Genomic DNA, 72089 nt, shown 5'->3' on the forward strand with positions numbered 1-72089 from the left:
CCGGGAGGATCCCACATGCCGTGGAGCGGCTGGGCCCGCGAGCCATGGCCACTGAGCCTGCACATCCGCAACCTGTGCTCCGCAACGGGAGAGGCCACAATAGTGAGAGGCCCGCGTAACGCAAAAAAAAAAAAAAAAAAAAAAAAACCAGATCTCATCCTGGTTCTTTGAATTATCTCCATTTATACAGAAATACTTCCCAAAATGATTTCTAGAAGTATTGGCTGGTCAGACTCCACTTTCTCCCATCTGGACTCTTCCAGAACCACCTTGACCTAGGCTGATGTAACTGCCCTGACACTTCCTAACTTTGCAAATTTTGGCAAATAACTACTTCAGCCCAGAGTCTCTATCAGTAAAATGGGAATGAGAGGTTGTGAGGATTAAGTGAAGTGGTTAGGGAAAAAACCTCGCCTCTAATTTCTACCCCTCAGAACTTGGTGTCTTTGCTGCTGTCCCAAAATATGTTATGCTTTATTACTTCTTCTCTTCAAGCATAATCTCATGGCCAGTGTGGCTGAATTATTTTCTACGTTCTAAAACTCTTCCCTAGATTGCCAAGACCGTGAACCCATCTTACTGCTCTCTTCTGTCTTCAGCTCCATCTTTTTCTACTTTATCTTCTGTGCTGGTGTCATTTTACTGACACCTAAGTTGTCCCATGACCATTTAGGGCTAAAAAAGGTGGACGAGGAGATTGAGTAGAGCACAGACACTCTGGTCCAGGGGGTCTGTGTTTGAGTCCCAGTTTACCTGCTTCATGGTCTTGGTTAAGTGCTGAGTCATTTTAAGTCTTGATTTCCATCCCTGCCAGATGGGGATGACCAATCATAATACCTACTTACAGGGCTAGTGTGAATAGTGAATAATTACTGCAAAAAGTGCTTTGAAGCATGTCTGGCTCATATTAAGAGCTTAATAATAATACTATCAATAGTAATGGGGGTGGAGATTCCTAGAAAAAAATCACTGCTCTTCTGGAAGCTAGGTCAAGCATTGGTGATGAGGAGACCCAGAAACGTCTCTGTAACTAGCAGAATACTGGCTACTGTGATGATTCAGTTCCCTCGATGGAAGAGAGGGCATTTTCTCTATTATTCCAAGGACAGTCACTGATGCCCCCTCCTTTGGCTCTAGGGGTTTACTTCTAAAGGGTGTGCTTGAAAATGACTGAAGCTGCCAGTACAGCTAGAAATATAGTCTCTTTCAGAGAGTAAGATAAAAGCAAAAAGAAGAAAACTTGCCCCTAAAATCTCCCACTCTCAGAAATGCACCAAGAGCCCTGATGTCTGACAACCTGGTTTCACACCCAAAGCAAAGTGCTTCTGCCTCTGCTGCTAAGAAGCGACAGGGATAACGTGAAAACAAAATACCAACTTCCAGGCCTAAGATCAGCACTCATTATTGTAATTCTGAAACCAGGGGGAGAACCAGAACCCAGGCTGAATCACCACCCGATCTCCTTAATAAATGTGGACAGGGAAATATCAAGAAAGGTGCTGGCTAATAGGCCTGAACAGATATTCCCACACCAAATCCATCCCAATCAGGTGGATTTATTTGGAAAGGACAGTCAGGCAATAATGGGAAGCAATTATTAAATGCACTGCAGCGAACTTCTGGAGACAGGGAAGAGCCCGTGGCTGGCATTTCACATCATTCCCTGAAAGGCCTTTGATCACCTAGCCACTCTGTCCCTCCCTCTCATTCAGCAATAATTTAGAATGAAGGCAGCATTGTTCAGGTGGAGCTCTCAGGCCTAACAAGTCCTCTCCTCCCCTTCTGTAACAAACTAGTTAATAGAACCTGTGTCAGCACTTTTGTCAATTTCCCCTGCCCCATGACCCTTATTTTATTTCAAAGTTAATTTAGAAAAACTTCCTCTGCCAATAAGCCCATCCATTCAAGGAATCCATCTCTCTTTGGCAACTCCATTATAAGAAGCTGTTTAGGGGTCCATGACATGGAATTAGACTCCTTGATTTGAACTCTGAACCCCACACATATTAGCTGGACAATATGACTTAAACTTTCTGTGCTCAGGGTACCCATCTGTGAAATAAGGATAATGTATCAATAGTACAAGTTTCATTGGGGGTGTTGTACAAACAATTCACAAAAGGCAAGCTAATTAAGCTAATGCCTTTTGCATAAGTGCTCAGGAAATTTTAGCAATCATTGAAATCATCGTCATCACCATCATAAAAATTACCATTATCCTTTGTATTTGAGACACCCTAGCTCTCTGAATTTGGGAGCAGATATTATTTAAGATCTCCTTAGAAAGACTTATAACATGGGATGGTAGCTAAGCATTAGATTGGATTTAAGACACTGGATCCTTTGTAAACTGCACAAATAAATAGTTATTACAAAGGAACTCAAGGACCATTTTTTCCAGCTGTGGAACAAGGACAAAGAATTAGGTCCACTGAATCATGTTTCAAGGCCTCACATCTCTTCCTTCGTCTTCTCTGCATTCAAGCACTCATTTTCTGACTAGGGTGAAGAATATGGTCTGTGCATGTGATCTGGGACCAGTGTGGTCCACTTCAACTAAATTATGACTATGCCTTAACTATGGGAGCAGTCAAGACATAAACCCCGCCAAGCTAATCAGACCCTTCCACCAGCACCCCAAGAAGCAAGCGCCTTGGTTTCACTCTCCTACTCAGATTTTTTTCTTCCTGTCCTTTATGGTCATGCTACTAACTGGCTTCCCCAAGATGCCACATAGGACACCTGAGTTATTTTGCAAGAGGAGTGTTACATCAATCAGAAAAAGAGGGATCCACTTCAACAATAAATACAAAGCAAAAGAAGAAAAAGCTGTCTCAAAAATCAGTTCTATTTTATGAATGTACGGTGACTTTCAAAGGTTAACAAATCTTATTACCTGTGTCTAGTTATTCCTTCTGCCAAGTTAAAGCCCATGAGGAGCTTTGAACCATAATGAACAAAATGCCTCAAGACCTAAAAGATACCACCAAACACCATCTTCATGGAATCAGCCTTGCCCAGAAGAAAGCTCAACCCACGTCTTTACCAAACTTAATCAAAGTTATGCAAATAACCCAATCTCGGTAGCTTAGTGCCAGGGAACTTCCGCTTACCAAAATCCATACGGGCCCAGATTCCATAACATGATTAAGACCTGCTTTTCAGTAGATAATACATGGTTTTACTTCATTAATGAAATAGCCCTGTGTTGATCTAAACAATAAAGAGAGAAATTAACTTGGTCTGGGTGGCTGTTTGAGCCTGAATTTGGAAAAGCTGTGTCTCTTAATTTCACCCTGACTTTAAAATATGGCACACCTGGACAATCTGGTTCTCTCCAGGGAACGTACTAACTCGGATTGTTTTATGCATTTGAGGTCTACCATATGGAACAACGGTGTCATTAAAATGGGCATTAAAAAGATTTGTTCACTCAGCTAGATTTAGACAGATAATAATACTTGCCACTTATATAGTACCTTTCGCCTGTCCATCTCAAAGTAAGCAATTTGTAAACACATATTGTTACGAACTCTTTATAAAACAAGACTGTGTTAGCTTTTTTCTCTGTAGAAAACAGTTCCAACATGCCATACACGAAGTCCGCACCAAGATAAAACGGTACAAAAGCAGTCCAAGAATGTTAACTACATATTATGTTAAACAGTAACTACAATCTGTCCACCCCTGGCAGACAAAGAGGCTCTGCATATATGACAAGAATTTGTTTTCTTTTGTCTCACCTTGGATCCACAAAAACGAATTTTCATGAAAATTGTAAACACTGTTACTTAAATTAGTTGTGAGTGAAACTGGCCGAAACCTCATCACTACTTTCACTTTAGTAATTCAGTGTTCTGATGATAAGAATTATTAAGATTCCTATGAAATTTCTATTTGGATTTTCATAATTGTCATACTATTTGTATATCTAGCTCTTTAGATTTATTTCTCAAAAGGTCAGAACTCAGAGGTGTAGAGGACTGTTCATTGTGCCTTCTACACCATTAACATTCCTCCTAGCTTTAAATATTTGTAAAACTTATTTGTAAACTTATATGTATCTTTCCCCCCCATCCCCAGTCTCTCTGATCATACAGTGCCCACCTTCTCTTTATTTGCCACATTTATTTGTGATTTCTTTGCTTGTGTGGCACAAAAGACTTCTCAGGAATAAATATTATATACCCAAGAAAAAACTCTGAGCTTCAGACAGTTCCTTTATCAAATAATATGTCACTATAGATTACAAAACATAGATTAAAAATCTATCCTGTATAGGGACTTCCCTGGTGGTGCCATGGTTAAGAATCTGCCTGCCAATGCAGGGGACACACGGGTTCGCTCCCTGGCCCGGGAAGATCCCACATGACGCGGAGCAACTAAGCCCACGAGCCTCAACTACTGAGCCCGCAAGCCACAACTACTGAAGCCCGTGCACCTAGAGCCCATGCTCCACAACAAGAGAAGCCACTGCAATGAGAAGCCCACACTGAAATGAAGAGTAGCCCCCACTCACCACAACTAGAAAAGCACACATGCAGCAATGAAGACCCAGCGCAGCCAAAAATAAATAAAATTTTTTTAAAAAATCTATCATATATATATATGTACCTCAGTTCACAAGAATTTGTCAAATGGGGTAGGATAAAGATTGTTGTGCATGGGCCAACGGTATGAGTAGAAACTTGTATTCAAGTGAACATTCCATAAGATATAAATGGATACAATAAGGCAGCCAATTATATACCATACCAGGCAACAGGAAAAGAGCCCCGTGAATGTAGTCTAGATAATGTATGTTTAATGTAAGAATCTTGTATTAACAGTTTCCAGATGATCAAATTTTAAAGCATCTTGACATATATACACTACCAAATGTAAAATAGACAGCTAGTAGGAAGCAGCTGCATAGCACAGGGAGATCAGCTCGGTGCTTTGTGACCACCTAGAGGGGTAGGATAGGGAGGGTGGGAGGGAGACGCAAAAGGGAGGAGATATGGGGATATATGTGTACATATAGCTGATTCACTTTGTTATACAGCAGAAACTAACACAACATTGTAAAGCAATTATACTCCAATAAAGATGTAAAATTAATTAATTAATTAATGAAAAAGCATCAACTTTTAAAGAGGTTACTTATCATTCACAGAGTTCCCATAATACTAGAAAAGAGATTGAAAACTTAAATGATAACAGGGACTAATTAGTCACCATTAATGAATGACATGCAGGTGTACGGTAACAGGGAGGAGTGCATCATAACAATAGTTTGCTGTGATGTGTATCCTAACAGAAATTCTTTCTTTAAACATATCAACATATGTTTATACATGCATAGATAAGTTTAGAAGTAAATGCATGGTAATTAAATGCATACACACACTCACACATACATATACATGCCATAATTTGTAAAACCAACATGGGTGAACCCTGTTGCAGTGGAAAACACACATGCCCATTTGAAGAGCGTGGCTACTCCTCAGTACTAGGTAATTATGTCCATGCGAGAATGAAGGCCCAGTGGACAGATATTCTGACCTCCCAACAGGAACTGCAAATTGGAACTTTTTAAATGTGAAAGCGTTTAATTTTTAAATGTTGGCTCCAATTTTTTAAAAATACTATACCTGTCAATCCAAAGCACTTCAGTGATTTAATTCCCAGCACTCACAGAAATATTTATAAGGTAAATTAAATTCACTATTCAGAAATAGTTATGTTTCATCAACAAAATGAAAACACAATTTGCAGAATGGGAGAAAATATTTGCTAACCATATATCACATAAGGATTAGTAACCAAAGTATATAAAGAATCATACAACTCAATAACAAAAAATAAAAGACCCAGTTAAAAACTGGACAAAGGACCTGAATAGACATTTCACCAAAAAAGACATAGAGGTGGCCAACAGACATGAAAAGGTGCTCAACATCATGAATCATCAGGGAAATGCAAACCAAAACTACAATGAGATATCACCTCACACCTGTTAGGACATCTATTATTTAAAAAAAAAAAAAGATAACTGTTGGCAAGGATGTGGAGAAAAGAGGTCCCTGATACACCGTTGGGAATGTAAATTGGTCCCAGCCATTATGAAAAACAGCATGGAGGTTTCTCAAAAAATTAAAAATAAAACTACCATATGATCCAGCAATTCCACTACTGGGTTTTTATCCAAAGGAATTGAAATCAGAATTTCAAAGGAAAATACCTGCACTCCCATGTTCATTGAAACATTACAAGTATCTCCCGATTTTTGAAAGTTCCCTTTATACCACTTTGCTTTTACAAAAGACCTACATTAGTACCTACTTTCACTAACTAAAAGAAATCCAAAGAGGATTTTCATTTTTATGAAAAAAGACAAAACGTCAAAATAGCATTCAGTGTTGGTTTTGCAGAGATGTTAAAGAGACAGTGGGCACACAGAGCAGTGAGAGTGGGCCGGTCAAGGTCCTTCCCCAGGAACCATACGTAACATCTCAGTATCAGGCCACCATAGGTTAGACCTGTGTCTGTGAGCATCTGTGCTTTACCTCAGTTTATTTTGTGCATCTGTTAGCAAGATGTATCCTAAGGTTACTTCATCTTCACTTCATGCCATTTCAGTTTAGGAAAGGTTTCACAGGAACACTCTGTTTTCAGATATCTGGGGAAAACTGTATTCACAATGGCCAAGATGTGGAAACAACTAAAATGTCCATCAGTAGATGAATAGATAAAGAGAATGTGGTATGTACATACAATGGAATATTATTCAGCCTTAAAAATAAAACAGAAATTCTGTCATTTGTAACGACATGGATGGACCTGGAGTACACTATGCTAAGTGAAATAAGCCAGACAAAGAAAGACAAATACTGTATCGTCACATGTATATGTGGAACCTAATACAGTCAAACTCATAGAAGCAGAGAGTAGAATTAATTAATTCTATTAATGCTATTAATTAGAACATAGTAAGAGAGATGAAAATGGCTTCAACAGTGTCTTCAAGTAAACTTGACAGAGCTGAAAAAAGAATCAGTGACCTTAAAGATAGATCAGTAGAAGCTACTCAAACTGAAACACAAAGAGAAAAAAATGTGTTAAAATAAAAGAACAGAATATCCAAGAACTGTGGGACCATATCAAACAGCCTAATGTGTGTACAACTGGAATCTCAGAATGGTGAAAGATTAGTTGCTTTTACCATGGGGGAAAAGGCAAGAATGGCCCCTCTCAACACTGCTGCTCAATATTATACTGAAATTCTTAGTCTGTGCAATAAAGCAAGAAAAATAAAATTAATACAGATTTAAAGGGAAAAAAATAAAACTATATTCACAGAAAACATGCTTCTATACATGGAAAATGCCAAAGAATCTATTTAAAGGCTCCTACATACAATAAAAGAGATTAGCAAATTTGCAAGACATTAGGTCAATAAACAAAAATAAATTGTATTTATATATGCTAGCAATGAAAGACTGGAATACAAATTTTCAAAAAAAGTACCTACAATAATAGCTTAAAAAATGAAATTCTAAATATCAATCTAACAAAATATATTCAGAATCTGTATTCTGAAATCTACAAGACACTCATGAAAAAAATAAATAAGACCTAAATAAATGGGAAAATATATCATGTTAACAGTTAGAAGACTTGATAATGATAAGGCAAGCATCAATTCTCCCCAAAACTGATCTATAGGTTCAATGTTTTGTAGTTTTTGCTCACAAGTTTCTCAGGCAATACCGAAGTGTGGACCAATTTGCCTCTCCACAAAAATAAAAATATGAAAAAGCTTCTAAATACATCCCATACTTTTTAGTTTTACTGCTACTTATATTGACTACAGGTTCTCAAGTTGCTATTCACTCAGCTTTATCAGTTTCTTCAAGTTTACTATTAGGATCATCAGGCAGGAATATACTACCTGATGTGACCTCAATGGTTTTCAAGGGTTCTAAATTTCTCTCATTATTTTGCTCATTGAGGAATTATCTTCAACAGTTGTGGGAAAGTTTATGTTCCAAGTGTGTTTATATTATTAAACCTTTAAAATGTAAATAAAAAATAGCTTGTAAATTCTAGAACTATCAGTTCTTTTGTACTACCAAGGAACTCACTGTGGAGGGAAATAAAACTAAAACTAAGAGCGTGTTTACAAACAAACATTTGAGTATAATTATAGCAGAAAGTTGAACAAATACGTGGGAAACGTTTTGTATATGTTCAATCAAATTTAAATGTACTAGACCTCAGGGGACAAACTCAGGTTCCCAAAATTCTAGCCATGCAAACCTTCTGGGACCCACCAAAAAAAATTACCCTTCTAGCTGGTTATATCAGGAGATAGAACACTAGCCCACTGGACCTAAGTCACAGTTCCATGGCCTCCCGCAAAGTCATCCTCAGTTCTCTTTGATGGATCTGCAGCACAAATGTAATGAGTGGATAATGCCAAAGTACTAAATTTTACAATTATTCCCTGTGTATTAGTGTTCTACTTTCTGCGCTTTTGTGAGGATTCAAAATTGTGTGACATGGAAAATGGAATTCTGCTAATTTACCTGTAAATGCAAAACTGCTTTTACTCCCCAAAACTTTTCTCTCAGATCTTCACATAAGATTGATGCTCCTGGGCACATTGCCATATTTATCCTGTAACATTACATGACACCCAGCCCTCTCTACTCAACATACCACCTAATCTCCAGAGGTACTTGGGTCAACCTGAGAAGAAAAACAATGTACCATTCTTTACTGGCAGCTGCCTGGTAACATGTTCAACAACATCATTAAGATGAACTAGTGAGTCATGACTAAATACATCAAATTAGCAAATCAACAAATTTCTATGCAATATCCTATAAATATATTTGGCTTTCAAAGTGAGACAGGAACAAAACTAACCCTAAAAAAACCATACACTGGGTGAAGCAAACATTACTTCCAATATATTTTTAATGGAATCTATAGGAAAAAGAGATTTTTCACACAAATCAAAAATATTTGCACATCAAATATATGTATATGAATATGCATTTTCCCTAATTAATAAATGACTTCATATTGGATATGCATTGCCCTGAACCAGCACACACTACTATAAAAGGTCACAATGGGAACACCAATAAGGTAGTACATTAGAGGCAAAATGACAAGTAATCTATGAGTAGATAGATGGGAAGTAACTAAAAACTATGAAAGGAAGATATATTTCTATACAGATGAAAATGTTTTTCTGTGCTGTGTTTACTGAAAGTTTTAATTTCATTATTTGTCTTTAATTCATTTTAGTTCTCTTCTTTCTTATTCTCTCTTACAAACTAAACAAAGTCACCGTTTCTTTTGCCATCCCATTGTAAAAATGCCCTCATTATTAATTCCAAAAATATAATTCCTTTTGTTCCCTTGTCTTACATGTTTCCCCCAACTCTCCACTGCTTTGCTCAAGGCTGACCTGCTCTCAATGTCAGATTTCTCCCCAAGCATTTCACCAGCCCTGATTATACCTGAGTCCTATCCCAAGGGCTTTTCCTGTGGACCTCAGGTCCCTCTCCAGCTGAACTTGTGACTACTGAAGACAAGGGCAGGCCAGTGCAGATAGGCATATGGGGAGTACTCGTCTGCTTTTCCTACATCACATCTCAACAAGTAAGGGCATTTACTCTATAGCTTCCCATGTCTTCCTGTTTTTACCCTTCTCCTGGTTTCAGAAAATGCCACTTCTTTATGCTTTGAACACCTCAGGAGCTACTTACAAACGTCCATCCAATGTGTTCCTCCATCATTGTTCTGAGCTACCCATGCTACAACCTGACAATGTGCCCTTCCTTTCATCTGGCATCCCTCAGTAGTGATCTAAGCCCTTTTCTTTCAAAGCATCTTCCCATGGGACAGAGACCAGACAATTCTTCATAGTCATCAACTCTGACCACTGTGTCTTCCTGTCTTCAAACTCATGTCAAGCTCTATCACACCTAAACCTACAAAAAGCCAAGAGTATTAGAGACTCACTTGACAATCCCAATCTCCAGTCAGTATCAGCATGTTCAAGATAAAATGAAGATAGCAACACATTTTTGATTCCAAACAAGATGAAGTTGACATATTTCTCCTTATTCCTCCCATTAAGTATAGTTAAAACACTTGAATGTTATATATAAGAAGACACTGAAAGGTGGAAAAAAAGACAAACTGGCTAGGGAAATTGGGGCTCAAAACATGGCAGCATGTTCCCTACATTTTCTTTTTGCCTCCTTTATATCCCAGACTGGGTACTTGAGAAGCCTGGAACATGGTACAGCTACTTTGGAAAAAGTTCTGGCAGTTTCTTATAAAACTATACACATGCCTACCTTATGACACATCAATTCCAATCTTCCATATTTATGCAAGGGAAATTCAATCATATTGTCACAAGGGACTTATAAATAAGTGTTCATAGCAGTTTCATCCATAACAACCAAAAACTTGAAACTGCCCATGTGTCCATTAATAGAAGAATAAACAAACTGTGATTTACTCATAGAGTGGAATATTACTCATCAATTAAAATGCATACACTCTCAGTATTTGCAACTATATAGATAGATCCTAAAGATGTTATGCTGAGTTAAAGAAGCTAGACATGAGTAGAACACGCTGTATAATTCTGTTTATATGAAATATTAGAACACCCCAAAAATTCTATCATAAAAAACATCTAAATTCTTGTTGTATCTGGGGAACGGGACAGGAATTGGCTGGGAAAGGGCATGATGAAACGTTCTGGTATAATGGAACTATTCTATAACTTGGTAGAGGATTGTGTTACATAGGTATATATATTTGTCAAATTTCAGATATTGTAGATTTAGTTGTTCATTTCATTATATGTAAATGTTACATCAGAAGTAAAGAACTGTAAAGAAATATTGAACACTAGTTAATGGTATTGATGTTGCAGTATTTAGAAGGAAGTGTAACACCTGGAATTTACTTTGAAATGCAATAAAATACATGATGGCTGAATGGATGACTAAATCTGTGATAAGCGAGCATTGTTAATTGATTATGGTAGAATGTAGGTGGTGAGTATTACTGTAAACTTCTTCCAACTTTGCTTTATGTTTGAAATTTTTGTTGGGGGAGAAATTGACCATGTATACGTGTATATGTGCTTCTCTTTTAAGACTTTTTATTCTGTTATTTATTTAATCTTCAGCTAATACCACACTATCTTTCTTACTCTAGCTTTATATTAAATTCTTCTTCTTCAAGATTATCTATACTATTTTCAAGCCTTTTATTCATCTATAAATTTAAAATCAGATTGTCAATTTCTACAACAGTTTCTCTGAGATTTTGGTGTGAATTGAATTGAACTGAATCTATGGATCAATTTAGGAGAAATTAATTTTAATTTATGAACATACTCTGTTCCTCTATTTATCTCTTTAATATTTCTCAATAATGTTCTGAAGTTTTAGTATAGAAATACTGAATCTCTTTTTGGTACGTTTTCTTTTAGGTATTGGGAAATTTTTAATTCTGTTGAAATGTTATTTTATTTCATTTTTGTTAGTATAATAGTCCCCTCTTATCTGAGGAGGATTTGTTCCAAGACCCCTGGTGGATGTCTGAAACCACAGATAGTACCAAACCATTCACATACCATGTTTTTTCCTATACATACATACCTACAATAAACTTTAATTTGTAAATTAGGCACAGTAAGAGATTAACAACAATAACTAATAATAAAATAAAACAATCATAACAGTATACTATAATAAAAGTTACATGAATGTGGTATCCCTCTCTCTTTCTCAGAATATCTTATTGCACAAGTATAACGCACTGTGGCTGTAACTTTTGCAGTGTGAGATGCAACAGCAGCAAAACTAGAATGAATTTCTTTTTACTTCTTCACAATTTCACAAATGAAAAATTAATTCTTACCATAGATATTAGCAACCTCAGCATACAATTTTTTTCTTTCCTTTCTAAAAACACTGATTAGCCAAAGCAATCTTGAGAAAGAAAAACGGAGCTAGAGGAAACAGGCTCCCTGACTTCAGACTATACTACAAAGCTACAGTAATCAAGACAGTATGGTACTGGCACAAAAACAGAAATATAGATCAGTGGAACAGGATACAAAGCCCATAGATAAACCCACGCACATATGGTCACCTTATTTTTGATAAAGGAGGCAAGAATATACAATGGAGAAAAGACAGCCTCTCCAATAAGTGGTGCTGGGAAAACTGGACAGCTACATGTAAAAGAATGAAATTAGAACACTCCCTAACACCAGGCACAAAAATAAACTCAAAATGGATTAAAGACCTAAATGTAAGGCCAGACGCTATAAAACTCTTAGAGGAAAACATAGGAAGAACATTCTATGACATAAATCACAGCAAGATCCTTTTTGACCCCCCTCCCAGAGAAATGGAAATAAAAACAAAAATAAACAAATGGGACCTAATGAAACTTAAAAGCTTTTGCACAGCAAAGGAAACCATAAACAAGACATAAAGACAGCCCACAGAGTGGGAAAAAATATTTGCAAATGAAGCAACTGACAAAGGATTAATCTCCAAAATTTACAAGCAGCTCAATATCAAAAAAACAAACAACCCAATCCAAAAATGGGCAGAAGACCTAAACAGACATTTCTCCAAAGAAGATATACAGATTGCCAACAAACACAAGAGAGGATGCTCATCACTAATCTTTAGATAAATGCAAATCAAAACTACAATGAGGTATTTTACCTCATACCAGTCAGAATGGCCATCATCAAAAAATCTACAAACAATAAATGCTGGAGAGGGTGTGGAGAAAAGGGAACCCTCTTGCACTGTTGGTGGGAATGTAAATTGATACAGCCACTGTGGAGAACAGTATGGAGGTTCCTTAAAAAACTAAAAATAGAACTACCATACAACCCAGCAATCCCACTCCTGGGCATATACCCTGAGAAAACCATAATTCAAAAAGAGTCATGTACCACAATGTTCCTTGCAGCTTTATTTACAATAGCCAGGACATGGAAGCAGCCTGGGTGTCCATTGACAGATGAATGGATAAAGAAGATGTGACACATATATATAATGCAATATTACCCAGCCATAAAAAGAAACAAAATTGAGTTATTTGTAGTGAGGTGGATGGACCCAGAGTCTGTCATCCAGAGTGAAGTCAGTCAGAAAGAGAAAAACAAATACTGTATGCTAACACATATATATGTGGAATCTAAAAAAAAAAAAAAAAAAAATGGTCATGAAGAACCTAGGGGCAGGACGGGAACAAAGATGCAGACCTACTAGAGAATGGACTTGAGGACACAGGGATGGGGAAGCGTAAGCTGGGACAAAGTGAGAGAGTGGCATGTACATATATACACTACCAAATGTAAAATAGATAGCTAGTGGGAAGCAGTCACATTGCACAGGGAGATCAGCTCGGTGCTTTGTGACCACATAGAAGGGTAGGATAGGGAGAGTGGGAGGGAGGGAGACGCAAGAGGGAAGAGATATGGGGATATATATATATGTATACCTGATTCACTTTGTTATACAGCAGAAACTAACACACCATTGTAAAGCAATTATACTCCAATAAAGATGTTAAAAATATATATATACAAACAATAAATGCTGGAGAGGGTGTGGAGAAAAGGGAACCCTCCTACACTATTGGTGAGAATGTAAATTGGTACAATCATTCTAGAGAACAGTATGGAGGTTCCTTATAAAACTAAATATAGAATTACCATAAGTTGAGAACTTTCACCTTTTCACTTAAAGGAAACACTTTATGGTTTCACTTTAGCATATCCAAATTGCCAGCATAATTACTCTTGTACTTTGGGGGCCACTATTAGGTAAAATAAGTGTTACTTGAACACAAGCATTTGGATACCTTGACAGTCAGTTTGATATCCAAGAAAGCTCCTAAGTGACTAATGGGCAGAATACCCTAGACAAAGGGATGATTCACACCCCAGGCAGGGACGCATGAGATTTCATCACACTATTCAGAACATTGCCCAATTTAAAACATGAGAATTTTTTATTTCTGAAATTTTCTGTTTAGTATTTTCAGACCATGGTTAAGAGTGGATAACCAAAATCATGGAAAGTGAAATCGTGGATGGGGAGGACCGCTGTAGTATATAAAAAATACAATGAAAGAAACCAGGGATCCTTGGAGAAAAGCCTTCTAGGACTAGGGTGAGAAATATACAAGACGAGCCTAGAGCAACTTCCAGTGCCAGAAAGTAAAGAAGTGCTTAAAAAAAAAAAAGCCACATTGATGAGAGTTTGTTAAAGAGTCACAGGAGCCAACTGAAAGGGTTCCAACAGCCAAAGCTAGGACAATATTGACAATAAAATAAAATAAAGCAATATTGGATTAACACCTAAGTTTAATTAACTCCTCATAAGTCCATACTGATGTCAATAAACGATTGGATAAATAAAAGGGAAAAGACAAATGTCTCATGTAGAAGAATGAAAAATAATTTTTGCAGGTACCCACTCCTCAACAAGGGGGACCATAAATTCCCACTCTCTAAGTGTGGGCTACCCATTGTGACTTTCATCTAAAGAGTACAATATAGAAGTGGGGCTGGGGGGGTACCTTTACACTGAGTGATATTTTTCAAATGTTAAACGAACATTGTATTATCTTAATAAATTCTAATAAACAATAAAGATGTTGTTTACTATTTTTATATCTACTTTCATGAGAGAGGTTCACCTGTAATTTACCTCTCATATTATTTGTCAGGATTTAGTAGAGATATTAGTGACCTTTTAAAATAATTTGTGAGTTGTTCCCTCTTTTCCTAAAAGAGTGCATTGTAATTGGTGTTATTTCTTCTTTAAATTTATGGAAGAATTGATCAGTAAAGCCATCTAGGTCAAAAGATTTCCCTGTGTCAAGATGTAAACTGCAGACTCTTTAGTATTAATATATCTAGGACTATTTATATTTTCTATTTCACCTTTCGTCAGGTTGAGTATGTTTTGCAATTTTTGTGATTAATGTAACCCAGATCCTCAATCTTACTGCCATAAAGTATCTCTATGTCTTCTATGTCTGGGATAGCTGAAGAACCTGTAATGATGTCTTATTTTAATTCCTAACATTATTTATGACTGCCCTCTTCTTTTATTAATCAAACTTGCTAAGAGTTTATCAACTACATGTGTTTTTTTTCAATTTTAAGATACAGCTCTTGGTTGCCACATGACATTTCCAAAATCTAGTTGAATGTCCATTAGAAATATATCCTTTTCCATATCCAGCATCATGGAATTCCCAAGGATTCCCATTCAAAAGAACAACAGAGTTTTTTTTAAAAACACTAAAAATGAAACAAAATCAAATCAAAATCCTTTTTAACACTGAGCACGTATATAAAGGATAGTAGAAAGCATCATGGTAAGGTATAAAGCTAGACAGAATGACTGTTTGAAACTAGTGTGCTTTGATGCAATAAAGGATGATAACTAAGAAAAATCCTTTCCTGCAGGTTGTCCAGTTGTGCCTCTGTGCTTCATTTGAGATGAGATAGTCTGGCCGGGAAGTAAAAAAATGATGTAGTCATCCCTTGAAACCAATCATTAAACTTTGCTGGGATGATGAGGGAGACATGTAAATTTCCCTGGAAGGCTTTAAGAACAGAAAGTTTTCTCCCTGGTCTATCTGTGTGGAAGCTGGGAGTACTGGATTGAAATAGATGACTTCTTAATTTTTTTCCTCTAGCTTGATTCATTTATAATACTGAGAATAGAATCTGACTTCAGATACTGAGACTTTTGGATTGATTTCAACACATGTACATTGACCTTCAGTTGTGAAACTGCCTTGAGAAATTCAAAAATCTTTTAATGAATTATTGCCTATTAGACAAGCATATCAAAATACTATTTAAAAGCTCAAGAACATGCTTAGCAGGAATAGGAACTTTTCGCCTGTCTCGTATAACCAACATATAAAAGCACAAAAAATGGTTCTGAAGAACCTAGGGGCAGGACAGGGATAAAGATGCAGATGTAGAGAATGGACTTGAGGACATGGGGAGGGGGAAGGGTAAGCTGGGATGAAGTGAGAGAGTGGCATGGACTTATATATACTACCAAATGTAAAATAGATAGCTAGTGGGAAGCAGCCGCATAGCACAGGGAGATCAACTCAGTGCTTTGTGACCACCTAGAGGGGTGGGATAGGGAGGGTGGGAGGGAGATGCAAGAGGGAGGAGATATGGGGACATATGTATATGTATAGCTGATTCACTTTGTTATAAAGCAGAAACTAACACATCATTGTAAAGCAATTATACTCCAAGAAAGATGATTTAAAAAAAGCTTGTATATATGTGTATGTGTGTGTGTGTGTGTCTCCATATGTCCTTCTGTTAAAAATAAAAACTAGTGTTGTTAAGGAATAGCTATTTCCTGATAAAACTACCCATTGTCTTCTTTGCCAGAGAAATGCACCTCAGAAACTGACACATTTCAGTCCATCTGTATGTACAGCATGTCCCACGTCACAAAGATAACACAGGCATCTTAACTTTAAATGAGACAAAACAAACAAAATTAACACTGGTGGGAACCCTCTGCCACTCAATTTGTGTTGGGTTTAACACCTTCTTATTTTATATATCCTTCCACATAAACAATTTTATATTAGCCTCTGATATGGTGCCTTCCAACAATTCAATGCTGAGCTGTTTAAAAGCACTAATTAGCAGCTTTAATACAGAAGGGAACACATATATTAGAAAAATCCTGCAAACCCAGAATAGCCTTTGGGCCCTGCCATTTCTGTGTGAAATAACTCAATTAAAAAAAAAATACTATATTGTTAATCACAAGACCTTCTAGGAATATAATCAATCACACAAGAAATATAAACTGTACCTTTATAAACAAAAGAAGAAAAATGATTACTTCCATTTAAGCTGAGCACAGGAATCATCACAATGAGCAGATGCATTTGTAAAACTAAGCACACTTCATAATAATGATAAAAAATACTACAACTATATGTATATCCAATTGACATATATGCATCACATTCAATTTTACCACAACTAGCAATACATTTATTAACACTTCATCTATTTCTTTCTATCACTTCCAACAATACCAAAGCCATATCTACTTACATATTAACTTTAACAGAAAATAAATAATCTTCAAGTACTTTGAAAATAAAGAAACATTTGGAGCTTCCGGGAAAATGGCGGAAGAGTAAGACGTGGAGATCACCTTCTCCCCACAGATACACCAGAAATACATCTACACGTGGAACAACTCCTACAGAACACCTACTGAACGCTGGCAGAAGGCCTCAGACCTACCAAAAGGCAAAAAAAAACCCCACATACCTGGGTAGGGCAAAAGAAAAAAGAAAAAAACAGAGACAAAAGGATAGGGACGGGCCCTGCACCTGTGGGAGGGAGCTGGGAAGGAAGAAAGCTTTCCACACACTAGGAACCCCTTCGCGGGCGGAGACTGCGGGTGGCTGAGCGGGAAAGCTTCAGAGCCGCGGAAGAAAACACGGCAACAGGGGTGCAGAGGGGAAAGCGGGGAGATTCCCGCACAAAGAATCAGTGCTGACCAGTACTCACCAGCCGGAGAGGCTTGTCTGCTCCCTCGCCGGGGCGGGCGGGGCTGCGAGCTGAGGCTCGGGCTTCAGTCGGAGCGCCGGCAAAGGACTGACAGCCTGCAGGGGTTTAGTGCGCCACGGCTAGCCGGGAGGGAGTCCGGGGAAAAGTCTGTAGCTGCCGAAGAGGCAAGAGAGTTTTTCTTCCCTCTTTGTTTCCTGGTGCGCGAGGAGGGGGGATTAAGAGCGCTGCTTAAAGGAGCTCCAGAGACGGGCGCAAGCCGCGGCTAACATGGCGGCATGAGACGCTAAGGCTGCTGCTGCCGCCACCAAGAAGTCCGTGTGCTAGCACAGGTCACTATCCACACCCCCCTTCCGGGGAGCCTGTGTAGCCAGCCACAGCCAGGGTCCCGGGATCCAGGGACAACTCCTCCGGGAGAACTCACGGCGCGCCTCAGGAAAGTGCAACGTCATGCCGGCCTCTGCCGCCGCAGGCCCGCCCCGCACTGCGTGCCCCGCCCACTCCCGGCCTGAGTGAGCGAGAGCCTCCGAATCAGCGGCTCCTTTAAGCCCGTCCTGTCTGAGCGAAGAACAGACGCCCTCCAGCGTCCTACACGCAGAGGCGGGGCCAAATCCAAAGCTGAGGCCCTGGGAGCTGTGAGAACAAAGAAGAGGAAGGGAAATCTCTCCCAGCAGCCTCAGAAGCAGCGGATTACAGCTCCACAATCAACTTGATGTACCCTGCATCTGTAGAATACATGAATACACAACAAATCATCCCAAATTGAGGAAGTGCACTTTGAGAGCAAGATTTATAATTTTTTCCCCTTTTCCTCTTTTTGTGTGTATGTGTATGCTTCTGTGTGAGATTTTGTCTGCATAGCTTTGCTTCCACCATTTGTCCAAGGGTTCTATCCGTCCGTTTTTTTGTTGGTTTCTTTGTTTTTAATTTTTTCTTCTTTTTCTTAATAATTATTTTTTATCTTAAAACTTTATTATATTTTATCTTACTTTATTTTATTTTACTTTATCTTCTTTCTTTTTTCCTTCCTTCCCTTCTTCCTTCCTTCCTTCCTCCCTCCCTGCCTCCCTCCCTCCTTTCTTTCTTTCTTTCTACTTCTACTAATTCTTTCTTTCTACTTGTTCTCCCTTTTATTCTGAGCTGTGTGGATGAAAGGCTTTTGGTGCTGCAGCCAGGAGTCAGTGCTGTGCCTCTGAGGTGGGAGAGCCAACTTCAGGACACTGGTCCACAAGAGACCGCCCAGTTCCACATAATATCAAATGGCGAAAATCTCCCAGAGATCTCCATCTCAACACCAGTACCCAGCCTCACTCAATGACCAGCAACCTACAGTGCTGGACATCGTATGCCAAACAACTAGCAAGACAGGAACACAAACCCACCCATTAGCAGAGAGGCTGCCTAAAATCATAATAAGTCCACAGACACCCCAAAACACACCACCAGACGTGGATGTGCCCACCAGAAAGACAAGATCCAGCCTCATCCACCAGAACACAGGCACTAGTCCCCTCCACCAGTAAGCCTACACAACCCACTGAACCGACCTTAGCCACTGGGGACAGACACCAAAAACAATGGAACTACGAACCTGCAGCCTGCAAAAAGGAGACCCCAAACACAGTAAGGTAAGCAAAATGAGAAGACAGAAAACCACACAGCAGATGAAGGAGCAAGATAAAAACCCACCAGACCTAACAAACGAAGAGGAAATAGGCAGTCTACCTGAAAAAGAATTCAGAATAATGATAGTAAAAATGATCCAAAATCTTGGAAATAGAATAGACAAAATGCAAGAAACATTTAACAAGGACCTAGAAGAACTAAAGATGAAACAAACAGTGATGAACAACACAATAAATGAAATTAAAAATACTCTAGATGGGATCAATAGCAGAATAACTGAGGCAGAAGAACGGGTAAGTGACCTGGAAGATAAAATAGTGGAAATAACTACTGCAGAGCAGAATAAAGAAAAAAGAATGAAAAGAACTGAGGACAGTCTCAGAGACCTCTGGGACAACATTAAATGCACCAACATTCGAATTAGGGGTTCCAGAAGAAGAAGAGAAAAAGAGAGGGACTGAGAAAATATTTGAAGAGATTATAGTTGAAAACTTCCCTAATATGGGAAAGGAAATAGTTAATCAAGTCCAGGAAGCACAGAGAGTCCCATACAGGATAAATCCAAGGAGAAATATGCCAAGACACATTTTAATCAAACTGTCAAAAATTAAATACAAAGAAAACATATTAAAAGCAGCAAGGGAAAAACAACAAATACCACACAAGGAATCCCCATAAGGTTTACCGCTGATCTTTCAGCAGAAACTCTGCAAGCCAGAAGGGAGTGGCAGGACATATTGAAAGTGTTGAAGGAGAAAAACCTGCAACCAAGATTACTCTACCCAGCAAGGATCTCATTCAGATTTGATGGAGAAATTAAAACCTTTACAGACAAGCAAAAGCTGAGAGAGTTCAGCACCACCAAACCAGCTTCACAACAACAACTGCTAAAGGAACTTCTCTAGGCAAGAAACACAAAAGGAGAAGACCTACAATAACGAACCCAAAACAATTAAGAAAATGGGAATAGGAATATACATTTCGATAATTAAATGTAAATGGACCAAATGCTCCCACCAAAAGACACAGATTGGCTGAATGGATACAAAAACAAGACCCATATATTTGCTGTCTACAAGGGGCCCACTTCAGACCTAGAGACACATACAGACTGAAACTAAGGGGATGGAAAAAGATATTTCATGCAAATGGAAACCAAAAGAAAGCTGGAGTAGCATTTCTCATATCAGACAAAATAGACTTTAAAGCAAAGACTATTACAAGGGACAAAGAAGTACACTACATAATGATCAAGGGATCAATCCAAGAAGAAGATATAACAATTGTAAATATTTATGCACCCAACAGAGGAGCACCTCAATACATAAGGCAAATACTAACAGCCATAAAAGGGGAAATCAATAGTAACACATTCATAGTAGGGGACTTTAACACCCCACTTTCCCCAATTAACAGATCATCCAAAATGAAAATAAATAAGGAAACACAAGCTTTAAATGATACATTAAACAAGATGGACTTAATTGATATGTATCGGACATTCCATCCAAAAATAACAGAATACACATTTTTCTCAAATGCTCATGGAACATTCTCCAGGATAGATCATATCTTGTGTCACAAATCAAGCCTTGGTAAATTTAAGAAAACTGAAATTGTATCAAGTATCTTTTCCGACCACAACGCTATGAGACTAGATATCAATTACAGGAAAAGATCTATAAGAAATACAAACACACGGAGGCTAAACAATACACTACTTAATAATGAAGTGATCACTGAAGAAATCAAAGAGGAAATAAAAAAATACCTAGAAACAAATGACAATGGAGACACAATGACCCAAAATCTATGGGATGCAGCAAAAGCAGTTCTAAGAGGGAAGTTTATAGCAATACAATCCTACCTTAAGAAACAGGAAACATCTCGAATAAACAACCTAACCTTGCACCTAAAGCAATTAGAGAAAGAAGAACAAAAATACCCCAAAGTTAGCAGAAGGAAAGAAATCATAAAAATCAGATCAGAAATAAATGAAAAAGAAATGAAGGAAACGATAACAAAGATCAATAAAACTAAAAGCTGGTTCTTTGAGAAGATAAACAAAATTGATAAACCATTAGCCAGACTCATCAAGAAAAAAAGGGAGAAGACTCAAATCCACAGAATTAGAAATGAAAAAGGAGAAGTAACAACTGACACTGCAGAAATACAAAAGATCATGAGAGATTACTACAAGCAACTCTATGCCAATAAAATGGACAACCTGGAAGAAATGGACAAATTCTTAGAAATGTAGAAACTGCCAAGACTGAATCAGGAAAGAATAGAAAATATGAACAACCAATCACAAGCAATGAAATTGAAACCGTGATTAAAAATCTTCCAACAAACAAAAGCCCAGGACCAGATGGCTTCACAGGTGAATTCAATCAAACATTTAGAGAAGAGCTAACACCTATCCTTCTCAAACTCTTCCAAAATATAGCAGAGGGAGGAACACTCCCAAACTCATTCTACAAGGCCACCATCACCTTGATACCAAAACCAGACAAGGATGTCACAGAGAAAGAAAACTACAGGCCAATATCACTGATGAACATAGATGCAAAAATCCTCAACAAAATACTAGCAAACAGAATCCAACAGCACATTAAATGGATCATACACCATGATCAAGTGGGGTTTATTCCAGGAATGCAAGGATTCTTTAATATATGCAAATCAATCAATGTGATAAAGCATATTAACAAATTGAAGGAGAAAAACCATATGATCATCTCAATAGATGCAGAGAAAGCTTTTGACAAAATTCAACACTATTTATGATAAAAACCCTGCAGAAAGTAGGCATAGAGGGAACTTTCCTCAACATAATAAAGGCCATATATGACAAACCCACAGCCAACATCGTCCTCAATGGTGAACAACTGAAAGCATTTCCACTAAGAGCAGGAACAAGACAAAGTTGCCCACTCTCACCACTCTTATTCAACATAGTTTTGGAAGTTTTAGCCACAGCAATCAGAGAAGAAAAGGAAATGAAAGGAATCCAAATCGGAAAAGAAGTAAAGCTGTCACTGTTTGCAGATGACATGATACTCTACATAGAGAATCCTAAAGATGCTGCCAGAAAACTACTAGAGCTAATCAATGAATTTGGTAAAGTAGCAGGATACAAAATTAATGCACAGAAATCTCTGGCATTCCTATACACTAAGGATGAAAAATCTGAACGTGAAATCAAGAAAATACTCCCATTTACCATCGCAACAAAAAGAATAAAATATCTAGGAATAAACCTACCTAAAGAGACAAAAGACCTGTGTGCAGAAAATTATAAGACACTGATGAAAGAAATGAAAGATGATACAAATAGATGGAAGATATACCCTGTTCTTGGACTGGAAGAATCAACATTGTGAAAATGACTCTACTACCCAAAGCAATCTACAGATTCAGTGCAATCCCTATCAAACTACCACTGGTAGTTTTTCACAGAACTAGAACAAAAAATTTCACAGTTTGTATGGAAACACAAAAGACCCCGAATAGCCAAAGCAATCTTGAGAACGAAAAACGGAGCTGGAGGAATCAGGAATATAATAAAGGAATAAAATAGGAATAAAGACACAGACCTACTAGAGAATGGACTTGAGGATATGGGGAGGGGGAAGGGTAAGCTGTGACAAAGTGAGAGAGATACATGGACATATATACACTACCAAATGTAAGGTAGATAGCTAGTAGGAAGCAGCCGCATAGCACAGGGAGATCAGCTCGGTGCTTTGTGACCGCCTGGAGGGGTGGGATAGGGAGGGTGGGAGGGAGGGAGATGCAAGAGGGAAGAGATATGGGAACATATGTATATGTATAACTGATTCACTTTGTTATAAAGCAGAAACTAACACACCATTGTAAAGCAATTATACTCCAATAAAGATGTAAAAAATTTAAAAAGTTAAAGATAAAAAAAGAAAAGAAAAGAAACATTTAATTTTCAAAGGATTCCAGGGACACGTTTTTCTATAATCTGGAATGTTCACATAACCTAATTATTTCTTTTTAGGTAACATTAAAATAGCTAGCTATTTATAATTTCAGGAATGTTTTGCTTTTCTCCGACTTTCCACATACCTTGATCAGATAGTTCTAGTTAACATTTCTAGTACATGTAAATAATTATATCCTTGAGTGCTTTAAAATTACACTAATTCCTACACCATTAAGGAAGGAAAATGTTTCTAGTTTTTGATGCATTATAAGTGGGAGATATTAATTTCTAAATGAAATTATGCATTAGCAGGGGAAAAGCTTTGTACTGAGATAATATTTAAACTTAAAATGTTAAGTATCTCAGGAATTATGTATGATTAAAAGCAAATAGGACAACACAGTCATATTGTATTTGGACTGTGGGACCCTCTCCCATTTCTGCAAATTTCTACTGCCCAAAGAAAAAGCATCTTTATATTATAAAATTGTTTAGCTGTCAGGATCGTTGGCTTGAACAGTAGCAAACACTCAAAACCAAAGAAATGGCATACTTCAGTAATATGTTTATGCTGTGTTATATAACAAATGATAAAGAATAGCATAACCATTTTTGTTTTTATTTGCTAATATTTTGTCATTTGCACAAAACTTCCACTAAACAATGTGATTTCTAAAGCAAGTTTTGAAAACTTGAAGGAAATTAACTCACACCAAGTTATATGTATTATTTACTAGTATAGTACTAATTGTATTTTACTATTTTGGGTAAATAGCTTTTTAAAATTATGCAGAGATGATGGAATTGTCCCTTTTTGAGTAGAAAGCTCCACACAATGGGTAATTTCAATTCTTTCCAGCTTTATCCCACTAGTAGAAACAGACGTAGCCAAAGACTTCACATATTTGCTACGAATATATTTTAATGTATTTTCTTCAAAGGAATAAAACTAGCTGACACATAGGTTTTTTTCTCCTCTCATGTCTTGGTATTTTATAATAGAGAGTAGTGAATAACTTACAGCACACTCAACGTATCTAGCACATGGTATTTCACTAAATATACTGAGCATTCGTTTTGAGGGGCTGCCATGACACTGATGAGCAGTTTTACATAGACTAGTGGTATGTTTAAAGATAGTCAAGCCTTTTAGGGGACAGATTCTCTGTTTCTGGTGAATATGAAGCTATACCTCTTTCACCATTTGTGACAGGTGACACTGTCTCTTAGTAAACCCATATCTGCCCATGATGATGGAAATGGGGTAAGACTGTAAGAGTTTAAGTTAGGGAGAAAAAAGAAGGTTTCCTATGAAGATAGGCCTGCGATGTTAAATTATACAACTATTGCATTCATTTCCTAGGACTGCTATAGCAAAGTACCATGGAGAAATCTGTGTCTCACAGTTCTGGAGGCCAGAAGTCCAAAACTGAAGTGTCAGTAGGGCCTTGCTCCCTCTGCGATCTGTAGGGTAGAGTCCTTCCTGGTGTCTTCACAGCCTCTGGTGGTGGCCATCGATCCTTGGTCTTCTTTGGCTTGTAACAATATGACTCCAATCTCTCTCTCTGGAGTCACATGGTGATTTCCCCTGTGTGTCTTCACATCATGTTCTTATAAGGACACTAGGCATATTGAATTGAGCCCACTCTACTCCAGCATGACCTCATCTTTATTAATTACATCTGCAACCGCCCTATTTCCAAAGAAAGTCACATTCTGAAGTACTGGGGGTTAGGACTTCAGCATATCTTTAGTGGAGACACAATTCAACCCGTAGCAACCATGGTTAATACCAGATGTAAATCTAAATGCGTAGGCTCAGGCCTAAATTGCTAGCTAAGATCCTTCTCTGGATCATCTCCTCTCTTCTTGGAGGAGTTCTATTGCCTGGAGATGGGAGGCACCTTTCTCCTTTAGGTGCCAATCAGCTGGAAGAAGAAAGAGTAAAGGGGAGAGGTTAGGGTTGCTGAGAATCACTCAGGGACCACGGTTTATCTACAAACAGTTAGCCTATAATGACTATCTTTTTGGAGGAATTAAGATGTACTGTCAGACAGAAAAAAATAAGGAAAGAACCTCCCTCTCTCTTGCTCCTGTTAAAGATTCTATTCTAAAAAGTTCCTTTGGAGAAATACTCTGTCAGTCCACTAGGAGTGCCTTGCTTTCCGTCAGCTCTACCCTGTGGAGGTCACTAATCTCTAGTCATTGACATCCTCCAATTCACCAATTGAGGAAAAAAATAAAATAAAATAAACACCATGAAGAAAGGGTTCAAAAACAATGTTTGGGGGCAGAGGGTGGGGGGGACATTTGCATTACCTCCCAATTCAGTCTTCATCTTCAAAGTCCTTTCTGCAGAGTATTAAATGGTGTTTGGCCTTTTCCCCTTTTTGTTTTTCTCCTTTTAGAGGGGAGGAAAAGTCAATGAGATTTTTGAAAAGGCTCAGAACAGAGAGGTCACTTTTGAACAAATGACATGTAAGGAAAGATAAATTTACATTTTTCAGGCCTCATGAAAAACAAGGCCAGCTTTGTCTGGGATTCACTGACAAGTCATTGGAGGTAAGCATCAGCTGGCCACTGGAGAAACATGAGCTAAAGAGACTTTCTCTGCAACCATAGGTTGATCATCCCCAACTTCCCACAAAGCCTTTCATTTCCATCTGGAATGAGTATACGATAACCTAGATGGGGCAGCCCCTCAGTCCCCAAGCAAAACTCTTGACATTTGCCTAATTATCTTTTCTCATCATCAGTCATTTCTTGAAGTCTCTGCTTCATTCAGATGCCAGGTATTTCTGAAATTAATCATGTCACTGAAAGCGGCATCTTTTCATGTAAATGGACTTTATTATCTGGATCAGAAAAGGCCCCGCTTTGAGCAGCAAAAGCCCATTTGTAGGGAAAGTGTCTGAAATCTGACATGCTGTCTTCCCAAGAGAGATTCTTACTGTTAACCTCCCAGCAAGCACCAAGCATCCGTCACTGTGAACTTGTGAGTGTGAGTGCGTGTGTGCGTGTGTGTGTGTGCGTGTGTGTGTGTGTGTGTGTGTGTGTGTAGCTGAGAGCCTGGGGTTGGCTGCATGGTAATTTACCCCATTGTTTCAGGGTGACTGCCTTTCCAGTATTTAAGAACAAAGCCGTTTTGCATAAGCCCTCACATACAATTATTTTATATTTACTTCAAGGGCCATCATTCTATCTTCATTGCAACTATATTAGGGGACAAGCCACAGCTTCTTTGTCTCATTGTAAAGGCTGCAGATTACAGACAGGGTTTAGCAGGATACCAGCATACTCCCCTTTTGTTTGAAGGCATTTTACAAATGTTTGAGGACCCTGCACTGCATCAACACGTGGCTTTGCTCAGCCTCCCTGAATTCAGAAAGAGGAGGAGAAAAATGCCTCTAAGAGCTTGGTATAGTGCCATCAAATTCAATTTTCAGGTGTACAACATTTGCTCCATAAAGGATGGGGAAATGAGGAATAGAAAGCAAAAAATTCTGACTTGCAGAAGTATCACCAAACTGTAACAGGGTCTCTAAAAGGGTTATACACTCAGCTTCACAGCGCTGGCTGGGATGTTATCTAATTAGCAAGTAGGAGTGCCTGACAATGAACCAAGTTCAGTAACCATTGCCAGTGAAATACCAACCCCCTCCTGTGTGTATAGTGACACATGGGGAAAGTTCTTTCTACATCTCAGATTCAGTTTTCTTTTGTTCTGTTCTTTAACAACTCAGTGTTAATAATAGGGTATTTTTCCTCTGGGAAGAGTACAGAAGAGTCATATTAATTACCTGCAACCCTCCCTCTTTTGTAGAAATAAAATTAATGTTGTGACATAAACTGACAAAAACCAGGAAATTAAAAGTTAAAGCTGATACTCCTTCCTGATGTTTTTCCTTTTTTGGTCATTGCAAAATGAATATAGTGAAGATAATTTGCTGGAGGAAAGACTTGATCATGGAGTTCATCAAGAAAGAGGAAAAAAACATTTTTTAAATCTCTTTTGCGCTCTTCAATGCCAACTTGGTTTTGAGTCTAACAAATTGAAGCAAATCTAAAAAACAAACTTACTTTACCTTTTGCTAGGGTTCGGGACCTGACCTGATCCCTGGCTATATATCTACACCTGTATGGTCAGGGGAACAAGGGTAAATATTTCAGTTCATATTGTACTAAGAAATAGATTTTTGAAACATTGGTTGGTGGATAAGAATGGTCTTTTGTAGACATTTCACATGATTTCCCGCTGATAAATGTTGTTTACTTTGACAGAAATTTTTAAGCATTTCTTAAGTCTTACTAGGTTCGATATTACAGATAATGTAACAGGGATTGTGTGTTTCCAAGGTTGTTAGTGCCAGTTTCACACTTTATTCAGGTTTCCTTAGTTTTTATCTAATGTTTTAAAAGTACCCCTGCTTTAAGAGGTAAAAATAAACTACAAGGATATATTGTACAACAAAGGGAATATAGCCAATATTTTATAATAACTATAAACGAAGTATAACCATTAAAGATTTTGAACCATTATATTGTACACCTGTAACTTATATAATATTGTACAGCAACTATACTTCAATAAAAAGTATCCCACTTTCTCTTAACCACTTCATTTTCCTAAACCAGAAGGTCTTTCTCAAACCAAGGAAAACAGAAACCTAGTGTTTCTCGTCTTCAGAAAGGCTAAGTAATAATTTTTTCATTCTTTGAAACAAGACACACACTCAAGAAAATCAAGTGTCCTAAATCAGAATCAGTAGAAAGCACAGATGGTCTGGAATTGGGAAATACAGTTTTGGAGTGTTCCATTAACAGTCAAAGTCCTATAGGAGAAACAAATGCAAAAATCAACTTCTGAGAGGCTGTATTTAAGAAAAACCTCAACCCCTCCATCCTTTTATAGTGTTTGAAGATTAGCCAAAAGGGAGAAAAGGGAGTGTAAATTCAAGGAATGAAGCTCTAGGCTGTAGGCCAGAAACTGTGAACATTCATCTTCCCCCCTTTGCTGAGAAGAATGTTTCTGGGGAAAAAGTTCCACGAGGGGCTTGTACTTCTAAGGACTTTCCTGAACTTTACCTTCCTCTTTGCATCTGCCTTCAGTCATATTAATCTTGGGTTCCTGTCATCTTTTTGCTTTACTCTCACAAATACAAATGGCTTACTCTGGTGCAGAGGAATGCCCTGTTCCGCCATCTTTTCTGTTGGGGTATATCATTTCCACTCTATCTTACTTTGCGACAATACCACCACCTCCTGGGCCACTCATGATTTCCATAGCTATCTGCACATATCAGAGCAGGAAGTTGTTAAATTTCATAAAGAATTGTTAACCAGAGTAATTAGATTATAAGTTTCTTGAAGACAGGTTTCTCGAATACAATGACAATTCTTACAAAATCAATTCAAATGGAAAAAGAATGACATGACAAATAAATGTAACATTGTGTCCTGGATGGGATCCTAAAAGAGCAAAAGCACATTAGATGAAAACTAAGGAAACCTGAATAAAGTGTGAAATTGGCTCTAACAACCTTGAAAACACAAAATCCCTGTTACATTATCTGTAATATCAAACCCAGTAGTACCTATAAAAATGCTTAAAATTTTCTCTCAAACAACAATTATCAGTGGGAAATCATGTGAGATATCCACAAGAGACCATCCTTATCCACTAACCAATGGTTTTTATCTATTTCTTAAGATAATGTGAACTGAAAATTTTACCCTGTTCCCCTGCCCACACAGATGTAGATATATAGCCAGGGATCAGGTCCGGTCTCAAACCCTAGCAAATGGTCATTTTTTTTTTAAATTTGCTTCTATTTATTTGACTCAAACAAAAGACTGATGGGCAAGATGGGTTGTGTTTTAAGGGAAGTGGCATACCTAGGAATTTTGGGAGTTAGCAGCGTCTTGGATAAGAAGATGTAGGAGGGTCTTTGACAGCAGGTGCAAATCATCTAATGGTAATTATCAAGGGGGTGCTGTCAGAAGACAGGGAGCAAAGCAGAGTTTAGTTCTGATATCAGTTAAATTAGTCATTAGGAATTCCAAAATTATTCTGATTTGAAGTCTTATTCCTGGACTGTTTTTAGGGAGAGGGGCTTTACAAATACCAGGGTCCTCTCTTTCTCTCTCTCTGCAGCTAATTTGGAAAAGTAGAAAATTTTTCCTGCAAAATGAAGTCAAGACATTAGGAACTGGGGCTGCAGATCCCACCCACAGTATCTGGGGCTTGAGGGCCTTTCTGGGCCATAGTCCTTGTCTTTAAAAACAATTCAGAGGATGGAACTGCAAATGTAATTCAGCTAAATGTCATTGGGGAATTTGACATTTCAGAGCTAAAAGCCTATTTCATCACTTTGGGCCCCTATTTCTAACCTGTGAAGTTCCCCAACTCTTTTTGTAAATAAGAAAAGAAATAAAAAACTAAATTATTTTTCTTTAGAAAAGCAATAATATTCCTCAAGAATTTGGTAAGCTACAAGAATCACACTGGAAAAAATTTCTAATATGGATCCAAAACTGAAGTAAATGGCATCTGTCTTTGCTTCTCAATCAGCCTAAGACCAGTGAATCTGTAGTTTCATTGTCTATCTTAATTTCAAATGAAGGACAGTCTCAGAATCTGGGAGGAGACATTGGTTGCTTTGCTTCTTTCCTAAATTGGAATGGTCCAAGCAGTATTGAAAACAATTTCACACTATGTCCCAACCCCTCCCCAGATCTATTCAAGTTTCAGCCCTGATTACTGCATGAGTAAATGAAATAGCTTGTCAACATCTGAAAAAACAGTCCATGTATTACAGTCAGGACACCTACATAATGACAATGGGCCTGCTTGTGAAATGTCACCTATCAGGGGAAACCTGGGAATATGCATCATTTTGTAGCTTCATATTCCATATTTTCTGCTGCATATATCTTTAAGAACTGTGGAGGAAAATCATGCAATTTAGTTATTAGACTATTCTAGCTCTATGGTAGTGAGCATTGCTTTACATAATAGATATGCTGCTAAAATGTATATGTAAATCCTTCCCTTTTTTTAATTTTTTGGTAAACTTGGTCTTAATTTACATTGAATTGTATTGAATTTCAGAAATTGTAGCTCGTTATTCTGAATAGTCTTTCTTTGTTACAGTTACCAAATACTTCAGGATTAATTCAATATATTTAATTCATCGAACATTTTACTATATGTATGCAGTACTGTGCTGAGAATTAGACAAGAGCTGGCCTTGGGGAAGACATGCTCCTGAGGGAAAGCTATAAAATCACACACACACACACACACACTTTTTTTTATAAAAACTGTATTTCTTCGTAAGAGCAGCCTAGCACAGTGGTTCAGGTTATGGGTTCTACAGCCAAACTACCTGTGTTCCAGGCCTTGCTGCGTCATTAACTAGCTGTGAGACCTTGGTTCTTTTCCTCAAATATATAATGGACATAATAATAGAACCTAGTCAATTATATTCGGAGAGAACAGTAGCTGGGACCTAATGGACACTGAGTTAGTATTAGCTAATATTGTTTCCTCATCGGTAAATAGGAATATAATAGTACCTTCTCTATAAGGTGGTTGGGCACATTAGATGGCTTCAGGCATTTAAAGCTTTTTGATGCTGTCATTATTATAATCAGCATTAGAGATGTACTATCAAAGTACTATAAGGAACCAGAGAGGTTGGCGGTTAATTTAGATCTAGAGTGTTGGCAAAGGAATGAAGAGAAATCCACAGTTCTCTAAAGGATGAGAAGGATTTTGATGTGCAAAGAAAGTGGCGGGCTTTTCTGGCAGAGACAAATAAAAACAGCCTGAGCAAAGTTCCTGAAAGAGAATAAAGCATTTTGGGTCGGAGTGTAAGGGATGGGTGTGGAGGGCTGTAAGTGAAGGCATTGAAGAGAAATTGGAAAATTAGTTTGGAAATGTGTATTTAGATCTTGTTATTGAAGTCTTTCAGTAACCTGAATAAATAAACAATTAAACAAATAAATAAATGGGCTTCATCCCTGTAAACATTTTGAAGCCAGTGGAGTTTCTTTTTTTAATGAGAAGAGTCATGTGATGGAATCCATTTTAGATAATGTCGGTAGCGGCATGGAAAGTAAATCAAAGAGAAAAAAGTGCGGAAGCAGAAAGTCGAGCCACAGGAATAATGTGGTTAAAAGATTAGTTAATAAACGGGAAAAATAAAGAGGTTGGCAGGGAACCTACAGATCAAGAAACATGTCAGGACGTTATTTGGAGTCTAAATGGAAGAACCTTTAAAAAACATTTAAGACATTTATACAACTGTAAATATGAGCACTGACTAGAAATTTGATGAATTAAGAAGTTATTGCTATTTTTAGGAGTGAGTATAGTATTATGGGTTTTTGTTTTTAAACACAGTCCTTATCTCATAGAGAAAGATATTGAAATACTTATAGATAAAATTACATAATGCACGAGATTGCTTCAAAGGTGGTTTGGGATATGGATATCAAGCAGGATTGATTTGGGGACCTAGAAAATGGGTACATGGAATTTGTTATACTCTTCTGTGTACTTCTGTCTAAACTCTCCATAATAAAAGTTCTAAAAACACAGAGGAAGAATGCTTTAGCGATGGGCCCATAAAAGAAGCATGGATTTCAGAGCCATGGCAGAGGTAGAAATCAAAAATGCTGGCAGCTTTTTGGAAGAAGTGATGGAGAAACAGGATCCAAATTTCATCCCAGATTTCTAGCGTCAGTGACTAGATGGATGATAATGGCCATGACCAAGAAAATAATAATGTGATCTCCCATAAGAAAGTTCTTTACAAAATGCTCTTGAGTTTGCTATTTTATTTAATCCTCAGAACAGTCCTATGAGATAATACTTCCATTTGACAGATAAAGAAATTGAATCTCATGAATTTAAAAAATTCAAATAGGGAGGCAGATTTTAGGGTGAAAGAGAGTGTATGGAGACAGGGCCACATTATGATTCTCACAGGCACTAAAGACACTTGTACCTTCATGGACCACTTCCCCCGAAGAGAAATATTAAATTACATTTTATGACTGTGCTGCTACAAAGAATATACTAATATGACATATTAAGACATTTTCTTTGACCTAGAAGTTCCCTTTTTGCTCTAATTTTTAAAGAAATTAGGACATTTTTGTGGGCCCCTAGAAGTATTTTGGCACTTGGCCACAATATGTAAGTTGGCCTTGAATGGAGGATGAGGACTTTAGGGCTCTCTCCATGGGAAAACTTACATTTTTTAGAGTCATCCCCACGAATGGCTCATAACCTGACAATAAAAACTTATGCAAACTTGAAGAGCTCTGTTTTTTTTTTAAGTTTTTAATGTTCTTAATTGATATATAGTTGATGTACAGTATTATATGTTACAGGTGTACAGTAACTTATACTGTTATTCACAATTTTTAAAGATTATACTCCATTTATAGTAATTATAAACTATTGGCTATATTCCCTGTGTTGTGCAATATACCCTTGTAGCTTATTTTATACATAATAGTTTGTAACTCTTATTCCCCTACCTCAATATTGCCCCTCCACCCTTCCCTCTCCCCACTGGTGACAACTAGTCTGATCTCTGTATCTGTGAATCTGTTTCTTTTTCATTATATTTTTCGTTACATTCACTAGTTTTACTTTTTTAGATTTCACATATAAGAAATGTCATACAGTATTTGTCTTTCTCTGTCTGACTTACTTCACTTAGCACCCTCCAAGTCCATCTGTGTTACTGCAAATGACAAAATTTCATTCTTTTTTCATGGCTGAATACTGTTCCATCTTCTTTATCCAGTCATCTCTTGATGGACTCTTAGGTTGCTTCCATATCTTGGCAATTGTAAATAATGCTACTATAAACATTGGGGTGTGTGTATCTTTTCGAATTAGTGTTTTTGTTTTTTTCAGCTGTATACCCAGGAGTGGAATTGCTGGATCATATGGTAGTTCTATTTTTAGTTTTTTGAGAAACCTCCATATTGTTTTCCACAGTGGCTGCACCAATTTACATTCCCAACGACAGTGTATAGGGGTTCCCTTTTTGAGGAGCTATCTTTTTAAAGATCTCATTCTTCACTGCTTTAAAGAGACATATGCATTTGTGTTGTGAAAAATCCCCTTAGAAGGTTTGTAAGCATAATTTCCTTGACTATAGACTAATCATTCTCATTTGATAGCTTAAGTTACAATGTTGGATGTCAAGATGACACTATTTTTGCATTAAAATGGTAACTTCTTTAGAGATCTCTTTGTATCCCTTCCTAACCTCCCAGACACACAATGGACATCATGTGAGGGGAACTTAAAAGAATAGAAAGGGGAACGTTAAACTTAAATTTTGATGATTATTCTCTGGCAAGTAAATGTTGGGGTATTGACATCCAGTTCAGAGTCTAATTGAAATTTCAAAAGTCTCATTTGAAAAATTCCTGGACAGTATTCATAGCCAATAACCTCTTCGAGGATTTTCCCCTCTAAGCACTACTGTAGAGAAAAAACAAAGAAAGAATAAAGATGGGAATATATATTGTAGTTCAGTAATGTATGACTTCTCTAACAGCTATTTTCTTCAAAAATTCTGGTTTGCTAAAGTTAATCATTGCATTATCAGGTCAGTTACTCATGAAGCTGAACTATAGGCTTTATTTTGTTCGGGTGTTCATGTTGCTTGACTGAACTCATAAGTGCTACGCTTTTTATTTCTGAAAAATTCTGTATTATCATAGACTATTGTATCCTGAGGGAACTATTTATTCCTTTTCCTTGTGATATTTCTCATGACTGTAAGCCACTCTCTGATCCTTCACCAACCTCCAAACATAGACACCCAGACCTCTCACGAATTTCTATTCAATTAGTTTTAAAAAATAGCTTCAAACATCAAGACAATGTTTGCATATTTTACCGGAATGAGAAGATTCCATTGATCTTCTGGCTTGACAGTTTAAAATGTCAGGTTCTTCTACCCCATGTGAGATAACATTTGTTATTTTGCTTTTATTATAGTTATTTTTCTTTTCATTGATAAAATGATTTTTCCAGTTACTAGTTAGTGCATACAAGGTGAGAATCACCCCTGCCCCTCCAGTCTTTACATTAGCTGCGTACCCTATTGTCCAGCATGATATCTCTAGTACGTCAGCCATCTAAGTTGCCTTGGGCCCCAAGACAATTGAAATCAACCCACAAATCGTCCTGCCTAGGGTGGCAAGAAGACAGATCTTGTTATCTAGGAGCTGCTTCTCCGGGAATGAAAAAAAATGAGGGCAAACAGAACAGGCCTGGCTCACAGTAAAAGTGGCTTTCCAAGAATATGCTGACATTTTTAGAAGGTCAGAATGGGCAAAATGCAAGTTGGAAAAACCATCAACCTATTTACTTTATAATTTGTAGGTTTTCATGTCTTTGTTTTGCTACATGTAGAAATGGATTCAACTTGAGTAGCTTGAAACAATAAAATTTAAAATGGGGAGGGGTAGAGCAGGGGGCTAGAGAGACTAGCTTGAACAGAATACACTAACATACAAACACCAAAAAAAAAAAAAACCTCCTCAAAACTATTGCCTATATTGGGAAGTAAAAATTTATAAAAGAGAGGCAGACATAAAAGAAGAAATTGGGGCTTCCTTGGTGGCGCAGTGGTTGAGAGTCTGCCTGCCGATGCAGGGGACACGGGTTCGTGCCCCGGTCCGGGAGGATCCCATATGTCACGGAGCAGCTGGGCCCGTAAGCCATGGCCGCTGAGCCTGCGCGTCCGGAGCCTGTGCTCCGCAACGGGAGAGGCCACAACAGTGAGAGGCTCGCGTACCGCAAAAAAAAAGAAGAAATTGTTTATTTGTTTGTTTGCCTTTACAAAACCCATTTGGGAGAAGCATCCATATATATACATCAGTTATCCGGCTTGCCCCAGTTACACTGATGTTAGAGATGTCCTTTGTTAGAAATTAATGTGTGTAATAAAGTTTTACATTTTTCATATGTTTTGAAGTATATGAGCTATATTTCTTTTGACTGCATAATTACTTTTTGTACACAAGAAAAATGAGGTGCTTAACCCTAAGTAAATAACCTCAAAACAAACCAAGAGTAATAGTTACATTCTTTTCATCTTCTAGGCTATATACAATAAATATTTCTAGAAACTTTTTAAGTTACATTATTGTGACTTGCCAAAAAAAACAAAAAAACCCCTCAAAAACCGAAAAACGAAAACTCTTTTATTCAATCAGGACTAAGCTCAGACAAAAATATATCCCACCCCCATATTGATATTTTGCTCTTTTTGTTGAGAGTAGAGACTACCAGCGTTTTTCCTGGTTTATATTAATTCCCAAAGTGTTTTCCTTTTACACTCCAGAGACATCTTTTACTCAGAATAAACCATTTGAGAAATAAGACGATAGATTTATGGCATTTTAAGTAGCTTATTTTTCTGGATAGGTGCTTCCACTAACTCCTAAATGTTTGCGGAGGAGAATGTTATCAATAAAATTATGTTATACTGATCAACGTTTCTCTTCTTTGCATAAACTGCATCTTTAAGGCTAAGCATTCAGCTGCTTCTAAACAATGGGACTACTTTTTTAATAAAGGAAACTACCTCTATCAGTCATACCTTGAAGAACCAATTTGGGTCTTTAAAAATATTTATGTGGAGGCTGTAAAATCTCAGAGTAGGAAGGGGGTGGACAGTGCTACAAATGCTAACAGACTTACTGAGACTCCTAACCCTTTCTGGTAGCTGGCTCCACTATAACTACCAGCCCGCTTGTTGTTTTCTCTTCCCTCTGCAGTAGCACTTAGTATGACCTTGATTTTTTGTAAATGTAGTATTATTGAATTTGGTAACGAAGTTCTAAGCTTTGTCAAGCTTGAGTAAACCAGGAAAATGTTGATATTTTAAGTTACGCATGATGGGCTCTATATAAATATTCATGCCATCTATTTTCCCCTCATCTTGAGTAATGACGACTGTAACTCAGGGTTTTTTTAAATAAAAACAACAACAACAACAACTATATATTTTTTTCTCTTTCTCTGATTCCTAGATGAAAATCTGTGTGTATACGGGTATGCCTGTGCATATAAATATATAGAACAAGAGAGGAGATGTCATGATCCATATATGAATAGCACTTATCTCTGCAAATTAGAATTCTTAATAATTTTATTATTTCCTGCTTTCTTAGAATTTAAATATTTATGATAAATGATTTTTATTTTCTAATAAATAAAGTTATTAATGCTTTCAAATATTGGTTCTAACTTTCTAATACAATTTGCAAATTAAGTTAAAGGGATTTTTTTCAGTCTCTGAAAAACAAAGTATTACATTTCTTAGAGAACCTGTGTCTGCGTTGGAGACAGTGGGAACAGATGGGGTAATCTGGTAAGAGTAAAAAAATGAAGATAAAAGATCAGTAGGGATCTGTACCAGGCAATAATCTGCCTTCGAAAAGTTGGAAAAGAGAGAACCAATATAAATAATTAGAAAAAGATTGATCTGAACATATTGTCAGAAAAAAGCTAGTGTGAGGAATGACGGCAAGGATCTTTCATTAGTTCAGGAGGTTTGTTTGCTCATTTATTCGTTTGAAGAACATGCACATAGATAACTTTAGTACAATACCAGCATCAAACACTGAAGGAAGTAGAGAGACTAAAGAGAGAGCTTATTTCAAGTTTTCAAGTACTGTGAGTTTCCAGTACTTGAAGTACAGAGAAGGGTCATTCTCTGCAGTAATGGACAAAAAGTCTTAAAATTAAGTGTTATTCCTAGGGAATGCAGTCCATCTGACTGTGCCTTAAAATACAACCTCTCAGGTGAGATAGAGAGAGAAAGAGAATACGAACAAGAGCAGAGAGAGACTGACTCAACTTCTTTCCCTTGTTAGTGAGTATCTATCATTGATACAGAAACTTCTGATCAACCTGGTGGGTTATATAGGTGGTCAATAGGCTTGTTTTGTTCCATCTACCTTTGCTAACACTCATATGGAGATGGGGATCCTCATTCTTGGACTCTATATTTTGCTAAGAGGTGTAACCCAGGATCCCTGTCCACATCTTCCCACACATTCATTTTTAGGATAATGGTTTCAAAGTCTTCAGTGGCTTCCAGTGACCACTGGAATAAGTCCCAGTTTCCTTATCTGGTACTCTCTGCCTTTGCAGTTCTCATCACTCCCCAACACACACCCGTCTACATTCAGACCAAATTTCTCACCATTCAGTACCACCTTCTCACTGTCTATAAATACCCTAATTCATTCCTATCCTTTCAATGTTTCCCATTTTGCCAGAGATACTTTTTCTAGATTCATCTGCAACCTACTCTTCAAGATTACATTGAAGACCCCCATAATTCCACACCACACTGAACAACCAACCCCTTCTTCAAACACTTGCAGATTTGTGTTGAAACTCCATATATTAGTTTCACTATATCCAAACTTTGAGAGCACACTTGTCATCTCTGTGTCTAGATCTGGAGCCAGTCTCTTGGAAGATGAGCATCCCTAGGACAGAGAGAAAATGCACAGTGTAGATGCCCCATACAGTCACACTATATGAATTACTTGCGGTTCTTCCCGCTTCCCTCTCATCCTCCACCTGCGGCCAAGAGAACCAGAACACTGTTCCAGAAGTGTAACCTAAGTATTCGCATCTGGTTGACCTGTCCTTCCAGACTGCAGCACTGCAAGCCTGGAGCTTTTCAAAGGAATTAAACAAAAAGACTCTCTGCTTCTTCTATCCACTTCCCACCTTCTGCTCCCTCCCCCATGTCCCTGTACTCTGTTCCAGTTGAGACTTGGATCAGTTTAACTCGATGGCTTCCCTTAGAGCAATTAAAAACTAACAATTAAAAAATAAGGAACACAAACACTTACCATTCCTCCTCATAATGAAGGTACTCTTTTTTCCTTTTAGTAAGTAAAAACAAATTTCGCACTTTGGGTTTGTTTACTGGATAGAATCCAAAGACAGAGCTGTAAGACAGAGGACAGAGTCTGAGATGATGACTTGCCTGTTTACAGATGAATAATTGGCCGAGCTTCACTGGTGCTGTGGGATGGTGACTTGCAGGTCTGATATTTATTTACACAATTCACTGAATGTAACAGAGTTTGAAATATAGCTTATAAATATTTAGAAAATATTGTTTCTAAGTATCTTCAGCTTCTTTACAGTGTATCAGGCTATTTATTTTGAAACAACATCTCTTTTTATTGAGAGGTAACGTACATAGCTGAACAGAGATGCATGCAGCCTGGAACATAATTAATATCGTGGGGGAGAAAAGAAAGGAGATGGCTGTTAGATGGCTGACAATCAGTCCTCCCTCACACGGAAGGCTTCTTGAATATGCTGATTAAGAACGTTAGCGCTAGATGTGCATTTGAACTTTCTATATTAGGTTGCTTTGATGCAACGATGCTTTAGTAGAAGAGGCACTTGTCCGGATTCGGGGATCAGTAGGCCCTCCAGGCCAAAACACTGATGGCTTGGTGACAGATTCCTAAAGTGGCCACAAAATCTTCCCTTTCCTAAATCCATGTTCTTAAAAGCAGGCTTTGCTGCTCCATCCTGGTAGAGGTGGACTTCACTCCTCCAACCCTTGAATCTGGGCTGCCATGATGACATGCTTTGACCAATAGATTGTAGTAGAGGTTCTTCGTACTGGTCTTGAATATATGCCTCAAAAGGCTTTCCACCTTCTCCTCTCACTCGTGAAACCCTGAGCATCTGTCATGCAGATAGTCCGGGCTGTCCTGCTAGATGATGAGACACATGCCACGTCACTCCCATCCCCACAGGTGGACAGCCAGCCAACCCCCCCCCCCCACAAAGTAGAGTCACCTAGCTGACTCTAAGCTGGCCACAGATGCATAAGAGAGCACAGCTAAGACCAAGAAAACCACCCGGCTGAAAGCCCAGCCCAAACTGAGACCCACATAATCATAAGCTAAATAAATAATTGTTGTTTTGAGCCACTACGTTTGGGGGCGGTTATTTCAGCAGCAAATGCTAACTGATGCAAGTGTGTGATATCACAGTAGGTCATAACCAATGACCAATGTCTAGGTCATGTGCACAGGGCAACCTTTTTTCTATATGAAATCAGCAAGTCATTCATTCAACGTAAGTTTATTAAGCACCGAATCTAATTTATGTACTGTTTGTTCAAGGTACTGGGAATACTATCATGAGCAAGACAGACGAAGTTCCTGCCCTCCTTGAGCTTGTATTTCAGTGATGCATAGAGACAATGACAAATAAACAAGTAAATATATAATATGATGTGCAGTAGGAAAAAAAGTTCTATACAATAAAAATAAAGCTAAGAAAGGAGACAGAGTAAATGGGAAATGCTATATTTCATAAAGTAGTCAGAGACAGACTCGCTGAAAAAAAAGATTTGAGCAGAAACTAAAGTGTAAGAGTGAGCCATCTGGAAATCTAGGGAAATAGTACTAACTGTCTAATGGGACATTTTAAATTAAAGTTATATTCAAGTTACACCCCCATGAAAACCTCAGTCCAGTTTTCCCTTTGCACCTTTTTGAGGTGATTGAGTAATCTTGCCAGCCCTCGTACCTATGCCATTACCCGATCTCCACATTTTAAATTTAATTGTTAGTCATGTAAGTTACAGAAAAATATTTCTGGTAGGTTGAAGGATTTTCTAATGTTGAGTTGTTAATGGCAGGCAAAGTCATATCTCCATGATTATACAAATGTATTCCTCTTGTGAAATAGAAGTTATTTCTATAGTAGTCTTGTACTCGATTTTTTAAAATGTGTGTAGTTAAGGCTCTCTTTCTTTAATCCCTCAGAAATATCACTAAAGTAAAGCAGGGTTTTTGTTGTTGTTTTTGTTTGTTTATTTTTTTGTTCTAATAAAGAGTATTATGTAGGTTGTTTGAGATATTATGTAATTGTGTTGTCCACGGTAAAAAAGAAATTGAAAGACATAGAGACAAAAGTTTACAATTTGTGTTCTGTGTTTGATTATTTTTTTTAATTGAATCTTTAATTTATTGGCAGAATTCTAAAAGCATCTGGTATGGGCCACAGAAAAAAAGCAAGTAAGTTGATTTTCAACCAGGATGAACTCATACACTCTTTAATACTTGAAGCAAATCATCCTCCACAAAGTTGAACTAAATCTGAATTGGAATTCACACAACGGTTGAATGAAAGGTGAGGTTTGGGGATACTTTTCACCACTTGGTTGAGCATAAAACCACGTGGCAAAGACTGTTGTCAGTTTTTTCCTCTTCCTGGCAAGGGGATAGACTACATTTTCCAGCCTATCTTTCCTTTACAAGTGGTCATGTGGCTGAGTTCTAGCCAATAGAATGCGAGCAAGAGTGTTCAGTGCTGTGGCAAGGCCTGGCCCATAAAAACCTGTATGTAGTCATCTGTGCCCTTTCCCTTCATTTGGCCAGATATTGGTACCCAGGGTAACCGTGTAAGGATGTACTGAAGATGGCACAGCCTCCATCAGTCTGAGTCCTTGAAAAACTATAGGGAACAGGCCTGTTTGCCTGTTAAATGAAGAATAAATGAAATTCTTATTCTCTAAGCCATTATATTTGGCAGGGGATGGTGGGACAGGGGGCATTGATTTTGCAGGTTAGCAGGTCTTAATCAACACAAGCAATATCTAACATTCTGCCTTACTGCCCACACCAGAAAAACAAACGTATAATATTCTTCAGTGTGAAAGCTAAGGCAGACAGGTGCTGAATGAAAACAACTACAAAATTTAAAATGCCAACAATGAGATTTCATCAACACGTATGTCTAGGAAATCCATGTTTCTAAACAGGGGTCATATTCCCTATGTCTTTTTGACTCCTGACAGGTGAAAAAGATGTTGACTGGATAGTAGGTACTTAGAAAGTACTGAATGAATGAATGAATGAATAAATAAATAGGTGAAGGGGGTTAGAAGACTTGAGCCATGTCATGTCAGGAGACATAGGTTTTACAAATATTCTTTTATGACATGACCCGTGGATTTAAATATGAGCATTAGCTTCTCTCTTGTGAAATTACAGGGTTGCACTAAATGTTTCCAAGGTGGGAATTCTGAGCCCCATTTCTTTCTTTTTTTTTTTAATTTGTTTGTTTTATTGAGGCATAGTTGATTTACAATATCATGTGAGTTTCAGGTGCACAACATAGTGATTCACAATTATTAAAGGTTATAATCTGTTTATAATTATTGTAAAATATTAACTATATTCCCTGTGCTGTACAATATATCCTGTAACTTATTTACTCATTTAGTTAATATTTATGTATTTTATTTTTCTTAACATCTTTATTGGAATATAATTGCTTTACAATGGTGTGTTAGTTTCTGCTGTATAACGAAGTGAATCAGCTATATGTATACATATATCCCCTTATCCCCTCCCTCTTGCATCTCCCTCCCACCCCTATAGGTGGTCGCAAAGCACCAAGCTGATCTCTGTGTGCTATGCGGCTGCTTCCCACTAGCTATCTATTTTACATTTGGTAGTGTATATATGTTAATGCTACTCTCTCACTTCGTCCCAGCTTACCCTTCCCCCTCCCCGTGTCTCCAATCCATTCCCTACGTCTGCGTCTTTATTCCTGTCCCGCCCCTAGGTTCTTCAGAACCATTTTTTTTTTTAGATTCCATATATATGTGTTAGCATACAATATTTGTTTTTCTGAGCCCCACTTCTGAGAGTAACTGGTCCCTTCCAGCAACTAAAAAAAAAAAAAAAAAACCGACATAAAAGTTCCAAGGTTACCAACCGTGCGAATAGGGTTGTTCAGGTCTGGGGAGCCGATGACTCTTAGCATTCAGGGTACAGTATGAGCTGCCTCTTCTGCTTCTGGGGGCTTCCAGCCTAAGTACCTACCAAAAAAAAACATGAAAAGAGACTGCTAAACCTACAAGGGGTCCTAAAGTGTACATGGTCTGAACGCCCTCACATCACAGATAAATACGAATTAGGCCCCTGGAGGTTATGTCACAGAGCCACTCTTCCCAGCCAAGGCTAGAATTTTGGTTTCCTAACTTGCAACCCAGGGTACTTTCTTCAGATTCTCAGTTAGTCTTATCATATCTTGCCTATGCTTAGCTTTATCCAGGCTTAAAATTATATCTAACCCATGTAACAAGAATAGCATGCTGTATTTTATTTTTTATCTGGTTGGTTGGTTAAAAATATCTTGTGTTATCAAGACCTCATCACACCTTTTTTTTCCTATCAATTCTGCAATCGGCCTCTAAATTGGTGCCACTTACTTTCTCTTTTGGTACTGAAATAACCATAGTTATTGTAACAACCATGTTATTATAAATAACCATAGTCATCTCAAAATCTTTTGTAACTTTCCAGTCTGTCATTCTCCCCAGTGGACAGGAGTGTTTTGGTCTTTGCCCCAAAATGCACCATTTTGTAAGCCTTCCTCTACAAAATTTCCCCAACCCAACCTCCAAATCCTGACATACAAACTTGCTATAATTACCTGGTTAGTGTGGCGTTAGCCAGCAAAGCAGGAAATCTGAAAGAAACATCACTGTGGGCTTCCCTGGTGGTGCAGTGGTTGAGAGTCCGCCTGCCGATGCAGGGGACATGGGTTCGTGCCCTGGTCTGGGAGGATCCCACATGCCGCGGAGCGGCTGGGCCCGTGAGCCATGGCCACTGAGCCTGCGCGTCCGGAGCCTGTGCTCAGCAACGGGAGAGGCCATAACAGTGAGAGACCCGCGTACCACAAAAACAAAAAAAACAAAAAAAAATCACTGTGAGAGATAAATGCTAGAGTTTGTTATGTCAAAGAGGAATGATATCAACTAAGGTGGAATGAAGGAACTCATAAATGAAATCAGAAATTCTAACTGAGGGAGTTGACACAGAAGGTAAAAAGAAGAAATGTAGCTAAGCCTTTAGCCCATTCATTTATTCATTGAACACTCGCTAAGTAATGAAACATGTCAGGCCCAGGAAAAATAAAGGAGGTACATAGAAGAATAAAACACAGCCTGTACCCAAGAAGATCACTATTTAAGGGGGAAAAGTAAATAGAGTTGCTGCTAAAATGAATTTAGTCCACTACTCACATACGCACACGTGGCCACCTGGCTCAGCTCTCCTTGGAAGGCTTGGCACAGTGGGTAGGGTGAACATTCTTCCTGTTTTGTCCTGGGCAATCCAAGTGTATGCCTGTCGTCCTCCATAGTGGCTGCACCAATTTACAGTATGGAGGTTCCTTAAACAAGTAAAAACAGAGCTACTGTATGATCCAGCAATCCCACTCCTGGGCATATACCCAGAGAAAACCATAATTCGAAAAGATACATCCACCCCTATGTTCACTGCAGCACTATTTACAGCTGCCAGGACAAAGAAGCAACCTAAATGTCCATCAATGGAGGAATGGATAAAGAAGATGTGGTATATATATATACAATGGAATATGACTCAGCCATAAAAAAGAATGAAATAATGCCATTTGCAGCAACAAGGATGGACCTAGAAGACTGTCATACTGAGTGAAGTAAGTCAGGCAGAGACAAATATTGTATGGTATCCCTTAAATGTGGAATCTAAAAATATGGTACAAATGGACTTATTTACAAAACAGAAATAGGATCTCAGATATAGAAAACAAACTTGTGGTTACCAGAGGGGAAGCGGGGGAGGGATAAATTGGGAGATTGGGATTGACATACACACTACTATGTACAAAATAGACAACTAATAAGGACCTACTGTATAGCCCAGGAAGCCCTATTCAATACTCTGCAATGACCTATATGGGAAAAGAATCTAAAAAGAGTGAATATATGGATATGTATAACTGATTCACTTTGCTGTACACCTGAAACTAACATTGTAAATCAACTATACTCCAATAAAATTTTTCTTAAAAGTATGTGCCTGTTGTCTTGGTATAATTATTAACGGTGCCTCCTTTCACTTCAAAATTGTCCTGCTTTGGATGATAAATTATGTGGCAATATTACTTCCATGTTCTATGACAAAGGAAACTGCCATATATCTTTGGAGCCAAGAAAGGCTACGAATTCTATGTATTAGGGAACTTGGGGAAATGTTATTCAGAAGAAGGGATGTGTCAACTGAAAAAAGCTCATCTAAACTGGATGAAAACAAGGACAATAAACACACCACAGTGCTTCTCCAGTTTGACCTGAGTAAATACTGAGACTTTTGCAGACTTCCTTTTTAAAAAAAAAATAGGCTTGATTTGTAAGAGAAGTTTTAGGTTCACAGCAAAATTGAGACAAGTGCAAAGAGATCCCACATACCCCTGCCCTGCCCGCAACGAGCACAACCTCTTCCACTGTCATCTTCCCCCACTCAGAGCCGCACATATGTTACAAATGATGAACCTCCACTGGCACATCATTATCAATCAAGGGCAGGCTTAGTCCTTGCCCTTTAAGAGTTTAACGTCTAGCGTGGGAGACAGCCATTAAAACAAGCAACTGCACAAATAATTTAATAAGAAGGTGTGGATGTTCCAAACATTTATTCTGCTAATATACATTGAGAAGAGTTGCCAGACTTAACCAATAAAAATAATGAATGATATTTTACATTAGGATTTACATTGGTTCATTTACATTAGGGTTCACTCTTGGCGTTATATATACTATGGGCTTTGACAAATGCACAATGACATGTATCCACCATCACAGTATCATACAGAATAGTTTCATTGCCCTAAAAATCCTCTGTGTTCCACCTAACCCCAGGCAATCATTGATTGTTTTACTGTTTCCATAGTTTGCCTTTTCCAGAGTGTCACAGAGTTGGAATCATAGTGTATAGCCTTCTCAGATTGGCTTCTTTCACATGGTGATACACGTTTAATGTTCCTCCGTGGCTTGATAGCTCATTTCTTTTTAGCAGAGTCTAGATGTATCATTGTTTATTTATCCATTCCCCTACTGAGGGATGTCTTGATTGCGTACAAGTTTTGACAATTACACATAAAGCTAAAATAAACATCTGTGTGCCAGTTTTTGTGTGGGCATAAACTCATTTGTGTGGACATTACTCATTTTAGTAAATACCCAGGAGCATGATTGAAGGGTCATATGGTAAGAGTATTAAGTTTTGTAAGAAACTGCCACACAGCCTTCCAAAGTGACTGTACCATTTTCATTCCCACCAGTAATGAATGAGAGCTCTTGTTGTTCTCCATGCTCACCACCATTTGGTGGTATCACTGTTTTGGATTTTGGCCATTCTAATAGGTGTAGCGTGGTATCTCATTGTCGTTTTAATCTATAATTCCCTAATTACATATGATGTTGAGCATCTTTTCATATGCTTATTTGCCATCTCCTTTAATGAGGTAACAGTTCACGTCTTTTGCCCATTTTTTTAAATCAGGTTGTTCATTTTCTTACTGGTGAGTTGGGTTTTTTTTGGTTTTGTTTTTTTGTTTTTTGCGGTACGCGGGCCTCTCACTGTTGCGGCCTCTGCCGCAGTGGAGCACAGGCTCCGGACGCGCAGGCTCAGCGGCCATGGCCCACGGACCCAGCCGCTCCGCGGCATGTGGGATCTTCCCGGACCGGGCCACGAACCCGTGTCCCCTGCATCGGCAGGCGGACTCTCAACCACTGCGCCACCAGGGAAGCCCCCTTACTGGTGAGTTTTAAGAGTTCTTTCTATATATCCAGTAACAGTTCTTCATTCAGTATGTCTAATGCAAATATCTTCTCCCAGTCTGTAGCTTATCTTCTCATTCTCCTGACAGTGTCTTTGCAGAGCAGAAGATTTTAACTGTAATGAAGTCTAGGTTATCAATTATTTCTTTCATGGGTATTTCCTTTGTATTTAAAACTCATCATTATATTTATGGTCATCTAGGTTTTCTCTTATGGTATCTTCTAGTTTTATAGATTTACATTTCAGCCTATAATTCATTTTGAGTTAATTTTTGTAAATGATGTGAAGTCTATGTCTAAATTCATATTTTTGCATGTGAATGTTCAGTTCTTTTTATTGAAAAGGCTGTTTTCTCTGTTGTATTATTTTTGCTCCTTTATCAAAAATGAGTAGACTATATTTATGTGGATTTTTTCTGGACTCTCTATTCTATTCTATTGATCTAGTTGTCAGTTTTTACGGCAGTCACACACTGTCTTGATTACCGTAGCTTAAGAGTAAGTCCTGAAGTCAGGTATTGTCAGTTCTCTAGTTTATTCTTTTGCCTTTAATATTGAATTGGCTATTCTGGGTCTTTTGCCTCTGTATATAAACTTTAGAATCAGATTGTCAATATCCACTAAATAACTTGCTAGGATTTTGACTGGGATGTGCTGAATCAATAGAGCAAATTATAAAACATATATAGTCTTCCTATTCATAAACATGGAATAGCTCTCCATTTATTTAGTTCTTCTTTAATTTCTCTTATTAGAGTTTTGTAGTTTTCCTCATATACATCTTGTACATGTTTTGTTATGTTTATTCTTAAGTATTTATTGTTAGGTGCTAATGTAAATGTATTGTGTTTCAAATTTTAAATTCTACTCATTACTACTGATATATAGGAAAGTGATTGAATTTTGTATATTAACCTTGTATCCTGCAACCTTGCTATAATTGCTTATTAGTCTGTTCTTTCAAATACTGTTCATAGACAATCATGCCATTTGAAAAAAAGACAGTTTTATTTCTTCTTCCCAATCTGTATATCTCTTATTTCCTTTTTTTCTTATTGCATTAGCTAGGACTTCCAGCATAATGTTAAAAAGAAGTGGGGAGAGGGACCATATCCTTGCCTTATTCATGATTTTAGCAGGAACATTTCTAGTTTCTTCCCTATTAAGTATGATATTAGCTGTAGGTTTTTTTGTAGATGTTCTTTATTGAGCTGAGGGGTTTCCCATCTATTTCTCATTTGTGAGAGTTTTCATCTTAACAGTGTATTAAATTTTGTCAAATGTTTTTTATACATTCATTGATATGATTATGCAATTTTTCTTCTTTAGCCTGTAGATGTGATGCATTACATTAATTGATTTTCAAATGTTGAACTAGCTTTACATACCTGAGATAAATCCTACTTGGTTATGGTGTATAATTATTTTATGCATTGTTACAGTTGATTCGTTAATATTTTGTTGAGGATCTTTGCCTATGTGTTCATGTGAGATCTTGGTCTGTAGGTTTCTTTTCTTATAATGTCTTTATCTGGTTTGGTATTAAGGTAATGCTGGCCTCATAGAATGAGTTAAGAAGTATTCCCTCTACTTCTATCTTTTGTAAATGAAAAAAGAATTGGTTTCATTTCTTCTTAAATTTTTGGTAGTATTCACCAGTGAACCCCTGTAGGCCTGGTGTTTTCTAATTTGAAGGTTATTAATTATTGACTGAATTTCTGTAATAAGGAAGGCACAATCACGTTAAGGATAGTTATGTCTTCTTGGAGAATCGTCTCCTTTACCATTATGTAATGCCCCTTTTTATCCCTGACAATTTTCCTTGCTGTGAAGTCTACTCTATCTGAAATTAATATGGCTGTGTCAGCTTTAATTCAATCAGTATTAGCATGGTAGATTTCCTCCATCCATTTACTTTCAATCTATATGTGTCTCTATATTTAAAGTGGATTTCTGATAGGCAACATAGAGTTTGGTCTTGTTTTTGATCCATTCTGGCAATCTCCAGTTTTAATATTTTGATCCATTCTGAAAATCTTTATCTTTTAGACCATGACATTTAAAGTGATTATGGATATAGTTGGGTTAATACCTACAATATTTGCTACTGTTTTCATTGTTTTTCTTCTTGATTCTAATTTTTGTCTTCCACCCTTTTTCTGTCTTCTGTGGTTTTAACTGAGCATCTTATATGATTGCATTTTCTCTCCTTTCTTGAAATATCAGTTATACTTTGTTTTATTACTTTTTTAAGTGGTTGCCTAGAGTTTGCCATATACATTTACAATTAATCCACGTTCACTTTCAAACAACACTATGACACTTCATAGGTAGTGTAAGTACATTAATATAACAAAACTATAACTAATTCTTCCCTTCTGTCTCTTGCATTATTGCTGTCATTCACTTCATGTATACATAATCTATAACCATTAAATACAATGTTGTTACTATTATTTTGAACAAACTGTTACCTGTTAGACCAATTAAGAGTATAAAAAAAATTTATTGTACCTTCACTTATTCTTTCTTTAATTCTCTTCCTTTCTTATGTAGATCTGAGTTTCTGACCTAATCATTTTTCTTCTCTCTGAAGAACTTTTAACGTTTCTTGCAAAGCAGGTCTTCTGGCAACAAAGTCCCTCAATTTCTGTTTGTCTGAGAAAGTCTTTATTTCTCTTTCACTTCTGAGGAATAATTTTTCAGGTTAGAGAATTCTAGGTTGGTGGAGCTTTTTTTCTCAGCACTTTAAGTGCTACTCTCTTCTCGCCTTCAGGGTTTCTGAGGAAAAGTTGGATATAATTATTATCTTTGCTACTGTATAGGTAAGCTGTTTTTGTACCTCTCGTTTCCTTCAAGAATTTTTTCTTTATCTTTGATTTTCACAATTTTGCATATAATATGTGTATGTGTAGGTTTTTTGTGTGTTACTGTTGTTGTTTGCTGTCTTTGACATTTATCCTGCTTGGTGTTCTCTGAGCTTCTGGGATCTCTGGTCCGGTGAATGACATCAATTTTGGGGAAATTTTCAGTCATTATTATTTCACATATTGCTTCTGTTCCTCTCTCTCTTTCTTCTCCTTCCAGCATTCCCATTATATATATATCCTTTTTTATCCCTGACACACACACACACACACACACACACATATATATATATATATATATATACACACACACACACACACACACATACATGTATGTATGTTACACCTTTTGTAACTGTCTTAAAGTTCTGATATTTTGTTCTATATATTCCAGTCTTTTTTTCTCTTTCTTTTTCAATTCTGAAAGTTTTATTGACATATCTTCAGGCTCAGAAATTTTTCTTCACCCATGTCCATTCTACTAATGAGCCCAACAAAGGCATTTTTCATTTCTATTACAATGTTTTAATCTCCAGGATTTTTAAAATTCTTTTAGAATTCCCATCTCTCTGCTTACATTACCTATCTGTTCTTGTATATTGTTTACCTTTTCCATTAGACCCCTAGCATTTAAATTATAATTGTTTTAAATACATGATCTGATAATTCCAACATCCCAGCCATATCTGGGTCTAGTTCTGATCTTTGCTCTATCTCTTTAAACTGGATTTTTTGCCTTTTAGTGAGCCTTGTAGTAGTTTTTTGAATAGTGGACATGATGTATGGGTTAAAAAGAACTGCAATAAATAGGTCTTTAATAATTCAGTGGTTAGGTATGGTAGGAGGGAAAGCATTCTATAGTCCTATAAATGGATCTCAGTTTTTTAGTAAGCATATTTCTCTGGGCTGTGAACTTCAAAATTGAAGTGCTTCTTAGTTTTTTGTTTGTTTGTCTTTAACCCCCTTCATGGTACAGGATGGCTAGAGCTGGCTGGAGTTGGGTTTTTCCTTCCCCTAGGCAGGCTAGGTTCTGATAATACCCACAGTGAGGGCAGACTCTCTTAAGAAGAACAGAGGGCTCTGGTATATATTTCAAAATGGTTACTTTTTTTCTCTCTCTCTCTGCCAGAAGCCCAAGGGGATTTTTTTTTTCTCTGACCTTCACTGTGAGAACCTGGTTGAGCTCCTGAAGGTAAAACTCACAAAAGTGTGAGGGCCACTCAATGACTGAGTTCCCTGGAATTTTGACCTCTTAGACCTGTCCACACTTAGCCTCAGCAATTCATCAACCACAGTTTAGTTTTCTTATCCCAGTACTGATTCCCACAGAATTTCTGCTCCTAAGTTTCTACTCCTCTAAGCTGTGGTTCTCTGTATCCACCAATTTTAGGGGCAGAAGTTGGCCCTGTGACCTCACTTCTATGAAAGATCTAAGAAGAGTTGTTGAGGGACTTCCTGGTGGCGCGGTGGTTAAGAATCCACCTGCCAATGCAGGGGACATGGGTTTGAGCCCTGGTCCAGGAAGATCCCACATGCCGCGGAGCATCTAAGTCCATGCACACAACTACTGAGCCTGCGCTCTAGAGCCCCTGTGCTGCAACTACTGAAGCCCACACGCCTAGAGCCTGTGCTCTGCAACAAGAGAAGCCACTGCAATGAGAAGCCCATGCACCACAACTAAGAGTAGCCCCCGCTCACCGCAACTAGAGAAAGCCCGTGTGCAGCAGTGAAGACCCAACGCATCCAAAAGAAACAAATAAATAAAATAAAATAGAAAAAGAAGAGTTGCTGATTTTTCAGTTTGTTCAACTTTTTACCTGTTGTTAGGATGGAGTAATGACTTCTAAGCTCCTTACATACTAGACCAGGGAGCTTACTTTTTTAAAAAATTACCATCGTGGTCAAATAGAGAGAGTATTGTATGAGTAGCCAGAGCTTGAGACCTGAGTTCAAAACCCAACATCCCCTCTTGTTTGTTATAACCTGTGGGAAATTTACTCCACCTGTCTGACTCCAGCTTCCTCTTCTATAAAAAAGGGATATTGATACGTTGTTTTGAGCTTATATATATATATATTTTTTTTTTGTTCAGTTCAGAATCTGGTGAGTCATAAGTCTTCAGTAATTGTTAGTTCCTTTCCCTTTTCCTCTTATCAGTTGCCATAATAAATCACTTAATCTCTCTGAGGTTACTTCTTCATCTTTCAGATAGGGATAATGATGGCTAAGCTTACCAACTCACAGGTCTGTTTTAATAAGCAAAGAGCCAATGTATGTCATCATATTTATTAAAAAAGAGGATAAGTTATTAAGCAAAGACAAGGCAAGAATATTAGCACCATAATAATAATTATTATTATCATTACAAATACTCAAGGCTGAGCCTGCCTCACCTGTCTTTATGAAGTTTAACACAAAATCATAGAAGTCTTACATGACAATCCAGCCTGAGTTATTTTCCAAACCATTTACTTGCTTTAACGGTTTTTTTCCTGCAATAATCAAAGCTCTGTCTCCAAGCATTTATAAGAATTGTCAAACGAGTGTCTGATAACCTCTCCTGAATTTCATAAGCCTGTGCAATAAAGGGCTGCAAACAAAAGGCTACAATTCTCCCCCTACCCCCGCCCCAAGGTACAGTTGTTTAATCCTATGTTCACAGATGCCAGTATTTTGCCCACCCTCTAGTTCCTGCCAATGAGGATAGCTTTGAGGAATTAAATGTGTAAACTATCAAGACCAAAAGCATCACTGAGCATTCTAAGCGCTGCACAGCTGGAAGGCACAAAGAGACCTCAGAAGGTGTTCTGGGTCCTTCTCCACCACCCTCAATTTATGGGTATTCCCCCCAAGGCTTCCCATTTTCCAGGATATCCCATTCAATATTTTCACCCTGCCAGGCTTAAGGGATTGACCAGATGTTCCCAATACTGTAAGATCTGAAGAAATAGTTATCTTGTCCCATTACTCAAGAACTTCCATACAATATTCTCCTGCAACACATTCCCTTAGGGCTTCCAAATTAGGTCATTGTCCAGCATGTTAAACCTAAAGGCCAACAAAACAACCAACAAAGGTGGTCCCCTTCCCTGCATCCTTTTCTGCTACTTCAAGCGAAAGAGTGCTGCACTGTCAACGGATACTGAGCATCTTGCCTAATTATTTGTCACTGAACTGTTACTGTTGGTATGTCTTTCTTTAAAAAAAGAAGAAGAAGAAAAGAGAAAAAGAAAGAAAGAAATCTCTTCTTGCTGGACCTTGCCTAGTCAGCAGTTTTCTTTATAGCATTGTTCACTGCCGTCCTCGCATTAATCCTGCACACTGTAACGTCTCCCCAGGATGAGGTTTCCCTTCCTCTCCATGTAGTTTGCTTTTCACTGTAGCTGCCGAGCAGCATAAATCAATACAATGCACACCATAAACACCACAAGTGCTAACCCTGCCAATTGGCTCTCTTTAATTGGTTTCAGCTAAAAACCTGTAAACCTATTTGAAGTGAAAAGGCAGACAAATCAAAGACAAGATGGATGACCTGAAACCCTCGCTGGGCCAAGGGTTGCGAGCTCCAACGTGGTATTTTTCATCTCTGTCATGGGTTTTTTCCATTTCTCTCTGGATCCTTTCTAGTTCCCAGGTATCATGCATCAGCAGCCTCCACATTTATAATTACGGAAAGGAAAGCATAAATACTCCAGAGGCTGGATGGTGCATTTTTAGAGATTGCGTTAGTGGAGAAAGCAACTTGAATAGAATAAATATTCCCCACAATTAGTGTTATAGTGACAATTTTTCATAGTTACCCTCTTTATAAGTAAACTCAAGACGTGATGAATTCTCCCTCAAATGTCACAGACAAATGACAGATTTGCTGGACATTTTTATCACCAGGCTGACTTTTAAAAACCTATGACTTCGTTTGTTTCAAAATGCATTCACTTTTCGATTTGCATTGCTGCAGGGAGACCCCATGGTTCAGCTATCTGTCCATTTGTTTATCCACAGTGACAACAGTGCCTGGGGTACTGCTCAGTTTCCAAAAGCCTATCATTCTCCTGAGGCTGAGGAGATTGGATGAAGCAATTTTACCTGAGGGGTTCCAGGTCGAAGGCCTCTGGGAATGGCCTCCTCACTAAACTGGTCCTGAGTTGGTGACAGTCTACTTGCTTCCCCTGGCCTGAAGTGAATCCTCTAGTCAAGCAAATTACCTAGTCCATGATCAAAGCCACTGAGCCAGGGACCCTTTTCTAGAAGGTTCCAAATCTTGTCAAGCATGCAGTGGTATTTGAAAAGGAGAGCTCATGTGTTCAACAAATGATCATTTAAAATGTGTGTTAAAGCAGCCACAGAGAAAGCCCCTGGGTAGAAACATACCAAGACTGACACTCATAGAGGGCTTGTCAAACAGTAAGATATGTACGTGCATAAACACACGCACAACACTGGAGAAAAGGAGCTTTCACTGGGCATGTTGCACAAGCAGGACCTTTTCTTAGGCAGTTGCCACATCTAAATTAGCATTTCAATAACACAATCGTTTCATCACACTCTTGAAACCACTTTTATCTTCCGTTTTATTTAAACAGGGCAGCAGCCAAATTTTATGAGAGGCTAGATTCGAAGGCAGCCCCAAACTTGATGCATAAATCTTCCACCCAATTCAGGGAGTACAAGTGTAGTCATCTGGCATGTTCATTCAGATCTTTCTTTAGTGTTATTTTATGGTTCTTATTAGCAGCCCTCAAAATGCTCTGGGCACAGTTTTCTGGGTTCACTGTGAGGCTGAATTTCTAGTCACACCCTCAGGATAAGGCTGACGGTATAAGGTCTCTCCCACCCAGAGTTTACATACATGTAGAAGGAACATCCCTAATAGGGTATTTTTAAACCAAACCAGCCATCAGGACCTGCCCTTTGATCAAAGACTCAGAATAGGATGCTCAGAACATCTCATTACAACATGTGCAGGTCAAGGTCAAGTGTTTTTGAAGCACAAAGCCCACTGCTCTTGCTCTGGATTGAAATCAAGAGTATCGCTCTCCCCGAGTTTTCGCTTCCTGTGATGGCACACCCCCTCCTCCTTCACCTCTCTCCTTAGGTGACAAGGGCACAATTTCATTTATTGGAGGCACTAAGTTTCCCCGTTTTACTGTGCCTTCAAGAAGCTGTTTCAAAGCCAATGAATCACAGAAGCCTGCATAATACTGGCATGTTCTTCATTGTAAAGTTTTTCCCAACCTATGTGGTTGCTATCATATAGAGGAGGTTGGGGGAAGATGAGGAAGCTGTTGGGTGTAGGCTACCTAGCAATAAACAGTTGAAAAGAGTTAGAAAACACTTTCTTTGTAGCCTGCATTACAAGTTTACTAGGAATGAAAAATATCACCTCGGGCTTCCCTGGTGGCGCAGTGGTTGAGAGTCCGCCTGCCGATGCAGGGGACACGGGTTCATGCCCCGGTCCAGGAAGATCCCACATGCCGCGGAGCGGCTGGGCCCGTGAGCCATGGCCGCTGAGCCTGTGCGTCCGGAGCCTGTGCTCCGCAGCGGGAGAGGCCACAACAGTGAGAGGCCCACGTACCGCAAAAAAAAAAAAAAAAAAAAATCACCTCGTCAGCCCTGTTTCTGTGAGTTGAGCTATTTAAAGTACACTGAAAGGAGACAGGGGTTTTCCACAGATGAGCCCACCTGGATGGTCAGAGGACTATCAGTTTACTTTAGTTTGTTCAGAAACCCACAGAAACAGCTAGGTTTTCCAGCACAGAATTTCTTTTCTAACTTTCTCTTCCCCTAACATCCCTACCTCCACCTGAAAAAATTGTCTGGGTTTTGGCAAATGCTCTGTTGACAATCCTTGTCTAATTGTAGGCTCATTAGAAGGAGATGTTGAAAGTGAAATTCTTCTGATCTACCATCCGGCTTTCTCTTTTTCTTTTCATGGCTTATTTCACATTTAATCTTTAAAGTGAAGATAAATCTCTACAGGAAAAGCAAACTATCCCTTTAATACCAGTGTCTACGTAGTTTAACCTTTCCCTAAAAAGAATTTTCATTTTGTTACATAGCTTAAATATGAATGCCCATTGGAAGAGGCTAAAAACAAGACTGCAAAATGTAGAAGGACTGTGCCAATTTCTAGCTGTAAGTAAGGTCTCACTCTCCCAGGGTCACCATGGCTTTTTTGATGGCAACAGGTCCCATTCATGTTCACTCTTCTTATAACTGCCCTGAGTCAAAATGAGCCCTTGGTAATACAGTCAGAGAACAGGATATATGTGTATGCATAACTGATTCACTTTGCTGTACAACTGAAACTCACACAACATTGTAAATCAACTATACTCCAATAAAAATTTTAAAAATAAAAAAGAAGAATTTCAGAATGAAAGACCATAAAAAAAAGAGGACGGAAAGACTACTGATGTTTCACAGCTTCCAAAAAGACGAAAGGAAACACCATTCTATTTCCTGACACTAATGCATTCGAGCCAAGCAGACGCTTCGGAGTTCCTTCTGATTTCATCACTCTGTTCCTACCCAGCTATGATCTACATCTAGATCTAGATGTCAGAGAGAAAGCGTTCCTGCCGCATTTTCCCTCCAGTCTAACTGGTAATTCTGAGCCAATTGTCCCCACCGTGCAAATACAGTGGAAGGCTTGATGTGGCTGTATTATTCCAGATAATAATATCTCTCCTTGTCTTCTTTTTGAATGTCAACCGAAAGCACATTTTTGTCTTGTGATAAGAATCGTGCATCACAAATGAGATCAGCTAAAATTCTAGACAGCATTCCCCAACAGCTTCCAAAATAAATGCACCCACATTCTTATTTAGCACCACCTGCAAGAAAAGTCTATGGTCAGTGTTCAGGCTCAATAATGTAGAAATGGAAATTATTAGCTGGGAAATAGGTTTCAGGGTCAGGTCTACAGAGGATAACTTTAAACAACAGAAAAATTCCCCTTGGAGACAGTCTTCAGAATCCCTTAGAAGCAGGCTATATTTGGAATTTATGTATTAGCTTTGTTCCCTTTTGAGTCTCACTCATTCTTCTAAATCAAATGGCTCTCAAATACAAACTCCACCTCGTGAATTACGGAAATCCATTCTTTATCAGCTTTTCCCAACTGAGGTTCCTTGAGAGAATTTAGCCCCACAGAAAATGATTCCAGTGACTGTTTTCTCAATTTTCTCAAAGGAGGTACTTAGCTAGCACTGCTCTAGAATGCAGAGGAAATAAGTTCATTCATTAACATACAATATATGCCTTAGGGCATTAGGACTTAAAATTCTCTAGCAAATCTTAGAGAAGGGCTGCTAGTTCTTTTAAAGAGCATAGAAACGTCATCACAAGCTGATTTGCGTAATGCTGCAAGTTTCTCCATGTCCCCAAATATTACTAACATACTACCACTACAACAACAACTAGTCCTGCTAGTGGTAAGAAGATAAAGAATAGCTTCCATGGGCCGACCAGTCACTATACTGAATACTTAAAACTCCTCTGCTCATTTAAACAACATGACAGCAGTATGAGGTGGACATTATTATTATTATCATCCCATTTGACAACTGAAGAGATGCTGATTAGAGGCGTTAACTGGCCAAGTCAAATGTGAGCCCAGATCCTGTCTGACTCATAAGTGCCAGAAGACAAAAGAAATCGACTACACTGTGACAGATGCCAAGGGTGGGTAGTGTTAGGGAGCTGTCAGGCCGAGGGACTCCACCCACCTGCTGGACCAACCAGGTGGAGGAAGGGAGTCAAGATGGAGGTTGGGTTGGTTAATGACCACAGCCAAAGAGGTGAAGGCACCAAAGAAGAAAAAGATGCCAGGAAGAGGACCGGGACCCCAAAGCCAGAAATAAAGGGGACTCGGACCAGGCATTGGAGTACGCCAAGGCAGCTACCATATGTCAGGGCTCTAGGACACTAGTTCACGTCGAAATCAAAAGAGCATTTTTTTTTTTTTTTTTTTTTTTGCGGTACGCAGACCTCTCACTGTTGTGGCCTCTCCCGCTGCAGAGCACAGGCTCCGGACGCGCAGGCTCAGCGGCCATGGCTCTCGAGCCCAGCCGCTCCGCGGCACGTGGGATCTTCCCGGACCGGGGCACGAACCCGTGTCCCCTGCATCGGCAGGCGGACTCTCAACCACTGCGCCACCAGGGACGCCCCAAAAGAGCATTTTTAAATGGTAAGTAGATCCAACCTCTTCCGAGAAAGTAGAAGGACTTGAGCAACCTCTTTCTCATTTCCCTCCACTGCCTACCACTGCCTCCTTTTGATTCCCAAGGAACAATGTCTCTAATATGACTTTTCCAGCACAGTGAAAGGGGCATAAAGAAGAAAGTGAGGCATGTCAGTCCAAAAAATTGGAAGCAGCTAAAGGTTGACTGAGAATAGACAGCCTGGGGTTGAAAGCAACTTTCACGATACAGTTCATGGCTGCAAACCCAATGGTTTCCCTTCATGTCTGACTGAATCTCTCGCGTCAAGTTTTTCCCCACAGGTAAGATCCTGTTTCTAAGATTTGAAAAAAATATAGAAATCAACTAATTTCTAAGAAGAAGAAAGCATGTTGATGCTCTGAAGGTCAAAATCCAATGCTCTGCACGGAGCCATCCATGGGAAATATCTCCTCTGTCCCACTTTGTAAAACAATTTCAACAACAGACTGAGTTGCTTTGATGATGAGAGACTCACTAATTTAAAATTCTTCTTCTCAACATTGGACTTAGCAGTGTTGGATAGCAAGGATATGGTATTTTTCTTCTCATAGAGTATTTTATTCAATGTAAGACTTTGTAGATTGTAAGATGCACCATTACTTTGTGTACCGATAACAAGAAAGAGCTGCTATTTTAATGAAAACCAACCACTCACGGTAAGAGATATTCTGGTTTTAGAGATGTTAAAATATGGGGTGGCGGGTGGGGAATGTGTGCCTCAGAGACTATGGAATATGGTGATTCTTTGCCCTTTATACAACTGCCCACACTGTCCACACAGCCCTCAGGGAGTCTGAAGGCTGCTGTGTTAAATCAAACATCTGCCTACTGCTGACTAGGACGGCCCCGCAGAGGCACCTGATCCCACCGCTGCTTATTCCTGCTTGAATTATCCTCTCACCCCACTGAGGGCTGGGGATTGTGGTCCATAGCCCTCAGCCATACCCCTGGGAGCCCAGCGCGGGGCCAGGCACACAGAAAGCACTCCATCATAGGCATTTGCAGCTTGCAAAGCACGTTTACGTTCAGATTTAAAGCAGCCACGTTCCCTGTGCTACCTGACAGTAGCCACACTCCTGAGATAAGCAAGGCAGAGACTATTACCCCTGCTTTCCAGAAGAACCCAGATGCAGCCAGATTAAGTAGCTTCACCTGCCCAAGGACACGCCGTGAGCAAGTGATGTCTCTGGTAGGATCGCTCAAAGTTTCTAACTCCCAGAGCAAAACTGGTCCTTTTTATCCTGTTACCTCCCTCTGCTCCCAACATAAAATGCCATGTCTAAAGTACCCACCAGGTGTTTCACACCCATCTGGAGACCAAGGTGTGCCAGGAGCGCCTGAGATTAGTCTCCGGTACCTGGTACCCGTGTGGCTGCCCAGGGCATCTCAGGACCACGTTTTCTGGGATGCCCTGCCCACCTCTCCATGGACCCTGCCTTCCTCCACCACCCAGCATTCTGCCTTATAAGCCAGGAGGCAAAGGGAGTCACAGCGATGGGTTTAGGATTTGTATTCCCTGAGTATTTTGTGAAACATATATTACATAAATATTATATATATATATGTTATCAGGGAAACAAATCTCAAATCCTAGAATACCCAATGTCTCCTTACTGAGGTATAGGATCGATGGTAGCACCACAAAAAAACATTGATTTCATGGCCCTATATAGGCCTTTCTCTGTGGAAAGGGGAAAAAAAGCAATTTTAACATGTTATCTTTTCCCTATCCTTTCCTTACGCAAAAGGGGAGCTTCACTAGCAGAAATCAGAGCGTTCAACTTCCAAAAATCAAGGGGCAGAGGAGGATTATCAGGGGATAATTCTCTCTTGACTGAAATCCCTTTCGCCCCCCTGCCCCCCACACACACCTTTTTTTTTTTTTTCCACAAAATGAAGAAAACAGTTTATTTTCTCAATAAGGGGGTATCAGGCAGGATTGTGGACATCTTGGGTCCCTCACCATAGTGATACATTTTCTTTCCCATTAAATAATAAAATATGCCGTAGAGTGGCACAACTCTGCAGACCCAAGGCACATTAAAGCAGGTTCATCAAGCACCATCCATGTGGAAAGATATGAATATATTTTTACCTGGCACAGACAGAGTTCCTCTGCAGCTGCCTCAGAAACCCTGCTCCCACGCACTCCTTCCTAAAACACATGGGGGAGGGGGAGAGAGAAATTGAGAATTTCACTGAAAATCAGAGCAAAAGAGAGACATAATATCTGCAAAGAACCCAGCACGAAACAGCATGTAGAATTCTTAATAATGTAGCTCCTAACTATTTTTTGTTTTGTTTTGTTTCATTTTCACTTATTAGGAGAATTTTTAAATAACTTGAATTTTGCTGCTGCAGGCTAGGTTTGGGGTCAGTTTCTGTTCTATTATTTGGGAGTGATCAGTTATTTTATTCCCATCCGAATTCTATTTTTCTTCTATTTTGGCCCCAAAGCACCAAAACCTTATGGTTAGGAAGGACTCGTTGAGGCTTCCATGTTGAAGCAAAGTAAAGATACAAATCATGAATTCCATCGCAAAATCCACTAATTGTCAGATTTTTGTGAAAGACTCTAATTAAATCCAGTAGGAAAAGAACACCAAGCAGTCCAAAAAGAAAAATCAGTCATTTAAACAACTCCGCTAAGAGCTTAAAATAGACACCAAAGAACATCTGAAAAGTGCTTTTTTTTTCTTTTCAGGCAAAAAGAGGAAAAATCAGGAACAGAGAAATGTTGGGCTAGGTAATAATATTCTAAGCATCTGAAAGGTAGCATCTATAAAAACTTTATGAGATGTGCTAAATTTATTCCAGACAAAAATCTTCATCGACTGACTGCCTATGAGATTGTCTTTATTGTCTTTCTTTCTTTATAGAGCTGTCAAGGGAAGATTCCTCCAGCTCAGCCAATCATGGAAGATTCCTGAAAAACCCTGGAGAATAAAGAGATTGGTAATCTCTTTTTAGGTAACCTAATCCCTGCACACAGAAACCCCTCCTCCAGTTCTACTGAAAACAGCTGCCCCCCAAAACAAGTGTCTTTATGAGACACTCTTCAACGAACAAAAGACAAATCCCCCCAAACATAAAACACATTTCTCACAAAGCAAAAGCACTCAACTTGAGCCGCAAAACCCTCGCAAGGTTGAAAATACCTTTGTCACAGATGCGAATAGGAAAAGGAGAACTCAAAATTGTATTCCTCGCGATTTAGATGTCCCAAAATTAGTCAGGTCAACTCACAAATTTTGTATTCATGCCCCAAAAACGCTCACAAAAGTGAGTTCCAGGGTCAGGGTCCCTGTTCAAAGTTAAGCTCCATTCAGACCCAGTCAAAGAAACTCATCTCTTACCTGCTCCCCCAACTTGCACATGGTCTTTCAAGATTGGCTGGGGGTGCGTCAAGGTGTGTGAAGGGAGAGCTGGCTCAAAGGAACTTCCTGGACTTCATTTCCCTCCTGCCTTGTCCAAAAGCAGGACAATGCTCGGCAGAGTTCTCCCCAGATGCTGCACGACTGACCCCAAATGGGTACAATGGCATTTTTGGCAAAACTCCTTGTGTCCTGGGTTCTTCTCCATCTGTCCTTCCCCCTGCAGGTAGGACACTTCCTTCTGTGGTTAGAAAGCAAAGTGAGGCTTCCAGAAGTGGACCTCACCCTCCAGCCCCATCTCACCCATCTCTAGGAGGCCCCATCCTCCCCTCCTTTGCCCCTGCTTCAAGGAGGAGAGCACCCTCCTCCTGTCAGAGACCGATGCTTCCTCCGGAGATGCAGCCTCAGCAGACATCTCGGTCCAGCAACAATACATCTCTCACCAGCACCATGAACCTTCCTCTCTTTGGGAGCACTTTCCCCTCTAAATAGAATATGAATCTACTGATAATGCAGATCTCTCCGCTCATAACAATGTTTTTCTAATTCCCTGAGGTGGCATCCCTTACAGTAGCTATCGCTCTGCTCACCACTCCCTCTGCAGCTTCTTGGAAAGCAGACTGTCTCACAATAATCTGGCTTCATTCTCCCTCTACGAACGGGGTCCTCTCTCGGGTCAGTAATAGCCTTGACTTACGGCATCCACAGAAATCTTCCCTTCATCCTTTCAGCTGCCTTCTCTGTGGAGTTTGACACTTTCCCCTTCCTTCCTTTTGGAAACTCTCTCCTCCTCTGGGTCCCACAGGCCTTCTCTCCTATTCCTCACACTATCTCTCTGGTTGTTTGTGCCCAGCTCCTGTGTCTGCCTCTTCTTCCGCCCAGCACTTGCACGGGCGTGTTATGCTCTGCACGTTCATGTATCTTCTCCTTCTGGTCTCCTGGCTCCCTCTTCTGTGTCTGGCTTCCACAACGATTGACAGGATGGCATTTCCCATCTGTAACTTTACCATCCCAAACCAGCCTCTACCACATCCTTGATGATGCCTGAAATAATTTTCCCAGGGGGACACAGATTCCATTTCTCTCTGAAGATTAAAATGTAGATAATCCTTGGAGAAGTGAAATACCTGCAAATTCTCTCCTAAGTGATCATTTTGATGGGAGAAGAAGAGAGGCAAGTCAAACATTCTCTATCCCTCGATTTTCACTTATCACAAGTGGGATAAAAGCAGTTGTCCTGGGCTTCCCTGGTGGCGCAGTGGTTGAGAGTCCACCTGCCGATGCAGGGGACATGGGTTTGTGCCGCGGTCTGAGAAGACACCACATGCCGCGAAGCGACTGGGCCCGTGAGCCATGGCTGCTGAGCCTGCGCGTCCGGAGCCTGTGCTCCGCAGCGGGAAAGGCCACAACAGTGAGGGACCTGCGTACCGCAAAAAAAAAAAAAGTTGTCCTTCTTAAATCAGCCATAATAGAGTTGAAAGTGCCCTGAGAATTTTAAAACTGGAGTAACATTTTTACTAACTGGCATGGGTACAGTTGGTTTTTATTTTGGGCAAGCTTTAGACCTCTCATACTTCCACTCTTTTCTGAGGCTTAACACAATTTTAATTAGAATACCTCTCAAAATTTCTCCCGGCATCCGTCTTTGAAAAGCTAGTGAGTCTACCGTGCCTGACCCTGAATTCACTAGCAAACTGAGTCTCAGGGGCGGTGGGAAGGTGTCTATGAAGGCATAGAAGAGGCAGGAAAATGGAAATTCCTACTATTAAAAGGCCTCAAAATTTATTTTATATCCATCAGGAATACCAGGGCAGAAAGCATTCGTATAAGAAAAGACACTTGTTTCTTAATGTTGTTTATAGTTCTGTGTAGTGTCAAACATCCAATACAAAATAAGCTGTGTGCTTGCCGTGAGCACGTGCACACCTTCTCAGAATTTGGGATGAGAAGGAAGTGCTTGGGTATAAATTAAGAGGCTGGCTGTCATTAAGTCACCTTCTTGTTTTAGAATCTAAAATGACTATTGAACACTGACTGATGAAATTCACCAAATACTTCTGGTTTGTTCTTTCTACCCTTGAAGTTGGTTGTATCCAGGTGACTTGCTCTGGCCAATGAAATATGAGTCAAAGTGAAAGTGACACCTTTGGGCTGAAGCTGTAAACACGTTTATGCAATTCATTATATTCTTCTATTTGCATGTTATTATTGCCATTGGCAACATTAAGAAAGAGGTGTTCATAAAAAAAAAAAAGAAACAGGTGTTCATTAGCCTGGGTCCTGGGTTCAGGATAATGCAGAGAAGCATTCCCAGTCCACCTGTAAAGAATACAGAACAGAAGCCAACCAGAGTTCATTTTTTACACAATATATCTGGATCTATACTGAACGGTATGCTCCCATCAAATCCAGCATCCTAAATCCTACCTAACTAGGTCTCTCACTAACTCTTGTATCCTTGTCTCTCAACACGCTCCAACAGACAGTCTCATGAAGGGAGGCTCATTCATTTTCTATTTGCTGTGTTTCTAACTGACCACACGTCGAGTGGCTTGAGACAACGGTGGTGTTGACGTCAGTCAAGGCTGTGGTCTCGCCCTGAGGATTAGGGTCCTCCTCCAAGCTACACAGAATTCCATGTTGTGTAGCTATAAGACTAAGACCCTCAACTCCTGAAGGCCCCTCTTTGCCCTGGGCAGTTCACAGTGTGTGATTTCCTCCAGGCCAGCAGGAAAGTCTGTCCCATTTAAGGCCCACCTAACTAGGTCAGGGCCACCCAGAAGAATCTTCTGCTTAACTCAAAATCAGCTGATTAGGGACCCTAATTACAACTGCAAAACTCCCTTCACCTTTGCATCTAATATAGCATAGTCAGAAAAATGACATTCCATCATGTCACAGGTCCTGGCCACACTAAAGGGGAGGGGATTATGTAAAGGTATGAGTCATTGGGGTCCTCTTGGAATCCTACCTACCACAGGAGGCCACTCTGCTTTCTATGTTCACACACAAGCTCTAGCTCCTCTCGTAGCTCTACTCATACAACACCTTCTTTACTGTCCTCATCCTCAGTCCAAAGTTTCTCCATTCTTCAGCCAAAGACAGGCCCCTCCTCTCTACAGCTTCCCTAAGACTGCTACCCACACGCAGAGAAGGCTTACAATTCTCAGTTTCTCTCAACCCTCTGCCCTCAGAGTCCTAATCAGGGTAGAGCACACACACATAAAAAACAGGGGATAACAAACTCTTAGGATCTGAATCATCTATATAACATGTGTAGCAGGGGGATCACACAAAAGTTGAAAATGCACAAAAATTCAGTACCTAGGAAACTCCAACGTGAAGTTCCAGGCACAAATTTTCAAAAGAAATAACTATGAACAGGTTTCCTAAGTCAACAGACCTCTTTCCCACAAGAAGAATATGAAGGAATTAAGGGAGTTGGAATTGTGGAAGAATATTTTGGTAACGGCTGTCCAAACTTTCAACACGAACTGTGCCCTAGAAAGGGCTTGACTTGGTGATATAAGGGACCTTAACTGTAAGAGGCTGGAGGGGAGGGGGTGGAGCTACAGGCTGAGTATTAGGAGGGCAGGTCAAGAAATCAACAGCATTATGTCAAGAGAAGGGTAGATGGATTGTCCAGCAGGTGACGTCTGAACAACCCTGCACTTTTCACACAGGAGACAGAACAGTCTTTAATCATCTTTTAGAAATTCCAGCCCAGAGAAAGCAGAGCCAGCTTACAACAGTACAAGTCTTGAAAGAACTTTCCTGTTTCTCTTACTGATCTCTACAACCCCACAGGGGCGTGAGATGGCAGCTAGAGAGTGGAGGTCCAGGTGCACAAGGAAGAAAGAAGGTGGGCAGGTTGGAGACGGAGGTGAAGACTTACCGCTGCATGAACACTGAACAGTTGCTGTGGACTGGCCATCCTGACTTCTTATTCAAGACTGTGCTTTGGGTTGTTTTTTTTTTCCTTTAGGTGGCCATTGGACATGTATCATCTGAAAGTAAGCAGAAAGGCCATAGACTCTGAAATTTTATCCAATGGTAGGGAAAAACCTTTCCCCATTGAGCAGGTTTAAAAGGAGAAGTCAGGACAAAAATAAAGTTGCCTTTAGGGATCTGCTCTGTAAGTCCTGTTTGTTCTTGTAATAGACCCTATCAAGTGCACCTGTCTCTTCATGTGGTTGTGAACTCTTTTAGGGGGGCTGCTTGTTGATTTTAAAGTTCAAAGTCATGGATTACCACCAGTCTTCTCAGCTTCATGGAAACACACACACACACACACACACACACAATCTCCTCAGGTCTTCTTGAAAGGGGGTAGCATGATTCCTAGGACACCATGTGTGAAACCGTCTTATTTCTGAAGCAGACAACCTCAGGATCTCAAATTAAAGGCCGCAACTGGGCCTTTTCCCAGTTCCTCAGCTCTGATAAGGGATGTAAACAAGAATTCCTGGGGAAGGAGATTAAAAGGGAACTCAAAGTGAGGACCAGAGATTTTATGCAAATGTGATTCAAATTGTGAGAAAGCAATCTAGTTGAGCTATCTCAATGCTTTTCAGATGTTTGGGGAGTGAAAGGGACAGTGGGTGTCTCAAACGCCAAATATAAAGAAAGCCCACGGCTACAACTGATTGAAGAAATATATAATAGGCTACTTCCGTACTCACTAAACAGATAAGTTAAGGGGAAAAGTCAATGTGTGGCTAAAAATATCACAACGGCTATACACACATAGCTGACTTGATTTTTTTTTTTTCACGTAGCTACAAACTCATTTTATAGAACCCCTCTCCCATTCCCACCCCACCCCAATAAAAGGAAAATTAGTGAAATCAGATATTATTTCTCAAATGTCAATCTGTATTTCCAATTACACATCCAGTCAAGCCCTTTGTTCTACTTTTATACGTTTGTTTGGTGTTTCGGGCCAGTAATCCCCAGCCACTCCAGCTTAGTACGATGAACTGACATTTGTGACATCGTAGCATAAGAAACAAACCCAAATGATTCTTTTATTAAACGGCACTCCACAAGGCATTGCCCGTTGTCAAGGAGGCAGGAAAAGGTGTCCTCCCCTGAATGCCCTTGCACGGGGCCAGCCTGAAGTGGGACCAGTTCTCGGGAAGGTTATATCAGTGGCACCGCGCTGGATGACCAGGCCTGGAGGTTTCATCACATGCCCTTGCACTGAGAAATCAGAGCTGGATACACTGGGAGACTGATGGGGCAGAGGGGCCACGCAGCAGATGTATTTGTTTTGTGAATTATCAAGCACATTCCCTTGGGGGGCAGCTGATAAAGTGATACAGATCACAGTGTTATGGAAGAGGAATGAGTCTGAGATACAAAAGAGACTGGGGTGTATTATGAATATTAATACTTGCGTTAACAAGGCCTTCAATGTGCCTTCCTTGTATTAAAGCCTCAAAGGGATCTATGTCTCAAATGGACTTGAATAGGCTCCCTGCTGGACCATAATCTTCTCAAAGCTGATGAATTGCTCTCTTCTGGCAAAAGAAAGGAACTTCAGGGTGGACATTTCCTGGGAATAAGGATTTAGAGGTTAAAAAATAATAATAATTTAATTAAAATGTTTCAAAAGCAGGAAACTATATTTCAATAGTTCATCATTTACTAAAATGGAATTAAAACCTTAGCCATTGATGGAAACTAGGACATTAGGAAACTAACAACGTCAAACACATGTATTCATCTACTAATTCACCGAACAACTATATCATGGTGCATGCCACACCTAGGGAGGTGCCGAACTTGTAGGGTGGGGAATAGAAATATGTAAAGGGGCAGTTATACCAGGAAAACACTGTACTAAGTGACTTACACGCAATGCCCCATTCAGTTCTTCCAACGCCACTATAAAGTAGGTTCTTTTGTCATCCCCATTTTACAGGTGAGGAAACTAAGTCTCAGAGAGGATAAAGAACTCACCCAAAGTCAAGCAAATATTCATTGGTTGGGGCCAAGATCAGATCACATTTTATCCCAGCTCCAAAGTCCATGCTTTCAATCATTACCCCTCTGTGAACCTAGGAGACCTTGGGTTGCAGGGGGGCTGGAGGAGTAGAAGTAAGTGAAGAAAAGGTCACATGACTAAGTGAGAGATCGGTATGAAGACAGGACAATGAATCCATGATTCCTCTAAATGCAACATAACCATCACGGCACCCTGACACTGTGAAGGTTGATTTCTCTGCCGGAAAACCCTTCCTTCTTCCTTTATCCCCCTCCAGCTTTCATCTTGCAAGTGGGGTCTTTACCCTATGCCCCTTCCTCCTGTGGGAGCTTCTCATCTTGCACCTGCAATACTTCTGTTACAATATGTTGGATTATAAAGTGTGCTTTACATGTCTTTGCCATTAGATTGAGAACATCTCAAGAGCAGAAACAATAGAGAGATTAATCGGGCACAATCTCCCAGCATTTAGCACAGTGCTAACACCTAACAGGCATCTGTAAAATAAATGAATTAAAGAATGACTGTAAGGATATGAGAAGTTTCGGTTTTGTTTTGTTTTGAATGACAAAGCCACGTTTATTGCTTTGGGTTAGACCAGCGGAGATAGGATTGGGGCGAGGAAAGGCAGCACGGGAAGTGGGTGAATGTATCCTCCTGGCCATTGCCAAGTTCTTGGCACCCTGGGAATCCGACCCATACACAACGGATGGATCTACGGATCACCTGCTCACGGGCTAGGCACCCACTGAAGTTCAAGGTGCATTCCAAGGCTGAGAAATAGAGCTCCTCCTCCCCCGGATTCTGCCAGTGGTGTCACCGGCACAGGTCTGAGCACGGAGGGGTGCAGTGATGACATGCACTGGGGTGAGTGTCCTCAGGAAGGCATCTTGGTGGAGGCTGCTCCCGTCTTCTTGGGCACTGGTGCTGGCTTTCATCATCATATCATTCAATCTTTTTGCAGATCCTGACCTCCAGCAAGTGGATGCCACATTCATGTTATAGTGAGAAAACTAATTTGGGCACAGGAAAGTAACATGAGAAGAAAAGACCAAAAATGGAGTTTGGGGTCAGATCATGGAGGTCATTCATTAAGTGCAAAGTTAAGGTGTTTGGACTTGATATGTTACAGGCAATGTGGAGGCTAGGCAGGCTCCAGGCCAAGAGAGTGGCCTGCTCGTCAGGGTTTAGTGAGTTTACATAGTTCTTAGCCTGGGAGTATTGCGAAAGCAGAAAAACAGTAGGGAGCTCACTGACAAGGGACAGGGCAGGTGTCATTAGCACTTAACTTCTATTGCTTTATCCTTTCCTTGAGACTTATTCATAATGAGCATGGGCTCAGATACTGGATATCCACTTGAGTAATGTATCTACATTCATAACTCAGTACAAGCCAGACACTCTTGTTTGTTACATGTGGTTTCCTTTTGACCTGTACCACAAGTCAAGAAGAGGCCTGTGTTTTTCTGTTCTACAGAGAGCTTTGGAGACTGGCCCATAGTAACACGGCTGGTAAATGGTGGAGGCGAGACTTGTGGGACAGGCAACCTCCCTCCAGAATGAAGGCTCTCTACCGTGATACAGTACTGCCTCTTGGATGCCTTCTTCTTGGATGTTCTTCTTTGCATAAATGACTTCTCATCTGTCAAGTCCCAGTGACTGTCACATCCTCAGAGAGGCTTTCCATGACCACGTTGTCTGATGAAGTCACCTGCCAAGTACTTGTTAGCACATCACACAGTCTTACTTTCTGCATCACTTTCATCCCTATCTGAATGTGTCTTCTTTTTTTTTTTTTTTTTTTTTGCGGTACACGGGCCTCTCACTGCTGTGGCCTCTCCCATTGCGGAACACAGGCTCCGGACGCGCAGGCTCAGCAGCCACGGCCCACGGACCCAGCCGCTCCGCGGCATGTGGGATCCTCCCGGACCGGGGCACGAACCCGTGTCCCCTGAATCGGCAGGCGGACTCTCAACCACTGCGCCACCAGGGAAGCCCTGAATGTGTCTTCTTTATTTGTCTGTTTACTTTCACATGTCTGAGTCTTTCATCTAGAGCTAAACTCTCTAAAAACAGTGGCCTTTCTTCTTATTTTTTTATTTACCTCTTTACATCCAGTAACTAGAACAGTACCTGGCACAGGGTAGGGGCCGAATAAACATCTGCTGAATGAATGGAATAGTCACCCTGCTCCTTATTCTCTGTATAATGTGGGGCAAATGATTTGCCCCCTTAAAATCTACCCTCTAGAGGGGTCATGAGATCATTTCCATGATATGAATTATGTGAAGTATGTAACACAGTACTTTGCACATGTCAAGAGTTTAATGCCTTTCTGTCCGTCTCTCAAATGCACAGAACGCATATCCATGTGTTACAACATTTCCTTCAATTATTTATTTCACTGCTTGCTTCTGTTACTGATAAGCATCCCTCCTGCCCCACCAACACTTCCCTCTTTAATGCTCCATTATGCTTCTTCTTCTATTGTCTGAAACAGCCCTGGGAAAAGAGGTGCTCCTGGGGTGGGATCATGTGATCATGAAAGCAGATTTTGCTAGTCAAAAGTGTCCAATAAAAATGGGAAGTTGATTCCTAAATGTCTCTGGAAGTCTGTGGTTTAGTCCACAATATCTTAACAGATTAAGTTAATGCAAATAGCAGATGTATTTTGTAGCAACAAGACAAATGTTCAGCAGAATTAAAGTTATTCATGTGTTGTCACACTGGGAATATTTGCATGATATTTTGCTAATTGCTCCAAAATCTGACTTGTAGCAAATAAACAAATGGAAAAAAAAAATAAACCAGCAAAAATTAGCCCCAGGCCTCTCTGATTTCTTTTACACTCCCACTGTCTTTTTTCAACCACTCAGCTTTTTGCTCTGAAAGCCCGGTGGCCTTTCCCAGTCTCCCAAGCGTGTTCTTGGACCCATTATTTCTGTGGAGACATTCGTGGCTTCCTCCTGGTAATGAGAGGTCCAAAGGCACTGGGCATTTTTTCTCCCCCTGACTCTCAGCACCCTCCTCAGACTTCAAATGTCTACTTAGATTTCCTAATGAAAGCATCATGTCGATAGATTGTACCAGTTGAAAATAGTGTAAATTTGTCAAGTTTTCTTAAAATAGTTCAGATAATTTTTTTGTCAATATATACTACGTTTATTACTTTCTGAGGGCTGACATAACAAAGAACCACAAACTGGGTGGCTTTAAACAACAGAAATGTATTGTCTAACAGTTCTGGAGACTAGAAGTCTGAAACCAAGGTATCAGCAGAAATGGTGCCTTCTGAGGGGCCCTAGAGAACATTTGTTCCATGCCTCTCTCCTAGCTTCTTGTGACGGCTGGCAATCCTTGGCATTCCTTGGCCCATAGATGCATCACTCCAATCTCTTCCTCCATCTTCACATGGAGTTTTCCTGTGTCTCTCTGTTTTCACATGGCTGTCTTCTTATAAAGGCACCTGTCATATTGGGTTAGAGGCCTACCGTACTGCAGTATAACCTCATCTGTAATATAATATATTATATCTGCAATGGTCTTATTTTCAAATCAGATCACTTTTTGAGGTACTAGGGCCTAGGGTCAACATCTTTTTTGGGGGGAGGTGGACACAGTTCAACCATAACATTAGGGGTCTCCAAACTTTTATGGACCTATATCCCTAGAAATTAAAATATCTTGTGCACACACCTCAGTATGTCTGCATGTGTTTGTGTGATAGTTATGTACATAAATACGTATATTATACATAAGTAATAGGCTAGCCTACTAATATGCCATGTATATTATAAAGCAAGCACAAAAATACAAATTTTTTAAATGATGAGGAAAAAAAGAGATTAGAAGTGATAGTACATACTTCCCTCACTCTCCTTGGATCATCTTCTTTTTCTGTTTTTTGAAAACCACTTCCTGACTAATGTGAAGGGAATGAATTTAACTCTGTGAGGCAGAAGAAGGAAAAATAAATCATTAAAGAAAGAGAAGAAAAGTGACCAAAACTGAAAGCTCTGGACTGAAACAAAATTGAAGAGTTTGTGGTTAAATGCGTACTCTAAGTTCATCATCATTAAAATAACCCATTACTCCTGGGCATATATCCAGAGAAAACTCTAATTCAAAAAGATACATGCACCCCAATGTTAACAGCAGAACTATTTACAATAGCCAAGACATGGAAGCAACCTAAGTGTTCAGTGACACATGGAAAGATGAATCGATAAAGAAGATGTGGGTATACACAATGGAATATTAGCCATAAAAAGAATGAAATAATGCCATTTGCAGCAACATGGATGGATCTAGAGATTGTCATACTGAGTGAAGTAAGTCAAAGACAAATATCATATGATATCACTCATATGTGGAATCTGGAGTATGATACAAATGAACCTATTTACAAAACAGAAATATACTCAGAGACATAGAAAAGAAACTTATGGTTACCAAAGGGGATGGTGGGGGGAGGGATAGATTAGGAGTTTGGGATTAGCAGATACAAACTACTGTATATAAAATAGATAAACAACAAGGTTCTACTGTGTAGCACAGGGAGCTATCTATATTCAATATCCTGTAATAAACAAACAATAATGGAAAAGAATATGAAAAAGAATATATATATATATATATATATATGAATCACTTCATTGTACACCAGAAACCAGCACATTATAAATCAAATATACTTCAATTTTAAAAAATAAAAATATAATAATAACTCAGCATTAAATTGGAAGTGGGAATTTTATTCCAAAAGAATCAGAATACATGCATTCTGCCCATTCTATTAGAATCATGAAAGCGTACATAGGAATATCTCATCACCAGTGGCAGCAGTCTTATTCGTCCTCTATTTCTTTTCCTTCAAAAAGTGAATTTTCACAAACATTGTTTAACCATCATGAAAGAAGGATCCAAATGTGAAAGTGAAAGGCCTTGGTGACCTTAGTTGTGCGTTACCCAAAGACCTGGAGAAAATGAGCTCTCCTCTCAGGTCTCAGCTTCTTCACCCAGGAAACGGTAGTAATACCTGCCTCACCCGACTTCAGCTTCCTGTGAGCCAGACGTGGCTCCAGGTGGGAACAGGTTTTGAAAAGCATGATGCATGGCACTGTGGCACAATTCACACAACCACTCTGAACCTCCTCAGTTTCTCTATCTGTAAAATGGGGATAAAAAAAGACTATTCTGACTATTTCAGCAGGATTTTGTAAGAATAAAAAAGGATAACATACTTTATAATCAACAAAAAACACACTTTACTATAAAACTATAAGGTTTTATTATTCATAGATTGAGCTTGTATATGGAGCTTTCTAATTGGTTCATGAGAAAGTAAAAATCAGTCTTCAGCTTTGAGAAATCAGAAGAGAGACCTGAGTGTCCCTCAGCGGATCAGGATGTAAGCCCAGGTCTAACTCAGAAACATTGACAAGAAGCCAATGACAAGAGCAGTAAAGCTCAGCTCCTGGAAGCACTTTCAGCTAAGAGGGTGTTGACTGAAAAGAAAAAGGCACAACCTAAAAGTTAAGAATGATGTTTTATTCCGCAGACATACTGAGGACTTAAGCCCAGGAGGCAGCCTCTCAGATGGCTTTGAGGGACCGTTCCAAAGAGTTAAGGGAGGAACCAAGATATATAGAATTTTTTGCAACAAAAATCAGGTAGCTGAACATCAAAAGTTTA

This window comes from Tursiops truncatus, chromosome 14 (assembly GCF_011762595.2).
Source record: "Tursiops truncatus isolate mTurTru1 chromosome 14, mTurTru1.mat.Y, whole genome shotgun sequence".
Lineage (NCBI taxonomy): Eukaryota > Metazoa > Chordata > Mammalia > Artiodactyla > Delphinidae > Tursiops > Tursiops truncatus.